The sequence below is a fragment of the Nyctereutes procyonoides genome, unplaced genomic scaffold, assembly GCF_905146905.1.
Source record: "Nyctereutes procyonoides isolate TBG_1078 unplaced genomic scaffold, NYPRO_anot_genome, whole genome shotgun sequence".
NCBI classification, from domain to species: Eukaryota; Metazoa; Chordata; class Mammalia; order Carnivora; family Canidae; genus Nyctereutes; species Nyctereutes procyonoides.
The window spans coordinates 52846672-52918760 of NW_026575125.1; the positions used below are offsets into that span (position 1 = coordinate 52846672).

The 72089-nt window shown below is 38.5% G+C and overlaps 1 protein-coding gene and 1 pseudogene across 1 annotated transcript; both read right to left on the reverse strand.

The window, feature by feature from the left end:
- Positions 1 to 6126: 6126 nt before the first annotated feature.
- LOC129517572 (tRNA-uridine aminocarboxypropyltransferase 1-like) lies at positions 6127 to 7251 on the reverse strand (annotated as a pseudogene).
- A 21318-nt stretch (positions 7252 to 28569) lies between these two features.
- Positions 28570 to 28967, reverse strand: LOC129518443 (MICOS complex subunit MIC10-like). The gene has a single exon (XM_055338578.1). The coding sequence runs from the start codon at positions 28943 to 28945 to the stop codon at positions 28709 to 28711; it is 237 nt and encodes a 78-aa protein (XP_055194553.1). The 5' UTR covers positions 28946 to 28967; the 3' UTR covers positions 28570 to 28708.
- Positions 28968 to 72089: the final 43122 nt, after the last annotated feature.

The following is a 72089-nucleotide window of genomic DNA, read 5'->3' on the forward strand; positions in this document are numbered from 1 at the left end:
TGCCCCCTGCCTGGTGCAGCGCTCAGTGGGGGTTGTGTACCCCGTGAGGCCGCAGGAGGAACAACCACAGTGGCGGCGGCCAGCCCTGGAGCCCTGGATTCAGCTCCTGCAGTAACTCAGGAGCTCTCTGTCTTCAGGGCCTGGAGGCTGCTGGGGCGTGGCCGCTGATCTGCTCAGCTCGGGGCAGGAGCGTCCTTGCTGTCCTGGGCCCTCCTGGCCTCTGCCTGTCCAGGGGGAAGGCCGGAACCTGGGCTGTGTCCCCGGCGCCCAGTGCTCCCGGGCCTGCACTGTTCAATTCGCTCTCCCGGCCTCACAGCCCCCTCCGCGGTGCCGCCATCCAAGCCCCTCTGAACTGCTCCCGGAGCTGCGCAGACCCCTCTGCATGGAGCCTCTTCTTCTACCAGAGCCCCTCCGAGATGCTCCCGGGTCCCACCGTGCGTGCTGCAGCCCTTCAGGGAGCTTGGCGCACTCTCCCCGGGGCGCAGTTCCTCTGTTACTGTCCCAGGGAGCATGAGGGCATCCCCGCCCTCCTGGGGTCCTGCTCCAACTCCCTGCAAGCGCCTTTCCGCCCAGGGAAGATTGGTGAAGCTTCTGCTTCTCCTGGACGGGGCTCTCCTGTCCTGGGGGCACTCGCCACGGCCTTAGCCTGGCTCCTCGCGGGGCCCCTCCCCCTGGATGCCTTTTGTTTCTTTATTTCTTTTTTCCCCGTCTTCCTACCTTGATAGAAGCATGAACTGTTCTCACTGTAGCATTCCAGCTGTTCTCTCTTTAAATCTCCGGCCGAATTCATAGATTTTCAGGATAATTTGAAGGTTTTTTAGGTAATTTGGTGGGGACAGGTGATTTGGAGACCCTACTCTTCTGCCATCTTGCCCCTCCTGGCGATCAGGTTTTTTAATTTGCCTTTCTTGTTCATTTGTTTTGTTTCTTAAATTGAACATGTGAGTGAAATGATATGGTATTTTTCTTTGAATTATTGTACAGACTATTATAACCTCTACGTCTGTCCATCTTGCTGCAGGTGGCAATATTTCATTCTTTTTAATTGTGATGTAATATTCCATTGTATGTGTGTGTGTGTCTGTGTGTATGCACACACACAAACCACAACTTCTTTTATTTAACGTTTTTGTTTAAATTTCAGTTAGTTAATATACAATGTAGTCTTAGTTTCAGATATACAATATAGTGATTCAACATTTGCATACAACACCTGGTGCTCATCACAAGTACATTCCTTAATCCTCCTCCTGTATTTCACCCATACCCCCACCCACCTGACCTCTAGAAACCATTTGTTCTCTATAGTTAAGAGTCTGTTTCTTTGTTTGCCTCTCTTTTTTCCACTTTGCTTTTTGTTTTGTTTCTTAAATTCCATATATGAGTGACTTCATATGGTATTTATCTTTCTCTGAATTATTTCCCTTAGCATAATATTCTCTAGTTCCATTCATTTCCTAGTAAAGGGCAAGATTTCATTTTTAATGGGTAATATTCCATTGTGTATATGTAAATACCATTTCTTCTTTAACAATTCATCAGTTTATGGGCAAATAATTGACTGTTACCATAATTTGGCTATTATAGATAATGTTACTTTAAGCATTGGAGTGCATGTATTCCTTTGGATTAGCAGTTTTGTATTCTTTGGGTATATACCTAGGAGGGCAATTGTTGGATGGTAGGATACTCATATTTTTAACTTTGTGAGAAACCTCCATACTGTTTTCCACAATGGCTGTACCAGTTTACATTCTCACCAATAGTGCAAGAGGATTCCCCTTTCTCCACATCTTTGCCAGTGTCTGTTCCTTGTGTTGTTGAATTTAGCCATTCTGACAGGTGTGAGCCAATATCTTGCTGTCGTTTTGATTTGCATTTTCCTGATGATCAGTGATGTTGAACATCTTTTCATGTGTCTGTTGGCCATCTGTATGTCTCTTTGGAAAAATGTCTACTTATTATTCTGCTAATTTTAATTTGATTATTCTTTTGCAGGGGAGTTGAGTTTTATGAGTTCTTTGTATATTTGTATATTGTATTTTAATCATTTGCATAAAAAAACCCAGTGCTCATTACTTCAAGAGACCTCCTTAATGTCCATCACTCAGTTACCCCATCCCCCCACCCACCTTCCCTCCAACAATCTTCAGTTTGTTTCCCATAGCTAAGAGTCTTTTATGATTTGCCTCCATCTTTTCAACTTATTTTATTTCCCCTCCCTTCCCTTATGTTCATCTGTTTTATTTCTTAAATTCCAAATATGGGTGAAGTTATGTGGTATTGTCTTTCTCTTACTAACTTACTTAATTCGGCATAATACCCTCTAGTTCCATCCATGTCTTTGGAAATGGCAAGATTTCATTCAAAGATGCTTAGAAGTATTTCATTGGTTACAGGACCCACACTTAGGTCTGTAATCCATTTTGAATTCATTTTTGTGTAGAGCATAAGAAAGTGGTCCAGTTTCATTGTTTTGTATGTTTATCTCCATTTTCTCCAATGCCATTTGTTGAAGAGATGGTCTTTTTTCCCATTGGATATTCCTTTGTACTTTGTCAAATATTAATTGACCGTGTAGTTGTGTGTTCATTCCTGGGTTTCTTATTTTGTTTCATTAATCTATGGGTTCCTTTTAGTGCCAGTGCTATATTATTTTGATTACTACAGTTTTGTTAATATAATTTGAAATCCAGAATTGTGATGCCTCCAGCTTTTCTTTTCTTTTTCAGGGTTGCTTTGGCTAGTCAGAGTTTTTTATGATTCCATAACATTTTAGGATTGTTTTTTATAGCTCTGTGAACAATGCTGTTGATATTTTTACAGGGATTACATTAAATGTGTATATTGCTTTGGGTAGTATAGTAGTATATTTTAATAATATTTTTTCTTCTAGTGCATGAGCATGCAATGTTTTTCTATTTGTGTCATCTTCAATTTATTTCATCAGTGTTTTATAGTTTTCAGGGTAAAAGTGTTTGACCTCTTTGATTAGGTTTATTCCTAGGTGTCTTACTGTTTTTGGTGCAGTTGTAAATGGGATTGATTCCTTAATCTTCTGTCACTGCATTTTCAGTGCAATAGATTTCTGTATGCTGATTTTGTATCCTGTGAATTTACTGAATTCGTGTATCAGTTCTAGCACTTTTTTGGTGGTATCTTTCAGTTTTTATATAAAGAGTAACATGTAATATGCAAATAGTGAAATTTTGACTTCTTTCTTATCAATGGAGATGTCTTTTACTTCTTTTCCTTGTCTGAATGTTATGGCTAGTACTTCCAGTACTGTGTTAAATAACAGTAGTGAGAGTGGAAATGTCTGTAGAGTTCCTGACTGTAGAATTAAAGCTCTCATTTTTTTCCATTGAAGATATTAGCTGTGGGGTTTTCTTTTCTTTTTTTTAATTTTTTTATTTATTTATGATAGTCACAGAGAGAGAGAGAGAGAGAGGCAGAGACACAGGCAGAGGGAGAAGCAGGCTCCATGCTCCGGGAGCCCGACGTGGGATTCGATCCCGAGTATCCAGGATTGCGCCCTGGGCTAAAGACAGGCGCCAAACCACTGTGCCACCCAGGGATCCCAGCTGTGGGGTTTTCATAAATGATCTTTGTTATTTTGATGTATGTTCCCTCGGAAATTACTTTATTGAAGGTTTTGATCATGAATGGATGTTGTACATTGTCAAGTGGTTTTTCTGTGCCTATTAAATGATCATCATATGGTTCTTAGCCTTTCTCTTACTCATGTGATGTATCACATTGATTGATTTGTGAATATTGAACTGCCCTTGCAACCCATGAATAAATAAATCCTGCTTATCTTGGTGAATGATTTTTTAAATATATCATTGGATTTTATTTGCTCAAATTCATTGAGAATTTTTGTATTCATGTTCATTAGGGATATTGGCCTGTAGTTCTCTTTTTATTTTTATTTTTTTTAATTTATTTATTTTTTGTAGTTCTCTTTTTAAATGGTGTCTTTAGTTTTGTTGTGAGGATAATGCTGGCCTCATAGAATGTATTTAGAAGTTTAACTTCCTTTTCTGTTTTTTGGAATAGTTTGAGAAGAATATATATTAGGTCTTCCTTAAAAGTTTTGTTGAATTCTCTTGGGAAGCCATTTGGCCCCAGACTTCTTTTTGTTGGAGTTTTTTTGATTATTGGTTAAATTTCTTCACAGGTTATTCATCTGTTCAAATTTTCTATCTTCTCCAGTTTCAGTGTTGATAGTTTATATATTTATAGGAATTCATCCATTTCTTCCACATTGTTTGACTTGTTGGCATATAGTTTTCCATAATATTCTGTTATAATTGTATTTCTTTTGTATTGGTTGATATTTTCCCCCTTATTTGTGATTTTATTTATTTGCGTACTTTTTTCTTTTTGATAAGTCTGGCTATGGGTTTATGAGTTTTATTAATTTTGTCAGTGAACCAGATCCTGGTTTCATTGATCTGTTCTATTATTTTCTTAGGCTCTACATCATTTATTTCTGCTTTGATCTTTTTTATCCCCTTATGCTAGCTTAAGGCTTTGGTTTTCTTTTTCTAGTCTCTTTAGGTGTAAGGTTGGCTTATTTATTTGAGATTTTTCTTGCTTCTAGAGGTAGGCCTGCATTGCTATATACTTCTCTCTTTTTTATTTGTTAAAAGATTTTATTTATTTATTCATGAGAGACAAACAGAGAGGGAGAAGGCAGAAACACAGGCAGAGGGAGAAGCAGGCTCCATGCAGGGAGCCTGACTTGGGACTCGATCCTGGGTCTCCAGGATCATACCTTGGGCTGAAGGTGGCGCTACGCCGCTGAGGCACCGGGGCTGCCCTATACTTCTCTCTTATGACCACTTTTGCTGCAGCCACAAGATTTTGGACTATTGTTTCGTTTTCATTTGTTTCCATGTATTTTTTAATTTGTTCTTTGATTTACTCGTTGACACATTCATCACTTAGTAGCATGTGTTTAGCCTCTGTGTATTTGTGTTCTTTCCAGACTTTTTTCTTGTGGTTGACTTCTAGTTTCAAAGCATTGTGGTCAGAGAAGTTTCCTGGTATGATTTCAGTCTTTTTGTATTTGTTGAGGCATGTTTTGTTCTCCAGAGTAGGGAGAACAAACATGAGAATACCCCATTTGCACATGAAAAGAATTTGTATTCTGATGCTTTATGATGGAATGTTCTGAATATCCCTGTTAAGTCCATCTGATCATTCAAAGCCATTGTTTCCTTGTTTATTTTCTGTTTAGATGAACTGTCCATTGATGTCAGTGGGGTGATATGGTTCCTTACTATTATAGTACTATTACGAATTAGTTCCTTTATCCTTGTTATTGTTTTTATATTTGGGTCCTCCCATGTTGAATGCACAATTATTCACAACTGTTAGGTATTTTTATTGGATTGTCCCCTTTATTATGGTGCAATGCCCTTCTTTGTCTCTGTTACAATCCTGGGTTTAACATCTAGTTTGTCTAATATTAGTGTTGCCACTCTGGCTTTCTTTTGCTATTTGTCTGATAAATGTTTCTCCATCCCTTCTCTCTTAATTTGAGGGGTCTTTAGATCTAAAATGAGTCTCTTATATACAGTATATATGTGGGTCATTTTTTTCATCTTTTTTTACACCCTGTCTTTTGATTAAATCATTTAGTCTATGCACATTCAAAGTTATTATTGATATATATGTATTGAGTACCATCTTGTTACCTGTTTTGCTATTGTTTCTGGAGATTATTCTGATCCTTTCTTGTCCTTGTCACTTTGGTCCTCTCCTTTGCACTCAAAGAGTTCCGCTAATATTTCTTGTAAGGATTGTTTGGTGGTCACAAACTCTTTTAGGTTTTGTTTGTCTAGGAAACTATCTGTCCTTCTATTCTGAATGATAGCCTTACTGGAAAGAGTATTCTTGACTGCAGGTTTGTTCCATTTATCACTTTGAATATATCATGCCACTTGCCTCTGGCTTGCAAAGTTTCTTTTGAGAAATCTCCAGTCAGATCTATGGAATTTTCCTTGTAAGGTAGGAGTTCTTTTGTGTTGCTTCTTTTTTAAAAAAAAAAAAAGCACAATTATAGGTTTATTTATTTTTTAGCAAAATAAAATGACATAAGTAACTAGTTAAAAACTAATGGGTAAGTTTTCTTGTCTCTCCAGAGCATTTGGCATAGCTTATCAACTGGTACACAAAAGAGTAGAAAAATAAGAGATTATCATATTGTCCTTGGTATTTCTTTTTTAATATGTCAGTATGGTAGTCTACTAGAAAAGAGTAAATGGATTCAGTTATGGAAAGGAAGGTAACTGACTTTCTTTTTTGATGATGCCAAAAGCAAGTTTTTCTTGTTTTCAACTCAATTTGTAACAATCCTTGAAAACTCTCATCAGTGAATATTTTGCTTGTTTGGTTCCAGGTACTATCTATAAATATTGTTTTTTTCAATGTTGTGTATTGGCACTTGTTTTCATTCAAATCCTGTTCTTCAGTTTTCTTGCATTTAATGGATGGCTTGTCAGGGTCATCATTTTTGTCTTTAATATTTTGAATCTTTTCTCTTTTTTTGCAGATGAAAATAAATATCTTTTATTGAGACAGACTTAGGTCCAGGAAACACAAGTGCAACTTCATGGGCCTTTTCTTAATATTCTGGAATACAAGGATATATGTAAATATTTAAAAATTCAGGTGCGGGATCCCTGGGTGGCGCAGTGGTTTGGCGCCTGCCTTTGGCCCAGGGCGCGATCCTGGAGACCCGGGATCGAATCCCACATCGGGCTCCCGGTGCATGGAGCCTGCTTCTCCCTCTGCCTATGTCTCTGCCTCACTCTCTCTCTCTCTCTCTCTCTCTCTCTCTCTGGGTGACTATCATAAATAAATTAAAAAAAATTAAAAAAAATAAAAATTCAGGTGCTAATAGTTTTGCATGTATAGCAGTACTTTTGCCATCTGTTTAATTTGAATGTTTAATGATATTAATCTTCAGTGGAAGCTTCACAACTGGCATCTGTTCAATAGGTACATTTTCAACTGGGACATAATATGTATGGCAATAGAACATTCCTGAACCACCACACTTGAGACATTTTGATCTTTCACTTTGCTGAACTTTTTGAAGAACTTCTTGAGATGCTAAGCATAAATTTTGAAGAGGATCTTCTGCAGCTGTGGGGTAGTTAGTGAGTGTTGTGTTTCCACAAATTTTGAATTATTTTCTTCCTTTTCTTTGAGAAATATAGGTGGATTGAGAGACATTTTTAATTGAATCCAAAGTATAACATCTATTTCTAAAACATAAATCACAGGTGCACTGCATTGCCTGTGGGTCCTGGCACAGCTCCATGCATCTTCAGCTCTGTCAGAGCCCGAGGTGCACACGTGTAAGACTTGTGTTTGCTTCTTTTAAGAATTTTTCTTTATCATTGTATAGTTCAAATTTAATTACAATATATCTTGGTGTGGGCCTGCTTTTGTTGATTTTGATGGGAGTTCTCTGTGCCTCTCATATCTGGATGTCTCTTTCCCTCCCCAGATTAGGAAATTTTTCAGCTATTATTTCTTCAAATAAATTTTCTGCCCCCTTTTCTCTCTCCTTCCTTTTCTGGGACTCCTATTATGTGAATGCCATTATTACATTTGATAGAGTCACTGAGTTCCCTATATATATGTTTGTGTTGCATAATTCTTCTTTCTCTCTTTTGTTCAGCTTTTTAATTTTCCATTATTTTGCTTTCTAGGTCACTAATTCATTCCTCTTCTACTTCCAGCCTGCTGTTTCTTTTTTTTTTTTTTTTTTTTTTATAATTTTTTTTAATTTTTTTATTTATTTATGATAGGCACACAGTGAGAGAGAGAGAGAGGCAGAGACACAGGCAGAGGGTGAAGCAGGCTCCATGCACTGGGAGCCCGACGTGGGATTCGATCCCGGGTCTCCAGGATCGCGCCCTGGGCCAAAGGCAGGCGCTAAACCGCTGCGCCACCCAGGGATCCCCCAGCCTGCTGTTTCTAATCTCATTTGTTGTATTCTTCATCTCCGATTCTTTTTTAACTCTTTTATCTCTGTGGTAAATGCCTCACTGATCACTTCCATTCTTTCTCAGCCAAATGATTATCCTTATGATTGTTACTTTGAATTCTCCATCATGCATGTTACATATATCTGTTTTGCTTAGATGTCTGGCCCTGGCTTTATCTTTTTCCTTCATTTATGATAAATTCCTCCATCTTTGCACTTTGTCTAGTTTTTTGCATTCTTCTTTGTGTTTGGAAAGCCAGTTATGTGTCTTGTTCCTGAATGCAATAATGCAATAGCTTTATGAGAAAGAGGTCATGTAGTATCCAGGGCCCAGTGCTCCAGGGATATCTCCAGTGTGTGCTATGTATGTTTTGCTGTTGAGTTTTGGTTGCTCTATTTTTCAAGGCCAGTCCTCTTCAAAGGCTCTCCCTATCTGTTGTGGACAGTGTTTGGTCCTTTTCCTGAATGAGGTGAGTTTTAACAAGATGTGCTCTGGTCTGCTTGTGAAGTGAGACCTGATACCAACTCAACCAGAACTAAGGCCCTGCAGAACTCTCTTGTCAGGAAACATAGTGTGGGCAAGCATTTGTGCTAGTCTTCAGTGGGGAGAGGCCTGCCTTCCTGAGACCTAGGCAAGCTTGACTGAGAAGGGCAGTTGCAACAGAGCACAGGATATTTGAGATTGATATAAGCAAGTTAGGCAACCAGTGTGTACTCTGGACTACTTCCTCATGTGGCTGTGTTTATGCTGAGGGTTAAAGGAAAGAAATGACACTGGCCAGGTCCTCCGTTCCTGGAGAGATGTCTATGCAAACACTGCCTCTCTGAGAAGAGTGAATAATCTCCCTACTGTGTGCCCCAGGTGCTCATCAGATTGCTGTTTACATGCTCTCTGCCTCTGGGGTTTTTACCTGTCTTCTCTTCATGAGCAGTGTAGTTCCCTCTTGGCTCTATCCTACCCAAGCCCACTGACCTTTAAAACTCCAGGCTCTCAGCCCTATTGGTTGCAAAAACTCATACAATTCAGCCCCGCTTATTTTCTATGACAAAGGCTTTGCAGAAATGTTCTCTTTGTGTGTTTCCCTGTGTGATCCTTTCTCTCTTGTCCTTCTTCACAACCATAGCCACTTACCCTCTGCAGCACCCAAGATCCATTTCTCCTCTAAATCATGTCTCCACACTTCCTCTCTTCTTTGATGTGGTCTCTTCTCTCCCTTTATTTGTGGAGTGTGTTCTGTTAGTCTTCAATTCTATTTCTGGGGTATTTAGGATAATTTGATAATTATCCATTTTTGTTTGTGGAAGGAGATGAGTGTAGGGCCCTTCTACTCCACTGCCATTTTCCTCTTTCCTATCCCACATCTTCTTTTTCCATCCATTTATAGATGAATATTGGATTGCTGCCATATTTTGTCTGTTGTAACTACTGCTGCAATAAATGTAGAGGTTCATATATCTTCTTAAATTACTGTTTACATTTCCTTTGAGTAAATTCCCAATAGTGGAATTACTGGATCATATGGTAATTCTATTTTTTAAGGAACTACCATACTGCTTTTCACAATTTTGACACCAATTTGCATTCCCATGAACAGTGCACGAGGGTTTCTTTTTCTCCACATCTTTACCAACATATGTTCCTTTTTTTTTCATTTTAGCCATTTTTACAAGGTGCAAAATCTCCTTGTGGTTTTAATTTGATTTCTCTAATGACTAATGATGTTGAACATCTTTTTATGTGTCTGTTGGCCATGGGCATGTTTTCCTTGGAAGAAATGCTTATTAATGGCATTTACCCATTTTAATCAGATTATTTGTGTTTTGTTGTTCTTGTATTAGTATTGTGTCATATGTTTTTTAAAATATATTTTATATACTAACTCCTTGTTGGATATCTCATTTGCAAATATCTTCTCCCATTCTGTAGGTTGCTTTTTGCTTTCTTGATGGCTTCCTTTACTATGCAAAATATTTTTAATTTTCTCTAGTTTCTTCCACAGCTTGGCTATTGTGGACATCGCTGCTATGAATATTGGGGTGCAGGTGTCCTGGTGTTCCACTACATTTGTATCTTTGGTTACCCCAGTAGTAAAATTGCTGGTTGTAGGGTAGCTCTACTTTTAACTCTTTGAGGAACCTCCACACAGTTTTCTAGAGTGGCTGTACCAGTTCACATTCCCACCAACAGTGCAAGAGGGTTCCCCTTTCTCCACATCCTCTCCAACAGTTGTTGTTTCCTGTCTTGTTAATGTTCACCATTCTCACTGGTGTGAGGTGGTATCTCAATGTGGTTTTGATTTGTATTTCCTTGAGAGCAAGTGATGTGGAGCATTTTCTCATGTGCTTTTTGGCCATGTGTATGTCTTCTTTGGTGAAATTTCTGTTCCTGTCTTTTTAAAAATAGTGAAAGAGATTATAAGAAATAAGAGAAAATGAGTGGGAAGAATTAGAGAGGGTGACAAACATGAGAGACTTCTAACTCCGGGAAACGAACAAGGGGTAGTGGAAGGGGAGGCGGGCAGTGGGATGGGGTGACTGGGGGACGGGCACTGAGGAGGGCATTTGACGGAATGAGCACTGGGTATTATACAACATTGGTTAGGTGTATTCCTAAGTATCTTATGGCTTTTGGTGAAAATATGAAAAAGAAGTTACAAATCTAATTGAAATGTGCTGCAAGTATAAAATACACATCAGATTTTGAAAACATTGTATCAAAAAGATAATAACTTATTAATTTTTGCATTGATTATATGTTGGAATGGTAATTTTTATACATTTGGTTAAATAAATACATTGATTTTTTAAAGAAGATTTTATTTATTTATTCATGAGAGACACAAAGAGAGAGACAGAGGCAGAGGGAGAAGGAGGCTCCATGCAGGGAGCCCGATGTGGGACTAGATCCCGGGACAGTGGGATCACGCCACAGTTGAAGGCAGATGCCCAAGTGCTGAGCCACCCAGGTGTCCCTAAAATACATTGTTACTAAAATATGTTTCTCTTGGTTTTCACTCTTTTGTTTTCTCTAGCATTTTATTATAAAAATTTTCAGACATACAGAAAAACTGAAATAATTTTACAGGAACTAGCCATATACCCACTATCTATATTCTACTATTTAACATTTTAATTTACTTGCTTGGTTATTTTTATTTGTTTATCTTTTTCTTTGTCCATCCATAATTGTATCATACTTTTATAATATTATTTTATTCTTTAAAACATCTAAATAAATGGCAGTATGTACTTAACTAAATTTTTGCAATGTAGTTTTTTTTAGCATGTATTTATCTAAAAAAAATATACCCCTTTCATCTACTTTTTCCACTCTGCACCTCCCCAATACTGGCAACCACCCTAAATGTGACTATGAAAATTTTTGAATTTACATATGCAACTTGCATCATATTTATTTTGGACATTATTGATCTATATAATGAATATGCATATAAGAAAAATTTCTATAATATCATAATTTGATGATTGTTCTGTGCTTATGTCACTCAGGTTTCAAGATGATCCTATGCCCAGACATGATTTTTATATATTTCATTAAAGAGACAAGGTGTTAAAGCTTCTCATTCAGCTCTCTTGCCCAAGCTCTTTTTTTAAAAGATTTTATTTATTTATTTATGAAAGACACACATAGAGAGAGGCAGAGACATAGATAGAGGGAAAAGCAGGCTCCATGCAGGGAGTCCCATGTGGGACTTAATCCTGGGACTCCAGGATTACTCTCTGAGCCAAAGGAAGATGCTCAACCACTGAGCCACCCAGGCATCCTGCTTGCCCAAATTCTACTTTTTTGGTGGCTTTAAAAAATCACTTAGAATCTAACTTGGTACAATCTCAAAGGTTGAAAAGGAAATTAACTAAAGCTACATCTCTGAATGTAGGGGAGAACTTATCATCTCTGGGAACAATTTATTATTTAGATTGACCTTCTCTCCTTCTTGTACCTTGTGATATTAGTTCTATCCTATACACCTACATATAGCATATCCATTTCTCACTTGACTGCCCAAGTGGTTATCAAATATAACTATTATTTTTCCTACCAAGTCCTTTCTTTTCCAGTCTAAATATTTTTAGTTCTTATAGCTTTTCCTCATGATATGATTTCCAACAAATTTATCACTCTATTTTTCCCCTCTGAACATTCCTCAAATTATCACTGAGACTGTTAAGTTATAAGATCTAAGATTGCATAAGTAAAATTATCCCTTTCCATACTTTGGATATTATGCTTCTTTTAATGCAACCCAACATTTACAAATTAGCTTTCTGGACAACCCTATCATTCCTGTTCTGGCATATTGAGGTAAAACCCCTAAATTTTGTTGATATTTATATGTCCCACTGTTGGTTGTCCTTATTCACTTTATAATCTTGTGGTTGTTTTTCTCTGTATCCAAGTGTGGAAAAAGTAACATGCTTCTCTGTTATACTGTATTTTGTGAATTTAGATTTATCATTTCAGTGTGCTAAGATTTTTTTTCTGGATTTTTCCTGCCATATCATGAAATTTTAATCTCTCTTGTCTTAAAACCATTTAAAGATCTGATTAGCCCCTGGTGATATCTGTCTGTCTCTAGGGTCTGCCAGATATCTCTACTCCTAGAAACTCTCCTTTAATCCTTCTTACTTTCCCTTCCTCCTGGGAATCCTGGCTAGTGATGTCCATGCTCTATGTTATTGTGAGGATTGCACACACCATGCTGCAGAATCCTATTTATTTGATGTTGGGCATCATCAAATCCTTAAAATATTTCTCCTACCTGTCTCACCCTCACTCTCATTTTCTATCCATTAGTTCTGTGATAACTGAAACTTTCCTTTCATGTCCAGCTCAGCAGATCTTGGGTCTCCATGAGCTCTGTTTTTACACATCATGGTCAGTTGGCTTTGGAGAACCTGCCTTGTCAGTGGTAGAATCTCTCCATCAGCTTATGATAAGATCAGCTCTCAAAATCATGTACTAAGCCACAGGACTTTTTTTTTTTAAACCCAGCCTTATAAGATGTAATTGACATATAACATTGTGTAAATTTAAAGTGTACAATGTGATAAGCTTATTTATGCATATAGTGCAAAATAATTATCAGAATAAGGTTATTTAACATCCATCAACTGAGATAATAACCACTTTTTTGGTGAGAACATTTAAGATATAATCTCTTAGTAGCTTTCTAGTATAAAACATAAAATTTTCACTTTGTGGTTTGGTACATATCTACCAAGATACTTGCTTACTTTTTAAAAATATGACCAGAAGGATATCCAGAGAGCAAAAAAATATGGTAAGTTTATCCTGCCATTTCCTCAATGGACAGTTCTGATTTTGAGAGAGGTATTCTGGAGCATCTAGATGGGAGGAGGGGCTCTTTAGCCAATTTTAGTCCCCTCCATTGTCCATCTCCTGGTCAATATCCCTTTAGAAAAAGGCTATCGACCTATCATAACTGCTGGCTGACTCCTTCTGGAATTTAGGGAAAAGCTTAGAGTGTTGGTTTCCATGAGATACTTTTCTCAAATTCTTAAAGTAGACCCTGACTCCAGGCTGTTTTAAGAAAAACCAGACTTATTAGGCAATCTAAATTTATACTGACCCAGAATGGCTTAGAGAGAACATAGTTCTCCCTGACTCAGTTGACTATGACAACTGTATATTTAGGATAGCATGGAGTTTCTTCAGAGTGGGCAAGCATGCAACCATCCTAAGACCCAAGTAATGGTAACAAATATATATAGGCACAAAAGTTAAGGGAATTCCCAGGGTGAGTCACGGGGCTGAAGTCTGAAATTTAGGAAGAGTTGGAGGTAATTATATTAACAAAAATAATTAAGTAATGCCTACTTCTCAAGCATTGTGCTAAGTACTTTATATACTTTATCTTATTTAGTCCTTACAGCAATCTTGTCTTATGAATGGTATTATCTCCATTTTACAGACATAACATCAAAAACTCCCAGAAATGATTTCCTCAAAGTTGTGTGGGCAGTGGGAGGCTAAGCTGGAATTTGATTTTCACTGTGATAAGATCCAAAGTCCTTGCTCTTTGCATTGCACAACAATGCCTCCCAGGGGAGGGACAAGGGTTGACATAGGAAAATAAAGCATCCAAAGAAAGGAGAGTAACCTGTTAGAATTGCTTCAAGTGAATGTTGAACATATTTTCCTGAATTTCAATGTTGGAAACTCATTCAAAGTACCTTTGCCCTATCTGGAGTGGAATGTCTAAGCTTAGAGAAGTGAAAAAAGTATCAGTTGATAAAAAGTCATGATGTCCCTACTTTTGAAGAACTGAGAACTGAGCTATGGGCATGGAAGGGAGGTTAAAAAGGTCATAAAGAGTCCAGAGGGAAGATCCTGTGCTATCTCTAATGAGAGCTAGGACACATTTGCTACTAATTCTCAAATCTACTATAACCTCACTGTGAAATTTATTTTTTCTAGTTCTGTAAGCTCTTTAGAGGGCCAGGCTAGTATATAGAGGCTTTAAGATTTTGACTGTTACATGTTCCCTTCCCATTTCCAAGGTTTAAGTAGGGTAGGATCACCTAAGGTTCCTGCCTTGCTTGATTCTCACCTACTATGTTTCATAGAGTCTGCCTCATTATTCCCAAATATACATTCAGGTAATATAAAGAATATCCAGTTCTTTTCCCACACATTAAACCTTCAGTATTTGATGGTGGAAATCACACTGTGTATGGGTCCCATCTTTCCCAGAATAAGACATTTTCATTTCTTCAGCTTTTCTAAACTTTAGCTTAATTTGGGCTTTGACTTTCTCTGGATGAGCTCCAATTTGCCAATGACTTTCCTTAGAGTCAAGAATTAATTATATGGTTCGCAAGGAGTACAATATTGACCTATCCAAAGCTGGAAGGATACCTCATTCTTTAAAATTTCCTGGGAAAAAAATCAACATATTTTCACAGTTACTTGTCCTACTACTTAAGATCCCACATTATTAGAATTTTTGTTTGTTTGTTTGTTTCACCTGGCCTATTATCTGTCATGTCACCTTTTTGACCCTCCTTAGTTCCATAAAAGTACATGTGAAATTGTCATTGCCTTTCTTCAGAGAACTTCTCTTTCTCCATTTATGTCTAGTTTTCTCCAAGACATATATTCTTTATCTTTCAAACTAGGCCTTCTTTTTTCTTCAAAGTGGACATCATCTGCATGGAGATAGCCTGGGATAACAAATAGAAGCAAGTCCTTCAGCTTGAGATTTGATGCCTGTGGGAAAAGGCAGGAGAAACTTCCCTTTTTCTCAGGGCTGGGAAGTGGGCCTATGTGTTTGAATTCAGCAAGGACTTTCCTGTCTTTATTTTCATGTCACCTTATAAATTTCTAAAAAAAATAATAGCAATGAACTAGCTCACTAAGAGAAGGATTCAAAGGCAGCATTAGAGGAACTGGGAGAAGTTCTGCAAGAGTCTGGTAGAGAAAGTTTTGGGCAAGAGAGGAGGCAAGTAAACCATGATCTAAGTGGTAGTAGTGGATTGAGCTGTGGTCATGTGATGATGAAATGATAGTGGACCAAAGAAGGAAAACAGATACAGTGCAGGGGGGCGCGGATCAAAAGGAGAGGGTCATTCCAGAAATCATATCAAATAGGCTGTGCCAAAGCGTCTCAGACTTCTGAGCTCAATTTCCTTGGCCATCAAGAAATATAATTTACAGTTTCCCCCTTTGGCAGCCTTAGTGTGTTATCAATCTTTTCTCAGTGACACTCCCTGTGCAGTGTGGCTCCCCCACTTCCTTTTGCCAGTTCTTGCCTCAGTTTAGCATTCTACCAAGACCTCACCAATAGCCTACACTTATTTCTACTTTAGAGATGAAAATAATACTCTAACCTCTTCCATAACTGTTGCCATGTAAGATCACCAGACCCAGAGATACCTCACTGACCAACAGAAGTTGCTCCAAGTCCTCTTAAGCAGAGGAGTCAATCCTGGGATAAAGAGCATGGGGAAAAGAACATAAAGACCACAAAGAGTGAGAGAAGGAAAAACTTAAGACAGGGAGATATAGAGTATCTGAACCAAAAATTGGGAAAGGGGAAAGAAAATGAAGGAAGAACTAAAATGGGCTTGAATTGAGTGTTTTTGACAATGCTGAGGTATAGTAGAACAGAGTGTCCCTGGCAAAGCTGAAACTTTGGGCTCTAGCCAAATTGTTCCATTCTAGTGACCTTTAGATAGCTCACAGTGCCTGTTCAGCACAAACCAAATAGGTAAATAAATAAATAAATTTTAAAGACAAAAAAAAAGACATGCAGAAAAACAGTCCAGTAACGGGGAACTGATCAAAGGCCCCCCGGCCCTCATTATGGCCTGCGGGTAGCTTGCTGTTCCAATCTGCAGCCTCCCATCCCTGCCCCAACTTCCTAGGAGGAAGGGGGAGCATGAATGATGATGCAGGCTGATAACTCAGAACCTTCCCTCCTCCTTGCCCCCAGCAAACCTCAGTGAAACAAAAGAAGAAGACTGACAGGCCGCATGAGGAGATGGCCTCAGGAAAAGGAGATAGACTACAGCCAAGCACTGCTGAGGTGTCAACACAGAATGGCCTCAGTTGCCAAAATGGTAGGGGATTTTGGAGTGGCAGAAGAAATTCCACGGTTATTCTTCTTCCTACTTCTTTTTAAAACTTTCTGGTGAGTGTTCATATTTGCCAAAAATATTTCCTGGTGTTCTTTTGTCATCTGTAACTTCAGACTTCTCTGCCTTTCTCCTCAAGTTGTCTTTTAACCACCACTTCACCAGATGGCTATTGTTTTCCATGAACCCTTTTTCATCAGAGCACATATAGGCTCCCATTCTCATTCCCCAAGACATAGGCAGAACCAGATTGTGGTGTCTTACAAACTTTCTTAAAATGAATTACAATGTAAGAAAAGAAAATCTTTATATTGGACAATAGAGAGGATTTCTCCCAGAGTGCATTTACTATGTCCCATTTCCTCAGTCCATCTTCATGTTGCCAAATGATGTTTCTTTCTGTCCCTATCAGTCCTCAACAAAAAACAGCAGTCCAAATCCAGCACTTAAATTTAGACAGAGAAAGCGAGCTCTTCAAACCCCACAAATAAACAGAAAAGTTTAGTCCTTTGTTGTTCATTCCAGATTAAAATAATGGTTTTAACTTTTCATATATGCAAGGTATACTTAAACATTTTTCTTTCAAAACAGACCTCACACCCTCAAATATAATTTTAGGCCTCAATTTCCAGAAGTATAAAAAATCAGGAAAGAACTGATGTTACTATCACTTTTTCCATAGTCTTCCATAAGGCCAAATTCATTTCTAGAGCAAGTACTGGAGTATTCCCTCACCCTTGATTGCATTCAAGGCATATTTGAGGAGTGGGCAGCCTGCCACAGATGTCAGTACATTTCTTCAACCCTAACCATTTCAGAGTCAGGAACTTTTCTTATTGCACATTCATCATAAGCCAATCATCCTTCCCATCAGTTATGTCATTCCCCAAACCTTAAAATTATTGAATTAGGACAGACGTAGACATCTTCATGAGATATTTCTATTTAGGGACACCTGGTTGAGCATCTGCCTTTGGCTCAGGGCATGGTCCTGGAATCCCAGGATTGAGTGCCACATCGAGCTCCCTGCTAGTGGCCTGTTTCTCCTTCCGCCTATGTCTCTGCATCTCTCTGTCTCTGTCATGAATAAATAAATAAAATCTCTAAGAGAGAGAGAGAGAGAAAGAGAGAGATAGTTCTATTTAATGGTAATTATTCCCTGAGATCTGGTGTGACAGAAGGAAGTCACAAAGATCTGAGCTCCAATACTAACTTCACCATTTGCTGGCTGTATGAATCTTTGATGAGCATCTATTTCTTCATCTGTAAAAACAGGATAACACAACCTAGTTCACAGGTGTATTGTGAGGATCAAAGGCCTATTATAGACTTTAGTACATATGCAGAACTTCACCAGCTTTAGCCATATTTTCTTTCTGATGAAGTCTTTCCTCTGATCTTGGAAAAGAGCAATGAACTGGGAACTTTAGATACAACCATATAATTAGCATCACACTTAGAGCTCTCATCCCCCTCCATTGTCTTTCTTAAGAGCACAGTTCTTCTAACAAGAGTGACTCCCAAGCCTGCCCAGGATACCTTTAACATTTTGCTGACCTCAAATATTTTTTAACTGTTGTTTTCTATTTCAATCTTGCTGTCTTAGATTTCTCCTTGAACCACTCTGGCTCATCTATAGCCATCTAGGCTTGATATCTTAGCATTGTCATTGACATGATTTGCATTTTAATTATCATGCACAACTATTATACAACTCTGTTAATTATTTCTTCATGACAGCTCTAGACACATACTCAAATCTTCACGCTTCTAGTCTCTTTCCTTGTCTTGCTTCTAATCTCCCTATTTCTCATGGGTCTCTGTTCTCCCTGCTCTTCTTTAATATATTCTGCATAGTGTAGTCAGAATAATCTTTCAAAAACATCCTTTAAAGACACTATACTCCCATGCATGGTTTTTTTCAAAGACTTCATAACTAACAGGATGAGGTCTAAACAGCTGGACTTAGCATTCAATAACTTCTATGATCTGGACCCATTTAACTTTTCCACGGAGAAATAATTTGATTAGTGCTGGCCTAAGAGAAAGCACTCTTTCTTTCTGTGGGAGTGGGGGCAAACCAACATGGTACCCAACCCAGCTGTATTCTGCAAAGAAGTTACAATCTGAAGATTGAATAGACATTAGTCAAGAAAATCATGGAAATATAGTAAAGAAAAATATTTGAAACAAAGGAAAATGTTCATGTATTTATTTAACACATATTCATTGAGCATTTACATTATGACAGGCACTGTGTTAGTCACTAGAAATGTCACAGTGAACAAAACAGATACAGTGAGGTCTCTACTCTCATAGAGCAAATATTCTTGAAGTGGGGGATAGAATTGTGTGTATGTGTGTGTGTATAGATATAGATAAATAGACATAGACATAAATATATAGATAATAAGGAAGTATGAAGAAAATTAAGCAGGGCAAGAAGATAAAGAGTGATGAATGGAGTGCTATTATAGGTAGAATTCTGTTTTTTTTTAAAGATTTTATTTATTTCTTCACGATAATACACAGAGAGGAGAGAGAGAGAGGCAGAGACACAGGCAGAGGGAGAAGCAGGCTCCATGCAGGGAGCCTGACGTGGGACTGGATCCCGGTCTCCAAGATCACACCCTGGGCTGCAGGCGGCGCTAAACCACTGAGCCACCGGGGCTGCCCGGTGGAATTCTATTGATGTTTGGACAGTCATAAAGGAAATGAAGGGAGCCATATGTAAATGTGAGGAAAGAGCAATTCAGGCAGTGGGAACACCAAGTGAAAAGACCCTTGAGTAAAGAGTGTGCTCTGTGTATTCAAGAAACAATAAGGGAGCTAGTGGCTGGAGTAAGAGATATAATGCCTATAAGGACATTGAAACACTGGAACATGTACAAAGGTAGAGAGAGAAACAGACAAGAAGGGGGGGAGCTGGGAAGGAAGGAGAAAGAGAGACAGAGAAACAGGGAGAAAGAGTAAGAGAGAGAGAATGGTAATTTGGTAATTAATAGAATTCCAAGTAGTTCAATTTTACTGGAGTATAGTGTGTGAATTGGAAATAGCCTGAGATGAGACTGCAAAGGAAAGCAGAGTCAGACATAACTGACTGGCAAGCACATTAAGGCGTTTTTGCTTTATCATGTCATTATGAGGAACCACTGAAGGGTTTCAAGCTAAAGAATGACATAATTAGAACTACATTTCAGAAAGATCACTCTGGACAGTGTAGAGAGTAGACAAGTGGAGCAAGACCCTAGGAGATTAATTAGGAGGTGGTTGCAGCCATCTAGGTGAAAGATGTGGGAGTTTACAAATGAGAGGATACATTTTAGATACTTGGGAAATAGAATACTCTAGATTTGGTGCTAGATTGGATGAGATGAGCTAATGAAAGGAAATAGTAATGACTTCCAGATTTAAGGAAAGAAATCATATACCATTCTACTGTTTGACATTCTATCAGTATCAATTTTGTCTTCTCAAAGTCAGTGGCCAGAAGCTATGTATCTCGGTATCTACTATAACTCTTTTCAAATAGTCTCATGCTAGGAATTATAAACTCAAGGAAAGGATGAGATGAGGATGAAAACTAATACATTGGGGGCCTCTCAATATATACTCAATGGCAAATATTGTGCTAGTTTTGTATATATTATGTTACTTAATACTTACAACAGTTTTGTGGAGCACTCATTCCTATAATACATATGGGGAAAACAAAGCTCAGACATTCAACTCATTCAGTGTCAAATAACTAGCAACACATACTATACATGCAGCAGTAAAATTCTTTTTTTTATGAAAGTTTTTTTTAAATTTTTATTTATTTATGATAGTCACACAGAGAGAGAGAGAGGCAGAGACATAGGCAGAGGGAGAAGCAGGCTCCATGCACCGGGAGCCCGACGTGGGATTCGATCCCGGGTCTCCAGGATCACGCCCTGGGCCAAAGGCAGGTGCTTAACCGCTGCGCCACCCAGGGATCCCGCAGCAGTAAAATTCTAATTCAGTGGCTATGTAAATTGTCATGTAATTTTAGAGCTTTTAACTTTTAAGCCTGAAGGAGTGAATAGCCATGCTAGAAGCCATCTGTAATCTTTATGAAACAATAAACAGTGAACTATTTTCACAGCTGATAGGGACTTAGATTATGAGAATTAGAGCACACAGTTTGCTTTCTTCTCTCCAGTTGTCTTTTTGTTTTCGGATTGCTACAGGGTCTGATGTAAAAATACACCATGTACGATCTTTAATGCAGCTTCCCTAAACCTTAACAAATTTATTTTTAAGTGTTTCTTATACTTTTACCATACCAACAAAATAGGGTTTAATTCAACACACATTAACTGAGTAGACCTACTACATGCAAGTTTCTGTAGATGACACAAATGCTCAGGAAGAGATATTCCACCTTCTCCTCCTCCCAGAGAGCAAGGACTATAATGCAAGAACTGTATGAGAGGCAGTAAAATGTAGTGGTTAAGCATCTGGATTCTGGAGCAACTGCCTGCCTCAGATTCAATTCTGGCTCCAACACTAGTTCTTGATACAAAGAGAAAGGACTCTTGCTTGATGTGAATAAGGAACAGTGAAGAGCTCCATTTGGTTAGAGCATGGTGTATGGGAAGGGTACTCACAAAATATGAGGGTCAGAGTACAGCCACTCCTGAAGGCCAGCCAAAAGGCCTTGGACTTTGTTCAGAAGACCAGACCCAGTGTTGCAACCCACTGATGTGTTGAAAGTAATTTGTTACCCATAAGAGTTAAAGTACCAAAGTTTGCAAATGATTTACCTAAAAAGAAAATCAAGTAGACTCAGAGTTATCCTACAATAAGATCATCTTCACTAATTTGCTTTCTGATGTGCTTTATTGAACAGGAAAGAGGATTAAGTAGAGTCATAAGCTAGTTTACTAAGAATTACACATCACCCTCACCTTTATACTTCCACTCAGTCTTATTTCTGATTAATTCTGTAGTTGGTGATCATGATTGCAAATTGCGACTTTGCAGTTATTCATTTTTTTTCTTTTTCACCTTACACTCGGGTACATTCCTTATCAGAAGGAAAGCAAGGATAGATAAAGAAAGGGAACCTAGCACCCCTACATTTATTTTACACATGAATGAGAATGAAACTATGAATGCCTCTATTAATAAGAATATAACAGAAGGCAATGCCTAATACATAGCAAATGCCCAATCAACATATGCTGTGTGATTTTATGTTTCAGATTCAGTTTGGAGTGATGAAAAAAGCAATTGCAAATCACAATGCCTTGATGGTAGTAGTGTCAATCATGATTGGTGTGTGTGTGTACCAGGGTGTGTTTGTGTGTTTAAATATATTTATTTTGACTTCACTTAATTTTCATTCCTCAGTTCCCTAACTTTCAATGAGGATAGCAAAATGAGTTACCTCCTAGTTAGACTGGGTTGAAGTCTAAGAAATACACTTTGAAAAGAACATTAAACCTTTTGGAAATGTTTTAGCAAACAATTGCAAAGGTCACAGATAGTTGACTCTGGGTTAATGACATTCTGTTAGGACAACATTTATATAAAATATTATTATGAATTATATAGAGAAATAGCTTGTAGTAACCAAAAACATCACTTTCTAACATTTTTTTCTGTGTATTCAGACTACATGAACTATTTCCCAGCTATTTCTTTCACTGTGACTGGAGGTATGTACATATCCCACCAGTCAATACATGTACTGTTTCAGGTATCTGATTGAATTATAATCTATATGAATTCTATCAGTCTTGCTATAAAGAAGTCATGTTGACTTGATCAATGGTTTCCAACAAGTTAAAGAGACATTTTAAATCAAATTCTGAGCATGTTGCCCAGAACCTGACAGGTTACTTCCATCAACTTTATTGCTTATGTAAAAAAATCACTGGAAATTATTTTGAAATGTTAAAAGTTAACAGGAAATCTCTTTCTACATAATTTAAATAGCCAAGTGAATTTAAATGGTTAATTTCATTACTTACAGTCTTGTAAGATGCTTCTATCGATAATACACAAAGAATCTGCAGTGAATGTCTTTTACTACCCTGCAAAGTGTGTTTGGGGGGCTTTCCAAAATCTGATAATTTTTATGGGAGATTATTGTACATGTGAGCGTTGTTTCATGTTAGAAAAGGAGATAAGGGGCAGCCCCGGTGGTGCAGCGGTTTAGCGCTGCCTGCAGCCCGGGTGTGATCCTGGAGACCTGGGATCGAGTCCCACGTTGCCTCGCTGCATAGAGCCTGCTTCTCCCTCTGCCTGTGTCTCCGCCTCTCTCTCTCTCTCTCTCTCTCTCTCTCTCTGAATAAATAAGTAAATAAATAAGAAAGGTTAGGCTCTGTCAAACATTCCTTGTAAAAAAAAAAAAGAAAAGGAGATAAGGACTGTTGCTGTGATCAATAGAAAATCATTGGTGGGCTGTGATCAGGGATGGAGCATGATGATCAGTAGGCTTAGGGTTAAGACTCCATCAGAGGTATGTATATATGGCAGATTAGGATAGGAAGAGAACCAGAGTTTAGGTAGAGCAACTAGAAGAATGACTGCTGTAACAGTCCAAACTTAATAGCCTAATATAGGAAAAGAATGAAAAGATTTGTGAAATCTTTGGAATGTATTAGCTATAAAATTACTGATATCCAACTATTTTTTCTACAGAAATGGGAAATGCATATGGCTTGACCTAATATAATTCCAGATTTAGTAAATGACATATTGTGAAGAATGAAGAAAACAAAGAAGTTAGAATATTGGATGTATCATGTCTTCACGACTTGGTGGATAGAGTATAACTGAGTGTAAGACAATGATAATTATAATTATTGCTTATATTTATTAAACTTTTATTACATGTCAATCACCACTTACATGATTCACATGTATTAAATCATTTAATCTTCAGAGCAACTCCATTAAATGAGTATTCTGTTTATCCCCATTTCACAGAGGAGGAAACTGAGGTATAGAGACATAAAGTCCATGGGAAGTCCAAGATAATGTGCTACTAAGTTGAAGAGCTTGTATTCAAACCAAGACAGTTTGACCACAGGGCCCAAAGCCAACTCTATGTTCCAACAGCCTCTGTATATATACCTCTGGGGTGGATGTTGTGAATGATGGAGTAGAGTGGACAGATCAACTTGATTTATTTAGCTTTTTATGGTCTTAAAGTATTTTAATTCACAAAAGTAATTCATGCTCATTGAAACACATATAGAAACTTATGAAGGAAAAATAGTGAAAATATCTCTAAGACCACTTCTCAGAGCTTATAAAATTTCTGTTTACATATAAAGACACCCAAATATAATTTTGCTTTCTTTACAGAAATGAAATCATAAAATGCATATTGATTTTCAGCATCCTTTTTTTTCTTAATATACCTTGGATATCTTTCCATATTATTACATAGGTCTACTTCAATCAATGCTAACATTTATTTTACAGTATGTTTATACCAAATTTCTAGAATAGATAGATAGATCATAGATTTTATATATATATATATATATATATATATATATATATATATATATGTAAATATATATGAGATATAGCTAAACATAGATGTTGCTGTTTCTATAGAATGGCATCTTAGAAGTAAGGTTCCTGGGTCATTGGGTATACATATTTCAAATGTTTATAGATGCTGCCAAATAACTATCCCAAATCTCTGCCAATTAACAGTCTCATCAGCAATATATGAAAGAGCATGCCCTCCCTCTTTAATGCTAAGGAAGAATAGGTCCAGAAGATCACAGTCTGGGAGACGGCTACAGTTCAAGTTTCATGAGGAACAACTGAAGAACATGGGACTTTTGAACCTGGAAAAAAGAAAACTCAAAGTGACATGATTGTGGCCTACAAGTCTCTGAAAGACAGAGGATATAAACCTAATGAGAATATTCTCAAAGGGCAGAAACTTAGAGAAGTAGATGTCCTTCTATTTGGCATAAGAGTACTTTCTAACAGATTTGTATTGAGATGAAACAATCTATATCTGAGGAAAGTGTGCTCCCTGTTGCTGGCAAAGTACAAGCAGGGATTGAAAGGCCATCTGACAAGTGGAATTGGTTTAGAGAAACTTGTCTATCCTGTTGTGTCCTGAAAGTCTATTAGAAACTACAATTTTTGAAGTGGGAGACAGGGAAGGAGATCCAGGAGTTTTAGTTCCCACTGAGACTCACAGTCCTTCTGGGTATTAAGCCTGGGGTCTCTTGTACTGCTGTATCCCTAGGTGGTGGCCGATTTCCTGAATGCCAACAGGCAGTTTTATACACTGCAGAAAACCTTCACTAACTTCTCTTAGATGTTTTCCTAATCCAGCATTACGGAATAATTTATAGGCCAAAGGACTCATCTTAAATGAGGCCAAAAAGTCATTGTCTATACAGAATGGTACAAGGCTGATTGACCCTGATTCACTAGAAGTCCAGCTCTGCCATTGGCTGGTTCAATGATTTTGGACAAATCCCATAAATATTATGGGTCTCACTTTTTTCATCTGTATAAAGAAGGGATTGGACTGCATATTCTCTGTTTCTTCTCAGCTCAGTGTTCTATGAAACTATATGTCTTTCAGTCATGTGCCCTTACTCTATGCTTCTGTAGCATGCTGTCCTGGCCTCCATCACTCCACTTACAGCTTTGTGTTGAAATTCTGTTTACTCTTTCTCCCTTTAGTACATGAACTTCTTGGCTTAACACATGGTCTGACACTGGGTAGACATTTAGTTCAATGTTTATTAAAATGAACTTGAATTCTTTGTGATACCATGTCTATAAGTCTTGGTCTCTGGACAAACTTGAAAATTGATATTACAGAGCCCAAGGGGATTCTCTTCTTGACCCCTATAACTTTCTTCATTAGCTCCTCAGAAATGAGTAAGTGGAGGCAGGGATCAGTAGTAAAAAGAGGCAGTATCCAGATAGAGGAATAACTCATTGCATCCTCTAACATGTTTACTACTTATTTTCCTAGCTTCTTTCAGCAGTTTAAGCTCAAAGTTCCTTTCTCCTTTCTAAAGTTCCTGTGGAATAGGCTGGAATCTAATTTCAGCCTTGAAGGAGGGCTCTCCTTCTTCATCCTTGCAAGCCAAATTCCTTCTCCTTCATCCTTGCAAGCCACATTCCTACCAAGGAATTCATGTCCTCTGTGTAGGTTGATCTTTTTGCACCCTTTTCCTTGCTAAAAGAAAGAGAAGATTCTTTCTCCATTATGCTCTTTGGCTCAGACTCTACTCAGCCCAGCATCAGGATTCCTGGTGGGAAGCATAGGCCAATGCTGCCCTTGCCTCATCCTCTTGAGATACCAGATGTAAAGCAAGTGGTAACAGCAACTTTGGGATCTGGCTAGCGATAAGGACCAGCTAGGGGATATTTCATTTATATTTAGACTTGTTCCAACCACAAAATTAACAGAAGAATAAATAAAGATGGAAGGAGAGATATTTCAGAGTATAATTTGGTGAAAGAAACATTTGAAGTCTGTTTACTTTCTAGTTTTGGAGACTGGCCCATCTTACCTAAATTGTAACCCGAAGAACCACATAGTCCTGAATACTGCACAGTGGGAGTAGGAAAAAAAAAAATATATATATATATAATGATAATCTTTAGGCTCTCCCTTTCTGCCACCACAAAGCTAGAGATCAGGAATTATTGGGAACCCTGGGTGGCGCAGCGGTTTGGCGCCTGCCTTTGGCCCAGGGCGCGATCCTGGAGACCCGGAATCGAATCCCACATCGGGCTCCCGGTGCATGGAGCCTGCTTCTCCCTCTGCCTGTGTCTCTGCCTCTCTCTCTCTCTGTGTGTGTCTCTCATGAGTAAATACATAAAAAAATCTTAAAAAAAAAGAGGAATTATTTTTTTTTTGAGATCAGGAATTAAAACAGACTAAGGCAATGCCAGAACTAGAAGGCTGAGATCAGTCAGCTATGGCCTTCCTTTGCCTGAATAATGACTATACCTGAGAGCAAGAAGAAGGATCTCCCAAAGTAGTCCTCTGCAGGTAGGACACTCCTCTCTATGCCCACATCTGTAGATTTTTAGACCATCAGTATGAGGTATCTCAGGATAATTTAGTCTGTTTGGGATTTTGTTGTTGTTATTTCTGGTGGTAGTAGTCAGTTGGTTTGTTTTGTTTTGTTTTGTTTTTAAGTGAAGTCATTCCTTCAGTAAAATCATACATTTAATTAAATGTCTATAAGAAAAAGCAGAGCTACTTTGGATGAATAGGGATATGGATCCAGAGGCCACTTTATCAGTCTCTTTTTGCTTCCTGAAGCGCCTTCTGAAATAGTTCCCCAGGTCTCCAAGAAAACATAGTGATCTAACCCAGTTTTCTCACGTTATAGATGAAAAAGCTAAGGCCACAAGTCACACTGAGATTTAGTTCATTTCCAGCTCTAGAACCCGAATTTCTTGATTACTAACCTAAGGGTCTTTTATGACTTCATGCTTCATCTTATAAACTTATCCTTAAATTCTTATGGCTTAGAATACTTTTTCCAAAAAGCAATAATGAAAATTGAGGTTACATTAATAATTGGTTGTGTAGAGAGCATTGCAGTGGTACATTTTGTATTCTATGACAATCAATAAGACAATCCCATATTTCAAAAGTTTGTGAATAAAATTAAAACACTATGTCAAGAGAAAACGTATTTGTCTGACTAAAACAGAAAGAATGGCTTAGTTTTAACAGCAACTTTGGGATCAGTTGTGTCAACATGTAAAGGGAGAATTGTTAATTGGGAAGAGAGGGGATCATTATGGACACATTATGCTGGTGTCTATTCCAGGAAGTTTAACCAACCACCAGAATCTGAAGGACCTTGAAAGTCAAGTTACTAGAAACAGGGTTTCTAAAAGGTAGAAATAATCTGAATAAACTATCCCTTAAATTTATCCCTGTCTTTTTTGTCTGGCTCCTTGCTTATTAAACAATCTTCTCATCTGTTTAATAATTTGGCTTTCTAGGAAGTGACAATGCTCCTTCTTTGCAGGCTCTTGTTTGTCTTAAGTCCTCTTTTCACTCTTCACTGTCATTGGGCAATTATCTCTATTGCCACAGTTTCTACTTCCTCCTGTAATCAATGAATCCCAAATCTCTAGCTCTAGTTTGGTCCCCTATCCTGAGCTTCAAATTATTTGTCCTTTCTACTACTATATGGCTGTAAGCCCCATATGACCTTCAAATGAAATCTGTTAGAAACAGTGGATTTGTTAGAGTTCAAACCAAGCACACAGCACAATCAATGCAGAATTATTCAAGCCAAAGGTTTTTTGTTTTGTTTTGCTTTTTCAAAAATATGCTATTTACAAAGGGGTATATGTAGAGGAACAATAAAGGATTAGGGCAGTATGCCAAATTGGTAGCCCTTGAGCTGTTATCACTCCTAGGGGAGGACTAAGGGAGGGAAGAGTTGCTAGAATCTGGAAGAAGATACAGTTCTGTAGACTTGGCCACCTTGAAAGGAGCAGTGTTTTTCAGTTGAGAGACTCATGCAGCCCAAGGCAAGTTCTCAGAGAGAAAATCAAGGGAATAATAATTCTACATCACTGATTTTCATTCAGTTTTCTGATGGTGCCTCCTGTTGGCTGAACCCATGAAGACATGGCAACCCAGAAATGAAACTCATAAAATTCACAAAGGTCAGCTTTCTGGGATTCGATTTTGAGGACCCAATAGAAGATATGTGACTATGTGGCATGTATGTGTTTTTGTGGATTTACATGTGCATTTTGCATGTATGTATGTATATGTATATGCATATATATATATATATAATCTCTGTAAAACTATCCTAGCTACCTATCCTTTTTTTTTTTTTACTATTTTGAATTTATTTCCTTTAATACCGCCTCCTTGCGATTTCCAGAGAGAAAATACAAAACAAGAAACAGATTTCGTTTTAAATACATAAACAGTGTGCTGGAGTTTAAAGCATTACTGATTACATTGTTACAGAAGAATGTCAACTTACTCCAGGGCACTTCAGTATTCCTGAGGAATAAACATGATTTCTCTTTTCTTCCCACTGGGATGTTCTCAGGTGTAAGTCACTGCTCCTGCTCTTTGTCATATTTTCCATGTAGAAGATATGGAGCCTGGAAATCATGCTGACAGTTGGAGTAGGCCATTCCCAAACCCATGCCAGAACCAAAGGCTAATGGCCACATTCTTCTTTTAAAGAAGGTAAGTGAGAAAACAAGTCCTAATCCAAAACCAGTACCTATCTTCACGACCGCATCCGCCATGCACTGGTCCCACTTCCTGCCGAGCTCTGAATCCGACATGTTCCCCACCCGCGGCTCCCGCTTCCCTAGCTACCTATCCTACACCAAAAAAACATCATACTGTGAAATTTGTGCTAAGCCTTGCTTAACCAAAATCAGGGCCCAAAGAGGAAGAATGTAGTTCTCCAAAAGGGGGTCCTATAAAACAGTATTTTTATACGATATTAATATGTATTAAAAGAAAAATGGAAAAAAAAAAACAAACAAAAAAAGAAAAATGGATTCCATGACTAGATAAGTTTGAAAGCTACTGGGTGAAACAAAGTTTAACAGTGTTCTGTACTTTAAGACTTTCAAGATTTTCCATGTAATATTCTAATAAGCTCCATAAATCTTTAAGAGAAGGGTGCATATTTAATATTTAAAATAATTTGGCTTCTTTTGCAGAAGATTTTATGGAACTAATGTTATAAGGAACATATTTTGAGAAATTCTGGCCTAATCTAATACCCCCATTTGACATATAAAAAATGAGGTACAGAGAAGAGAATGAGTTTTTCCAAAGGTCCCAAGATGGCTCAATGAAAGGATTAGTTACAACTCAAACCCAGAACTCAGGAATCTGTGTTTCACTGTTTGCAGCATATGGCATTCCCTAACCAGCTTAACTTAATAACAGTATATTATTAATTTATTTTCTATGATTTTACCTAAACCTTTTTGGATTTTATTTCAACTTCTTTATACTACCACTTTGGGTAACAACTACTTAAAATTACTATTTTCTGTGTAAAATATCACTTTTTTATTTGCCTTAAAATTATTTTTTTTCAATCTTTAGGGAAAAGCTCCAAATTCTCTTATTTATCATTTTGTGAACAAAGCTATTTTTCATCCTCTTCATGCTTTTCATGATAGTGGTCTTTGATTTCTTTATTGTCTCTCAGTCTCTCGTCCTTTAATACTGAAAGTACATGGAACTAAGAGTTAGGAGTAGTATTAAGGCTAAGCTCCACTAATGAGCTGCACAGTAATCTTGAGCAAGTCCTAGTTATGGTCCACAGTTCCTTCATATGTAAAATTAAAGGAACAGGGGCTGGCAAATAGCTTGGTAGATACTTAGATGCTTTGTTAGAATCTGTGATTTAGAATTCTTAGGCTTCACATAGTATTCTCAATGTAGCTGCCTCTTGATTTTACATAAGAGTAAGATGGTGATGAGTAGGGGAGGTCATGTGCTATTTCTTAATTTGTTTCCAATTGTTATTGAGGATGAGTAAATTTTCTTTATTTCAAATCCATCATTGTATAGATGTAATTTCAAAACTTTTAGTGTGTTGCCTTATATTGCCCATGTTAAACTCATCTACCATCTTTCTGCTCTCTCACATAGCCCTCAGAAGAGAACCCTGATGTTTGTCCTTGCAAGGTGGTCATTTACCTACCTGCAAGAGTTGTATTTAAGCTGCAAGCCCTATTCTATACAATTTATAAGGAAATTAGAATGCATCAGAAGAGCTTCAAGTTTTTAGCTTAAGATATTAAATGATTTTTCTCCTGCTATTTTATTCTGAAATTTTTCAAATGCAAAGATAATTGTAAAGGTACTGAATATCTCTATCACTTCATCATCATTCTTAAAGAAATTATCTTATATCAATAGAATTATCTAATATACAGTCCATATTGAAATTTCCTCAATTGTCCCCTAAATATTTTTATTTAAGTTCAATTTGCTAACATATAGTATAACCCCCTAGTGTTCATACCATCAAGTTCCCTCCTTGGTACCCATCACCTAGTTACCCCACCTCCCCTCACCCTGCAGCCCTTTGTTTGTTTCCAGAGTTAGGAGACTCAAAGGGTTTGTCTCCCTCTCTAATTTTTCCCATTCGGTTCCCCTCCTTTCCCTTATAACCCCTTTCACTATTTCTTGTATTCCACACATGAGTGAAACCATATAATAATTGTCCTTTTCTGATTGACTTATTTCACTCAGCATAATATCCTCCAGTTCCAACCACATCAAAGCAAATGGTGAGTATTCATTTTTCTGATGGCTGAGTAATATTCCATTATATATATGCTACATTTTCTATATCCATTTATCTGTCGAAGGACATCATAGCTCCTTCCACAGTTTGGATATTGTGAACATTGCTGCTATGAACGTTGGGGTGCAAGTGTCCCAGCGTTTGACTGCATCTGTGTCTTTGGGGGTAAATACCCAGTAATGCAATTGCTGGGTCATACGGTAGCTCTATTTTTAACTTCTTGAGGAACCTCCACACTATTTTCCAGAGTGGCTGTACCAGTTTGCATTCCCACCAACAGTGCAAGAGAGTTCCTTTTTCTCCACATCCTCTCCAACATTTGTTGTTCCCTGTCTTGTTAATTTTCACCATTCTCACTGCTGTAGGCGGTATCGCATTGTGGTTTTGATTTGTATTTTGCAAGTGATGCGGAGCATTTTTTTCATGTGCTTGTTAACCATGTGTATGCCTTCTTTGGAGAAATATATGCTCATGTCTTCTGCTCATTTAAGATTGGATTGTTTCTTGTTTAATAAGTTCTTTAGAAATCTTAGATACTGTCTTTTATCTGATATTGCATTTGCAGATATCTTCTCCCATTCTGTAGGTTGTCTTTTAGTTTTGTTGACTGTTTCTTTTGCTATGCAGAACCTTGCATATGCAGAATCTTGATGAAGTCCCAATAATTCATTTTTGCTTTTGTTTCCCTTGCCTTCATAGATGTATCTTGCAAGAAGTTGCTGTGGCCAAGTTCAAAAAGGGTGTTGCCTGTGTTCTCATCTAGGATTTTGATGGATTCTTGTCTCACATTTAGATCTCTTATCCATTTTGAGTTTATCTTCGTGTATGGTGTAAGAGAATGGTCTAGTTTCATTCTTCCACATGTGGCTGTCCAATTTTACCAACACCGTTTATTGAAGAGACTGTCCTTTTTCCAGTGGGTATTCTTTCCTTCTTTGCAATTTCATTTTCTAATATATAGTTGAGCATGTTTGCATTTATATTTGTAAAGGAAATTAACTTGTAGTTTTCTTTCCTTTTTATGTGTTTTTTTAAGATTTTGTTTATTTATGGGAGAGAGAGAGACAGAGACAGAGACACAGGCAGAGGGAGAAGCAGGCTCCATGCAGGGAGCCTGACATGAAACTCGAACCTGGGTCTCCAGGATCAGGCCCTGGAGTGAAGGCGGCACTGAACCGCTGAGCCACCCAGGCTGCCCATGTGTTTGGTTTTGTTATCAGAGTAATATTGGCCTTCTGGAATGAGTTGAGAAATAACCTCTCATCTTCTGTATTTTTGAAAGGATTTGGAGATGTTGGTCTTAATTCTATGTAAATGTTTCATAGAATTAATCAGTAAAGCCATTTGGGCTGGGGCTTTTTTTGGTAAGAATTTTAAAAATTTCTAATTCACTATCTTTATTATTTGAACTATTCAGATTTTTGTTCTTCCTTGATTGATTCTGATTATGCCTTCCTAGAAATTATTTATTTCATCTAAGTTATCTGCTATGACTTTTCATCTAAGTTATATTTATTACTATACAGTTTTTCATAGTATTCCTCCATGATCCTTTTTATTTCTGTAAGATTTAGAGTGATACTTCCTCTTATATCTTTTATTCCTTTTTTTAGTTTCAACTTTTTATTTATATTCTAGTTTGTTAACATGAAGTGTAATACTGGTCTCAGGAGTAGAACTTAGTAATTCATCACTTACATATAACACCCAGTGCTCATCATAATTACCCTCCTTAACATACATCACCCATTTTACCCATCACCTGTCCACCTCCCTTCAATCAAACCTCAGTTTGTCCTCTATAGTTAAGGATTACTTATGGTTTGACTCCTTCTATTTCTTTTCCCCTTCCCCTATGTTCATCTGTTTTGTTTCTTAAATTCCTCACAAGAGTGGAATCATATGGTATTTTTCTTTCTCTGATTTGCCTTGTTTAGCATAATACAGTTTAGCTCCATCCCCATTGTCGTGAATGGCAAGAGTTCATTCTTTTGAAGACTGAGTAATATTTATATATGAAGAATGAATATATATATATATATATATATATATGCAACATCTGTTTTATCCTTTTATCAGTTCATGGATATTTGGGCTCTTTCCATAATTTGGGTATTGTTGATAATAAACATTTGGCTGCACATGCATCTTCAAATCACTATGTTTGTATCCTTTGAATAAATACCTAGTAGTGCAACTGCTAGGTCACATGGTAGTTCTATTTTTAACTTTTTGAGGAGCCTCCATACTGTTTTCCACAGTAGCTGCACCAGTTTGCATTCCCACCAACAGTGTTCAAGTTCTCACTGACTTTATGAACTCTTCTCTCAAGGTTGCTGAGCATCCACATGACTATTACTTTGAACTCTTTAGATTTATTATCTCCTTTTTGTTTAGTTATTTTTTGAACAAAATTTTTTTTGTTTGTCTTTCCTTTGGAGCATATATCTTCTGTCTCCTTTTGTTTGACATTCAGCGTTTGTTTCTATGAATTAGACAAAGCCACTATTTCTCTTATAATTGAAAGAATTGCTTTGTGTAGGAACAACTCCTATGTGTACTTTGTGTCTCACAACTTTGGCTGGCTGGTTGGAGTTATGACAGTCATGAGTTGGTTATCTTTGGACAGTCTGTTATGAGGCTGCCCTGGTGGGATCCTAAATCGGAAGACAGCACAGTCCAGGAAAACATGGGGCACTCAGCACAGAGAATACCTTGTCAGGACAGCTGAAAATTCAGGGATGTAGGTCAAGGGGACCCGAGGTGACCTGTGAAAGGAGTACCCTACCAGGGTGGCTAAAAATAAAATGCGTGTGTTGCTGGTATGTTCTGATGACTGTGATACCTTGGTGAAATGGAAAAAGTATAGTGGGCATTGTCCAAGAGTGTCACAGTGAATGCCATGCTGGGCTCACATTGTGCGGCCTCCTTGAGGAAATGGCTATGGCTTATACCAGTTGGGGTCAGAGTTTGTTGAGATGACAGGTCTGGCAGGGTACACATAAACTTCCTGTCTGCATCTCAAGGTGGAAGGGGAATTTGAACAATGGTGGGTACATGCCTATCAAAACCTAGACAGTGTTTTAGAGTTGTCTTGACATTTGGTAAAGTTCTCTCATGACTTATTATATTCCAGTTTCTGTTATTTTATTTTATTTATTTTTAATTTAATTTAATTTAATACTTTATTTTACTTTATTAAGTTCAATTTGGCAACATAGAGCATAAAACCCACAGCTCATCCTGTCAAGTGCCCCCTCAGTGCCCGTCACCCAGTCACTGCAACCCCTGCCCACCTCCCTTTCCACTACCCCTTGTTTCCCAGAGATAGGTGTCCCACATGTTCTGTCACCCTCACTGATATTTTCACTTATTTTCTCTCCTTTTCCCTTTATTCCTATGCACTGATTTTTATATTCCCCAAATGAATGACACAATATAATGTTTGTCTTTCTCCAATTGACTTATTTCACTCAGCATAATACTCTCCAGGTCCATCCATGTCGAAGCAAATGGTGGGTATTTGTCATTTCTAATGGCTGAGTAATATTCCATTGTATACAAAGACCACATCTTCTTTATCCAAACATCTTTCTTTTTTTAATAATAAATTTATTTTTTATTGGTGTTCAATTTGCCAACATACAGAATAACACCCAGTGCTCATCCCCTCAAGTGCCCCCTCAGTGCCCGTCACCCATTCACCCCCACCCCCTCCTCCTCCCGTTCCACCATCCCTACTTCGTTTCTCAGAGTTAGGAGTCTTCATGTTCTGTATCTCTTTCTGGTATTTCCTACCCATTTCTTCTCCCCTCCCTTCTATTCCCTTTCACTATTATTTATATTCCCCAAATGAATGAGAACATATAATGTTTGTCCTTCTCCGATTGATTTATTTCACTCAGCATAATACCCTCCATTTCTATCCATGTTGAAGCAAATGGTGGGTATTTGTCATTTCTAATGGCTGAGTAATATTCCATTGTATACATAAACCACATCTTCTTTATCCAATCATCTTCGATGGACACCGAGGCTCCTTCCACAGTTTGGCTATTGTGGACACTCCGCCATTTCACTGCATCTGTATCTTTGGGGTAAATCCCCAGCAGTGCAATTGCTGGGTTGTAGGGCAGCTCTATTTTTAACTCTTTGAGGAACCTCCACACAATTTTCTAGTGGCTGTACCAATTCACATTCCGACCAACAGTGCAAGAGGGTTCCCCTTTCCCACATCCTCTCCAACATTTGTTGTTTCCTGCCTTGTTAATTTTCACCATTCTCACTGGGGTGAGGTGGTATCCCATTGTGGTATTGATTTGTATTTCCCTGAGGCCACTGATGCAGAGCATTTTTTCATGTGCTCACGGCCATGTCTATGTCTTTCTCTGTGAAATTTCTGTTCAAGTATTTTGCCCATTTCATGATTGGATTGTTTGTTTCTTTGCTGTTGAGTTTAATAAGTTCTTTGTAGATCTTGGATACTAGCCCTTTATCTGATAGGTCATTTGCAAATATCTTCTGCTGTTCCGTAGGTTTTCTTTTAGTTTTGTTGACTGTTTCTTTTGCTGTGCAAAAGCTTCTTATCTTGATTAAGTCCCAATATTTCATTTTTCTTTTGTATCCCTTGCCTTTATGGATGTATCTTGCAAGAAGTTACTATCGCCAAGTTCAAAAAGGGTGTTACCTGTGGTCTCCTCTAGGGTTATGATGGATTCTTGTCTCACATTGAGATCTTTCATCCATTTTGAGTTTATCTTTGTGTATGGTGTTAAGAGAATGGTCTAGTTTCATACTTCTGCATGTGGCTGTCCAATTTTCCCAGCACCATTTTCTGAAGAGACTGTCTTTTTTCCAGTGGATAGTTTTCAGATACAATTTCCTTTTTTAATATTTCCCTGGCTATTCGGGGTCTTTTCTGATTCCACACAAATCATAGGTGATATGTTCCAACTCTCTGAAGCAAGTCCATCATATTTTGATGGGGATTGCATTAAATGTGTAAATTGTCCTGGGTAGCTTCGACATTTTCACAATATTAATTTTTCCAATCCATGAGCATGGATGTTTTTCCATCTCTTTGTATCTTCCTAAATTTCTTTCAGAAGTGTTTGTAGTTTTTAGGGTATAGATCCTTTACCTCATTGGTTAGGTTTATTCCTAGGATACCTGCTTTTGGGTGCATTTGTAAATGGGATTGACTCCTTATTTGCTCTTTCTTCACTCTCATTGTTAGTGTATAGAAATGCTACTGATTTCTGGGCATTGATTTTGTATCCTGCCACACTGCCCAATTCCTGTATGAGTTAGAGCAATCATGGAGTGGAGTCTCTTAGCTTTTCTATATAGAGTATAGAAAGGGGTGTCCTCTGATTCTATATACTGTATGTCCATCGACTTCCCCTGGAGCTTTCCCGTGCTGCTAGGTTAAGAACTTGCTCTTCCCCTGTCCTTCAAGCTGGTCTTCTGGGGGAGGGTCCTGCTGTGCTGATTCTCAGGTGTGTGCACCTGGGCGAGCTGACTGTCAGGTGCACGGTTCAGTGGGAGCTGTTTATCGTGTGAAGCCCCTGCTCCCTGGTGGCCCTGTTCAGTTCCAGGCACAAGGTGACACCAGGAGGGAGGCAGTGGCGGCGGCCAGCTCTCCAGCTGTGGATTCAGCTCCAGCAGTAACTACCGCAGTCTCCCAGCCCACAGGGGCTTGGATGCTGGGGGGGGGGGCACTGATCTGCACAGCCTGGGGCCTCCCGGCGGTGGGAGCTTCCTTGCTGTGTCGTGTCCTCTCGGCCTCGGCCTGTACCAAGGGGAGCACCAGATCCTGGGCTGTGTCCCCAGCACCTTGGACTCTGGGTCCTGCACTGCTGGAATCGTGCTCTTGGGGCCGCACAGCCCCCTCCACATGGAGCCACCCTTAGCAGCTGCCTGGGCTGCTCCTGGCCCCGCCAGGCGCGGGCTTCAGCCCTCTAGAGAGCTCGGCCTACAGCGTGTGGCATGCTCTCCCCCTTCATGCACTTCCTCTTTTAGTGTCCCCGGGAACCTGCGGCTCTTCTGCCCCTCCTGGGATCCTGCCTGAGTCCCCTGGGAGGGCCTATCCATCTGGGAAGATTGGTAAAGTTCCTGCTTCTCTGGGACTGGATTTTCTTGTCACGGAGGCATTCGGCACCAGCCTTAGCCCGGCTCCTGACAGGGGCCCCTCTCCCACTGGATGCTTTTTTATTTAGTTTTTTTTTTTTCTGTCTCCCTACCTTGATAGAAGCCTGAACTCTTCTCACTGTAGCATTCCAGCTGTTCGCTGTTTAAATCTCAGGCTGATTTCATAGGTTTTCAGGATGATTTGAAAGTTATCTACATAAGTTGGTAGGGACAGGTGACTTGGGGATCCTACTCTTCCACCCTCTTGTTTCTGTCCTCCAGTTTCTCTTTTAAATAGTGGCTAACTTGAAGGGTCTATTGAACAAGATCTAACAATTATAAATATTTAAGCTCCTAACTTGGGAACAGCAAATTATATAAACCAAGTTAAAAATTTAAAGAAACACCTTGATAATAATTAAATAATAGTAGAAGTTGTTAATACCCCAGTGAAAGCAATGGACATACCATCTAAGCAGATCAACAAGGAAACAAGGACTTTGGATGCAGGACAAGATGGATGAAGAGTAGGAGTCCTCATCTCACCTGTTCCCACCAATATGCCTAGATAACTTTCAAAAATCTTGAACAGCTACAAATTTGACCAGAGATTTAAACAGAAAACAGCTGGAACACTACAGAGAGAAAAGTTTTCACAACTAACAAGGTAGGAAGGCAAAAAAATAAATACATAAAAATAAATAAAGTGGAGGAAGGGCACTGTGAGTAGCAAGGCTAAAGCAGAGCTCTGAAAGCCTACAGGACAGGAAAGACCAGCCCTGGAGAAGTGGGAAATATAAAAATCTGCACCATTTTTTTCTGGGATGGAGAAGATTTTTGCAGGGAAATTGGGCGGAATTGCAAGAGGGGCAGTGAAACCTCAAGATTCCTTGAGTCCCTTAGAGGAGAGACACATGAGGTAAAACCCCCCTGCAAATAGCAATATGATATCAGTAAAGGGCTGGAGCACTGCAGCCCACAGGGCATTTGGGAGAAGCCAGTTGGTTAGGCGGGCCGGCTCTGAACAGAAGCGGCTGTGTCCCTTTCCCTTTGAGAGAGGTAGCCCCTGGGACCGTCATCCAACAACGCAGGGCCCTGGATCTCAGGCGCCCAGGCAGACAAAGACAGTGATCCTGTGTTCCCCCTGGGACAGGCAGAAGTCAGAGGGCACAAGACAGCTAGAACTCTACAGCCACTGGGCACCCCAAAGCTGTGCAGGTCAGTGCACTTGCACTTGCACTCGCCCGGGAGCATCTAGGCCACTGCAGAATGGGAGACTGCATTAGTTATTCTTATGGAACTGACCCCAGAGCTGGAGATCTGGCTGATGCCATAGTTGTTTTTCCTCCTTGTTTCACCTTGTGCCTGAAGAGACGGGGCCTCCATGGAACAAAAGTCTCACAGGGTAAACAGCTCACACTGAGCCCAGCACCAAGCAAGGTGTGGGTCAACTCCACCCAGGTACAGGCACCTGAGAATCAGAGCAGCAGGCCCTCACCCAGAAGACCAGCTGGAAGAACATGGGAAAAAAACTTCTTGACTAATCAGTGCTGGGAAGTTCCAGGACCAAGGGAAAATCAAGGGAATATAGTACATAGAACTAGAGGGTCCCCCTTTAAATTTTTTTTTCAGTTTTTCATTACAACTCCTTTTTATATCAGAATAAAAATTTCCCATATTTGTTTTCTTTTCCACCTTAACTACAATATTTTACCAGCTCTTAATTTTTAATATTCTTAATTTTTGACTTTCATATTTCTACAATTACATGTGTTAGATATATTTTTCACTTCTGGATTCCCTTCAATATATTAAATTTAATTTTGGGAGATATATGAGATACAGGTTATTGTTTTTTGTTTCTTTGTTTTCTGTTTTCTCTGCCTCATTTTGGAGGGGAGGGGCAAGATGGCAGAGGAGTAGCGTCCCCAAATCACCTGTCCCCACCAAATTACCTAGATAACCTTCAAATCATCCTGAAAATCTAAGAATTCAGCCTGAGATTTAAAGAGAAAACAGCTGGAATGCTACAGTGAGAAGAGTTCAGGCTTCTATCAAGGTAGGAAGACGTGGGGGGGGGGAAGAATTAAAGAAACAAAAGGCATCCAAGGGGGAGGGGCCCTGCGAGCAGCCAGGCTAAGGCCGGGGCAAGTGTGCCCCGGACAGGAAAGCCCTGTCCCAGAGAAGCAGCAGCTTCGCCAATGTTCCTGGGCGGAAAGGCACTGCACGGAGTTAGGGCAGGACCCCCAGGAGGGGCGGGGATGCCCTCAGGCTCCCTGGGACACTAACAGTGCACCTGCGCCCTGGGGAGAGTGCGCCGAGCTCCCTAAAGGGCTGCAGCGCGCACACCACGGCTGGACCTGGGAGCAGCTCAGAGGGGCTCGGGGGGCGGCTCTGCGCAGAGGGGGCGGCACAGCCGGGGAGCGCGAATCCAACAGCACAGGCCTGGGAGCACAGGGCGCCGGGGACACAGCCCAGGATCCGGCCTCCCTCTGGGACAGGCAGAGGCCGGAAGGGCCCAGGACAGCAAGGACGCTCCTGCCCCGAGCTGAGCAGATCAGCGGCCCCGCCCTGGGAGCCTACAGGCCCCTGCAGGCTGAGAGCTCTATAGTTACTGCGGGAGTTGAATCCAGGGCTCCAGAGCTGGCCATAGCCACTGGGGTTGTTCCTCCTGGGGCCTCACAGGGTAAACAACCCCCACTGAGCCCTGCACCAGGCAGGGGGCAGAGCAGCTCCCCCAAGTGCTAACACCTGAAAATCAGCACAACAGGCGCCTCCCCCAGAAGACCAGCTAGACGGACAAGTTCCAGGGGAGGTCAAGGGACTTAAAGTCTACAGAATCAGAAGATACTCCCCCGTGTTTTCTTTTTCTATTTTTTTCTTTTTGATTTCTGATTGCTACCCCCACCCTTTTTTCCCCTTCTTTCTTTTCCTTTCGTGTTTCTTCTTTTTTCTTTTTTCCTCTTTTTTTCTTTTTTCTTTTTCTCTTTTCTTTTCTTCTTTCTCTCCTCTCTTTTTCTCCTTTTACCAATGCAACTTCTATTTGGCTACTCTATACTGAGCAAAATGACTAGAAGGAAAAGCTCACCTCAAAAGAAAGAATCAGAAACAGTCCTCTCTCCCACAGAGTTACAAAATCTGGATTACAATTCAATGTCAGAAAGCCAATTCAGAAGCACTATTATACAGCTACTGGTGGCTCTAGAAAAAAGCATTAAGGACTCACGAGACTTCATGACTGCAGAATTTAGATCCAATCAGGCAGAAATTAAAAATCAATTGAATGAGATGCAATCCAAACTAGAAGTCCTAACGACGAGGGTTAACGAGGTGGAAGACCGAGTGAGTGACATAGAAGACAAGTTGATGGCAAAGAGGGAAACTGAGGGAAAAAGACACAAACAATTAAAAGACCATGAGGATAGATTAAGGGAAATAAGTGACAGACTGAGGAAGAAAAACCTACGTTTAATTGGGGTTCCCGAGGGCACCGAAAGGGCCAGAGGGCCAGAATATGTATTTGAACAAATCATAGCTGAAAACTTTCCTAATCTGAGAAGGGAACAGGCAATCAGATCCAGGAGATAGAGAGATCCCCCCCTAAAATCAATAAAAACCATTCAACACCTCGACGTTTAATAGTTAAGCTTGCAAATTTCAAAGATAAAGAGAAGATCCTTAAAGCAGCAAGAGACAAGAAATCCCTGGCTTTTATGGGGAGGAGTATTAGGGTAACAGCAGACCTCTCCACAGAGACGTGGCAGGCCAGAAAGGACTGGCAGGATATATTCACGGTCTTAAATGAGAAGAATATGCAACCAAGAATACTTTATCCAGCAAGGCTCACATTCTGAATGGAAGGAGAGATAAAGAGCTTCCAAGACAGGCAGGAACTGGAAGAATATGTTACCTCCAAACCAGCTCTGCAAGAAATTTTAAGGGGGACCCTTAAAATTCCCCTTTAAGAAGAAGTCCTTGGAAAATTCCACAAAAACAAGGACTGAATAGATATCATAATGACATTAAAGTCATATTGTTCAATAGTAACTCTGAACATAAACGGGCTTAATGACCCCATCAAAAGGCTCAGGGTTTCAGACTGGATAAAAAAGCAGGACCCATCTATTTGCTGTCTACAAGAGACTCATTTTAGATGTAAGGACACCTACAACCTGAAAATAAAAGGTTGGAGAACCATTTACCATTCAAATGGTCCTCAAAAGAAAGCAGGGGTAGCCATCCTTATATCAGATACACTAAAATTTACCCCGAAGACTGTAGTGAGAGATGAAGAGAGACACTATATCATACTTAAAGGATCTATCCAAGAAGAGGACTTAACAATCCTCAATATATATGCCCCGAATGTGGGAGCTGCCAAATATATCAATCAATTAATAATGAACGTTAAGATATACTTAGATAATAATACACTTATACTTGGTGACTTCAAACTAGCTCTTTCTACCCTCGATAGGTCTTCTAAGCACAACATCTCCAAAGAAATGAGAGCTTTAAATGATACTCTGGACCAGATGGATTTCACAGATATCTACAGAACTTTACATCCAAACTCAACTGAATACACATTCTTCTCAAGGGCACATGGAACTTTCTCCAGAACACACCACATACTGGTTCACAAATCGGGTCTGAACTGATACCAAATGATTGGGATCGTCCCCTGCATATTCTCAGACCATAACGCCTTGAAATTAGAACTAAATCACAACAAGAAGTTTGGAAGGACCTCAAACACGTGGAGGTAAAGGACCATCCTTCTAAAAGATGAAAGGGTCAACCAGGAAATTAAGGAAGAATTAAAAAGATTCATGGAAACTAATGAGAATGAAGATACAACCATTCAAAATCTTTGGGATGCAGCAAAAGCAATCCTGAGGGGGAAATACATCGCAATACAAGCATCCATTCAAAAACTGGAAAGAACTCAAATACAGAAGCTAACCTTACACATAAAGGAGCTAGAGAAAAAAAACAGAAAATAGATCCTACACCCAGCAGAAGAAGAGAGTTAATAAAAATTTGAGCAGAACTCAACGAATTCGAGACCAGAAGAACTGTGGAACAGATCAACACAACCAGGAGTTGGTTCTTTGAAAGAATTAATAAGATAGATAAACCATTAGCTAGCCTATTAAAGAGAAGAGAGAGAAGACTCAAATTAATAAAATCATGAATGAGAAAGGAGAGATCACTACCAACACCAAGGAAATACAAACGATTTTAAAAACATATTATGAACAGCTCTACGCCAATAAATTAGGCAATCTAGAAGAAATGGACGCATTCCTGTGAAGCCACAGAGTACCAAAACTGGAACAGGAAGAAATAGAAACCCTGAACAGGCCAATAACCAGGGAGGAAGTTGAAGAAGTCATCAAAAACCTCCCAAGACACAAGAGTCCAGGGCCAGATGGCTTCCCAGGGGAATTCTATCAAACATTTAAAGAAGAAACCATACCTATTCTACTAAAGCTGTTTGGAAAGATAGAAAGAGATGGAGTACTTCCAAATTCGTTCTCTGAGGCCAGCCTCACCTTAATTCCAAAATCAGACAAAGACCCCACCAAAAAGGAGAATTACAGACCAATATCCCTGATGAACATGGATGCAAAAATTCTCAACAAGATACTAGCCAGTAGGATCCAACAACACATTAAGAAAATTATTCACCATGACCACGTAGGATTTATCCCCGGGACACAAGGCTGATTCAACACTCCTAAAACAATAAATGTGATTCATCATATCAGCAAGAGAAAAACCAAGAACCGTATGATCCTCTCATTAGATGCAGAGAAAGCATTTGACAAATACAGCATCCATTCCTGATCAAAACTCTTCAGAGTGTAGGGATAGAGGGAACTTTCCTCGACATCTTAAAAGCCATCTACGAAAAGCCCACAGCAAATATCATTCTCAATGGGGAAGCACTGGGAGCCTTTCCCCTAAGATCAGGAACAAGACAGGGATGTCCACTCTCACCACTGCTATTCTCTGCCTCATTTTGTTCTACAATTGTGGAAGTTTATACCTTCTGAAACATGGCCAGCATACACCAAGAATCAGGTGGAATACCCTGCTGGTTCGTTCTGTGAAACTATATTCTGCCTTCATTTCCATTCTGCCCCTCTTTTTTTTTAATCTTGTGTATGTTTTGATGGTCAATGTCAAGCGTTCTGTAAGTATTGCTTGTTTATATAAATTTGGGTAGAACATCTTCTAACATAAAGAACGAGACTCAGAACCAAAATGATCACCCCCTAGGATCCCTCAGACAGACTACATTCTCTTTCCATTACCACTTATTCACCACCACCTTTCCCCAACTCCCCCTTTTTCTTTTTTCTCTTTTCCTTTTTTCTGTTTCTATGGGGTTTTTGGCCTTTTATTTTTACTAATTTGTTTTAAAGTTTGTTTTACACTTTAGTGGTCCTTTTATTTTGTTCTGGTCTTTTTCATGTTCTGATCTCTGACCTTTTGAGAATCACCTAGGGTGGATTTTACTTAAGTCATGGTTGATATTTTTGACTCAGGCCACTCATAGGGTCACTCTGCACTGAATAAAAATGAATAGAAGAAAAATTCACTACAAAATATAATAATCAGAAACAGTACTCTGCCACAGAGTTACAGAATATGGATTTGAATTTTATGTCAGAAAGCCAATTCAGAGGCAGAATTATAAAGCTACTAATGACTCTGGAAAAAAATTAAAAAGTACTCTAGAGACTAGATTACTGAAGATGTGAGATCTAATTAGGCCAAAATTAAAAATCAATTAAATCAGATGCAATCCAAACTGGAGGTCCTAACAATGAGGGTTAATGAGGTGGAAGAAAGAGTGAGTGACATAGAGGATAAGTTGATGGTAAGGAAGGAAGCTGAGGAAAAAAGAAGAAAAAAAAAACAAGAGACCATGACAAAAGGTGAAGGGAAATAGATGACAGACTCAGAAGGAAAAAATCTACTTTTACTTGGCGTTCCAGATGGTGCCAAGAGGGACAGAGGACCAGAAAGCATATTTAAACAAATCATAGCTGAGAACTTCCCTAATTTGGGGAGAGGAACAGGCAATCAGACCCAGGAGATAAAGAGATACCCCCCTAAAATTAATAAAAACTGTTTAACACCTTGACATTTAATAGTGAAAAATGCAAATTCCAAAGATAAAGAGAAGATCCTTAAAGCAGCAAGAGAAAAGAGATCCCTAACCATTATTGTGAGAAGTATTAGGTTAACAGCAGACCTCTCCACAGAGACCTAGCAGGCCAGAAAGGGCTGGCAAGATATATTCAGGGTCATAAATGAGAAGACCATGCAGCCAAGAATACTATATCCAGCAAGGCTCTCATTCAGAATAGAAGGAGAGATAAAGAACTTCCAAGATAGGCAGAAGCTGAAAGAACATGTGACCACCAAACCAGCTCCACAAGAAATATTAAGAGGGACGCTGTAAAAGAAAGGGGATGCCCAAATAAAATAAATAATTCACAAAAACAGGGACTGGATAAGTGTGAAAATGACACTAAACTCATGTCTTTCAATACTAACTCTAAAGGTGAATGGGCTTAATGGTCCTATCAAAAGATGCAGGGTTTCAGACTGCATATAAAGCAAGAACCATCTACTTGCTGTCTACAGGAGACTCATTTTAACCCTAAGGATACCTACAGCCTGAAAATGAAAGTTTGGAGAACCATTTACCATTCAACCGGTCCTCAAAAGAAAGCAGGGGTAGCCATTCTGATATCAGATACATTAAAATTTATCCCAAAGACTGTAGTAAGAGACGAAAAGGGACGTTATATCATAATTAAAGGGTCTATCCAACAAGAAGACTTAACAATCATGAATTTTTATGCCCCTAATGTGGGAACTGCCTAGTATATCAATCAGTTAATAACCAAAGTTAAGATATACTTAGATAATAATACATTTATACTGGGAGACTTCAACATGACACTTTCTGCAAATGACAGATCTTCTAAGCACAACATCTCCAAAGAAATAAGAGCTTTCAGTGATACCCTGGACCAGATGGGTTTCACAGATATTTACAGAACTTTGCATCCAAACGCAACTGAAAACACATTCTTCTCAAGGGCACATGGAACTTTCTCCAGAATAGACCACCTACTGTGTCACAAGTCAGGTCTCAACTGATACCAAAAGACTGGGATTGTCCCGGGCATTTTTTCAGACCATAATGATTTGAAACTTGAACTCAATCAAAAGGAGAAACTTGGAAGAAATTTAAGCACGTGGAGGTTAAACAAGATCCTGCTAAAAGATGAAAGGGTCAACCAGGAAATTAGAGAAGAATTAAAAAGATTCATGGAAACTAATGAAAATGAGGATAAAACTGTTCAAAATCTTTGGGATACTGCAAAAGCAGTCCTAAGAGAGAAATACATTGCAATACAAGCAACCCTCAAAAAATGGAAAAAAATCAAATACACAACCAAACCTTGCACCTAAAAGAAATGGAGAAGGAACAGCAAATAAAACCTACACCAAGCAGAAGAAGAGAGTTAATAATGATTTGAGCAGTACTCAAATAAACAGAGACCAGAAGAAGTGTAGAACAGATTACAAATCCACGAGTTGGTTCTTTAAAGAATTATTAAGATAGATAAAACCATTAGCCAGCCTTATTAAAAGAAAAAAGACTCTAATAAAATCATGAATGAAAGAGATCACAAGCAATACAAAGGGAATACAAAGGATTTTAAAAACATATTATGAGCAGCTATAGGCCAATAAATTAGGCAATCTAGAAGAAATGGGTGAATTTCTGGAAAACCACAAACTACCTAATCTGGAAAGGAAGAAATAGAAAACCTTAACAGGCCAATAACGAGGGAGGAAATTCAAGGAGTCATCAAAAACCTGCCAAGACACAAAATTCCAGGGCCAGATGGCTTTCCAGGGGAATTCTATCAAATGTTTAGCGAGGAAACAATACCTATTCTACTAAAGCAGTTCTGAACGATAGAAATTCCAGATTTCAATACCAGATTTCAGGTTGTACTACAAAGCTATGACCATCAAGACAGTGTGGTACTGGCAAAAAAAACACACATAGATCAATGGAACAGAATAGAGAATCCAGAAAAGGGGTCTCAACTCTATGGTCAACTAATATTTGACAAAGAAGGAAAAACTATGCACTGGAAAAAGGACTCTCACTTCAATACATAGTGCAGAGAAAGTTTTACAGCCACGCAAAGAAGGATGAAACTAGATCACTCTCTTTCACCATACACAAAGATAAACTCAAAATGGATGAAAGATCTAAACCTGAGACAAGAATCCATCAAAATACTACAGAAGAACACAGGCTATGCCCTTTTTGAACTTAATCACAGTAACTTCTTGCAAGTTATATCTATGAAGGCAAGGGAAACAAAAGCAAAAATTAATTATTGGGACTTCATCAAGATTAGAAGCTTCTGCACAGCAAAAGAAACAGTCAACAAAACTAAAAGACAACCTACAGAATGGGAGAAGATATTCGTAAATGACATATCACATAAAGGGCAAGTATCCAAATTTATAAAGTATTTATTAAACTCAACAGCAAAGAAACAAAAAATCCAATTGTGAAATGGGCAAAAGACATGAACAGAAATTTTTACAGAAGAAGACATAGACACGGCCAACAAGCACATGAGAAAATGCTCCGCATTCCTTGCCATCAGGGAAATACAAATCAAAACCACATTGAGATACCACCTCACACCAGTGAGAATGGGGAAAATTAACAAGGCAGGAAACCACAAATGTTGGAGAGGATGTGGAGAAAGGGGAACCCTCTTGGACTGTTGGTGGGAATGTGAACTGATGCAGCCACTCTAGAAAACTGTGTGGAGGTTCCTCAAAGAGTTAAAAATAGACCTGCCTTACGAGCCAGCAATCGCACTACTGGGGATTTACCCCAAGATAGAGATGCAGTGAAATGCTGGAACACCTGCACCTCAATGTTTATAGCAGCAATTTCCACAAAAGCCAGACTGTGGAAGGAGCCTCAATGTCCATCGAAAGATAAATGGATAAAGAACCTGTGGTATATGTATACATTGTAATATTACTCAGCCATTAAAAATGACAAATACAAAAAAGCAAAAAAAATTTGCTTCAACATGGGTGGAACTGGATGATATTATGCTGAGTGAAGTAAGTCAATCATAGAAGGATAAACATTATATGGTCTCATTCATTTAGGGAATATGAAAGATAGTGAAAGGGAATAAAGGGGAAAGGAGAGAAAAAGAGTGGGAAATATCTGTGTGGCTGACAGAACATGAGAGATACCTAACTCTGGGAAATGATCAAGGGGTGGTGGAAAGAGAGGTGTGCTGAAGGTTGGGATGACTGGGTGATGGGCAGTGAGTGGCAGCACTTTTCAGGAGCACTGGGATTTATGCTATATGTTGGCATATAACTCCAGTGAAAAATATATGTATACCAAAAAAAGAAGAGGGAGATTATGAGGAAAGGCTAAGGGAAATAAATGATAGCCTGAGAAGGAAGAATCTACATATAATTGGGGTTCCAAGGAAACTGAGAAGGAGAGAGGGCCAGAAAGTATATTTGAACAAATCATAGCTGAGAGTATTGCTAATTTGGGGAAGGAAACAGGCATTCTGATCCAGGAGACAGAGTAGTCCCCCGCAAAACTCAATAAAAACCATTCAACACTTTGACATTTAATAGTGAAACTTGCAAGTTCCAAAGATAAAGAGAAAACCCTCAAAGCTGCAAGAGGCAAGAGATTCTTAACTTATATGGGGAGAAATATCAGATTAACAGCAGACTTCTCTACAGAGACCTGGCAGCCTATAAAGTGCTGGTATGATATTTTCAGGGAACTAAATGAGAAAAGCATGCAGCCAAGAATACTTTATCCATCACGCCTGTCATTCAGAATAGAAGGAGAGATAAAGAACTTCCAAGATAGGCAGAAACTGAATGCGTGACCACCAATCCAGCTCTGCAAGAAAGATTAAGGGAGATCCTGTAGAAGAAAGAATTAAAGACCTAAATGTGAGATGCGAAAACAAAAAAAATCCTAGAGGAGAATATAGGCAGTAACCTCTTTGACGTAGGCTATAGCAGTTTCTTTCTAGATCTATCTCCTGAGGCAAGAGAAATGAAAGCAAAAATAAACTATTTAGATTATATCAAAAGAAAAAAGTTTCTGCATGGTGAAGGAAATAGTCAACAAAACTGAGATGTAACCTACAGAATGGGAGAAGACATTTGCAAATTACATGTCTTATAAGGGTTTAGTATACAAAATATATAAAGAATCTGTAAACTTTAACATTTAATAATGAGCAACCCAATTAAAATTGATCTGAAGACGTGAATCCAAAGTCATTTTTTTCTAAGGAAAACATACGGATAGCTAACATGTATGAAAAGATATTCAACATCACCGATCATCAGGGAAGTACAAATCAAACTGCAATGAGATATCACCTCATACCTGTCAGGGTGGCTAAAATCAACAACACATGAACCATCAGGTGTTGATAAGTATGTGTAGTAAATGAACACTTGGGCAATTTGGTCAGAATGAACCTGGAGCAGTCAATGCATAAAGTAGCGTGGAGATTCCTCAAAAAATTAAAAATAGAACTACCTTATGAATGAGCAGTCACTCTACTATTTACCCAAAGAACACAAGAACACTAATTCAAAGTGATATGTGTTTATAGCAGCACTTTTTACAATAGCCAAGATAACTGAAGCAGCCCAAGTATCCATCAATAGATGAATGTATAAGGAAGATGTGTTATATATATGCAATCAAATATTATCCAGCCTTAAAAATAATGAAACTCTGCCATTTACAACTGCATTTATACTTCTTACTTTCCTTGCTGCCACCTTCAAGTTTCTTATTTTATTTATTTGTGATGTTAACAAGAGTTCACAAACTTAATTATTTGTTTTGTTGTGACTTGTTTTTATTTTATGAATGTCCAAAAAAAATTTTTATTCTGAAATTTTAAAATATTATCAGAATGTGAATTGGTATTTATAAGTCTGTCTCTTTTTCCTCCTGAAATATAGTATGCTTTTTGGTCTAAGAGATTAATTTTTTTCAGTTCAAGAAAATTTACATTATGTTTTCAGTATTGAAGTTCAATTTTGCCAACATATAGTGTAGCACCCAGTGCTCCTCCTATCAAGTGCCAACATATAACACCCACTGCTCATCCCATCAAGTGCCCATCACCCAGTCACCGTATCCCCTCATCTCCTCCCCTTCCACTACTCCTCGTTCCTTTCCCAGAGTTAGGAGTCTCTCATGTTTTCAATTTTTTAATCCCATTTGCTGAGTATTCTACCTGAGGGGCAACAGTTTTCCCCTTTTGTGGCCCATTGTTGAACTTCTTGCACTATTATCTTTTCTCTAATTCTGTTAATGATTGTGTATATTTCTTTGCATTCATTATGATCATTGCAAGCCCCTTCCCTCTATGTGTTCAGCCATATATATTCTCTTTTTGCATTTTTGGTATCACAGTTATTTCTTCTGTAATGTGGCCTTGATCCTTTGTTTGCTTAATTAGCTCCTCAGTCTCCATTTTCCTTCCCAAGCTTTCTTTTTTATGTAGTCTTTGAAGTCTTACCTCATTAAATTAATATTTAATGTAATTACCACTCTAGTTTGAAGCACTGATGAAATTTTTGTTTCAGCTTTGGTACCATGTTTTCTCCAATAATGGGTTATTCATCTTATTGTCACATCTCTTTTCCCCTTTTCTTTCTTTTCTTATATGGTTGTAATATTTTTGCACATCATCTAAAACATTTATTTGAATTGTTCACATTTTCTTTTTAAAAAAGATTTATTTATTTATTTATTATTTAGAGGGTGAGGCAAAGGGAGAGGGAGAGAGAGAATCCCAAGCAGACTCTCTACTGAACACAGAACCCACATGGGGGCTCCATCCCATGACCCTGAAATCATGACCTGAGCTGAAATCAAGAGTTGGATACTTAACTGACTGAGCTACCCAGTTGCCCCAAATTGTTCACATTTTCAAAGTGTTTCAAAGTGGGTAGCCTAATCAAATCTTATTTCTGCTCAGACATAATGTGGGTAAATCCTTGACTTCTGCTCCACTTTATCTGAGTCTTTTTTTCTTCAAAATTTTCCATTTAAGGACTGGTTATTGCTAATTTCATTGTTTTCTGTGGCTAGAGAGCTTAAGTAGACTGGAACAATTTTGCGGGTGTTGTGAACAATTTTGATTCAAGAACCTGGACTTGGGTTTCTTTATTTAATTTTGATATATACCCTGTATACAATTCACTCTCCCTTAGCTAAATTATATCCTGTTCCTATATATGGAGGGTGCCACTTCACTCTAGAACATGTTCTAATTTAAGGTGGAACATTAGTAACTTTGTCTCCAACAGAAGCAGTCAATTGTGTTGTTTCCTTCCTCCATGTCACCATCATCTTTCTAACAACCATGCTAATTACTTATTATCTTCCCAAAAACTGGATGGAGAAGATAGATAAAACTCATGCACTATGACCTAGGCACTATTAAATAAAAATGTTTGAGGAGGCTTTGTCATTCTTCTTTGAATCCCTCTTCTTGGCTTGTTCACTCCCTTTAATAATATTGTTGTATTTATTTTCTTTCTTCTCTTCTGAACTTCTAAATCCTCAAATATTGCTTAGTGTTTATGATCATTCTATTTTATCTCTACCTTTCCTTCCAGTTAGGTGAAATGAAAATGACAGGCCTCTGCTTAGATACTGAAGTAGAGGGAAACAAACAAAAAAAAGAGGTGTTTATTCTCAAGAGATTTGGAGTGTACCTGCACAAACCCTTCTCTTGTTTTTTTTCCCCATATTGAGATTAAGGTTTATTATAGAGCTTTTTCTCTCCCTCCACCAGTAATTGCTTTAAGTAGGCTGTGAGTCTGTCTTTCTCTAGAGCCATTTATCAGGTAATTACATTAGATTATGAGTCTTTCCATATTTGTTCTGCTCCTTTTAAAATGTACCATCATTGTTAACTTCTTTTTCCTTTATTTATTTTGATTTTGGGACATCTTGCAATATCTAAACTAGTTAAGCTATGGAGTAGTTACTATCTTCCAGGCAGTAGTGGCACACAAAGTAGAAGTGCCTAAGTGTCTAGAGATCAGGGAAGAATTAAAATTAATTAAGTTTTACTTAGCTGTTCTTATAGTAAAATGGAGGTATAGAATGGTCTATTTTTTGAAAAAATATACATAAGTTTTGGTTTTATATTATTAAAAGTATATGAAAGGATATAAATCAGTTGATACTTTTATTTCAGTGTGGGGATGTGGCTTACAGAAGACATCCATATTATATTGCATACATGTGTGCATTTTTAGCCTTGTTATGAGAAAATATTATTTTATTATAAGAATAACTGGTATTCTTATAACAATTAAGCTTTAATTGTTAGTACATAAAGGTCAATGAGAAATAGACTAAACTTAGTAAAATGCTCTTGTTTTCTTAGATATTGCTCCAAGTCTATCATTCTTAAAATATAGAATGATTAATTATTGTTTGTGCACAGATGTTTTAGGGAACTTCTCATTTTTTCCAGGAGAAAAACCGTAAGTAAAAGGAAGAAATGTTCTTTTTTTCTGTTAAACACAAATGGGAATGTCACTACTTATAACATGAAATCTACAAAATTTTATCTCAAACTCATTTACATAGCACAAAGGATTATTCATTTCTGATTTTAGCATTTTTAATTTCACCTCCTGATATTTAGTGTCACTGTTTTTAGACTATGAGTTATATGAACCCAAGGATTGACTTTTTTTTTCACTACTTTATTTCTAACAACTAGAATAATGCTTGGCGCATAGTAGTTTCTCAATAAACATTTTTAGTGAACAAATAAAGAAAGGCAATGTACTTGAGCAAGTTATTTAATAAGGATGATAATAATTTATAAAGTTTTTTTGAAATGTAAAAGATGCTCTCTAGTCTTGTCTTGGGTGCCCAGTATTTACTTAATTATGCCAAACTCTTTCTTTTGTTCAGAGCAGTGTATTCTGTGCCCCATAATATTTCTTATTGGGTCATAATTTCATTATGCCTTTAATTATTTTTAAAGCCAAATTTATTTTTAAAATATTTATATATAATTACTGTATTGCTTGTAAAACTGCTGCTCAATGACACCATAATGGTTACTGAAAATGTCACATAAAAAAAAAAGAATCTACACGGAGGTGGGAAATAATTCCTCTCCTCGTGGAATGGTAGTTTTCTTTCATTAGTAACATGCCCTGTATCCTGTCTCATTATTTCTTTCACTTGGCTGTTCGGATTCTCAGAGCTATCCCAAGATTTATGACTATAATTAGTTCCCTCTCTTTTTTTCTTTTCACTAACCCATTTTCTCTTCCCTTTACTCTCATAATAAATATTTATTTCCTCTGTGTATTTCTTTGTTTATTTTTATTTGAGTATAGTTGTCACACATTACGTTAGTTTTAAGTGTACAACATAGTGATTCTACAACTCTCTATGTTATGCTATGCTCACCACAACTGTAACTTACATCTGTCACCATGTAGCACTATTACAATACCATTGACTATATTTGCTATGCTGTACTTTTTATTCCTGTGAATTATTCATCCATAACTGAAAGCCCATATTTTCTATTTCCCTTTACCCATTTTGCCCAATCCATACCATCCCCCCTTCTGGAAACCATCAGTTTGTTCTTTGTATTTATAGGTCAGAATTTGTTTTTTTGTTTGCTTGCTATTCTTTTGTTTTGTTCTGTTTTTAGATTCCACATATAAGTAAAATCATATGGTATTTGTTTTCCTCTGTGTGACTTATTTCACTTAGCATAATACGCTCAACATCTGTCCATGTTGTCACAAATGGTAAGATCTCATCTTTCTTTTATGGCTGAGTAATAGTTCACTGTACATATTTACAACATCTTCTTTATTCATTATTCTATTGATAGGTATTTCAGATGTTTTCAAATCTTGGCTACTGTAAATAATGCTACCTTAAACATAGGACTACATATATTAGCAAACCACAATCAACAATGTATTAAAAAGACCATTCACCAGAATCATGTGGGATTTATTCCAGGGATGCAAGGATTATTCAACATTTGCAAATCAATCAATGTGATACATCACATTAATGAAACAAAGGATAAAATCATAGGATCATCTCAATAGATGCAGAAAAAGCATTTGATAAATTCAGTATCTGCTCCTGATAAAAAATTCTTAATGAAGTGTAGAGGGAACATACTTCAATATAGAAAAGGCCATATTTTATCTGTATACTACTTATAAAGGGACTAAAATCTATTTTAGAAATGAGAAGGTTGTAAATAAGCTGATTAGTAACATAGGTGTAATTTACTATTCAGTTCAATTAGCTCTTTCAATCCTATATTGATCCTATGGATCCAAACAAAGTAATAAGGAAACCTGGCCCCATTCCCCAAACCAAAATATTTCTCAGGCTTTAGTACTACCCCACCAGAAAAGATTAGAACACATAAAGGGTAAAGCTCAACCTAGAAACAATGGCCATATGTTCTATTACTGTTCCCCTGTGCTGATTCTTATGAGATGTAAGATATGGAATAGTGGTATATATGGAGGCAAAGTATATTTCTGAGTATAGGCTTTAAGCTGTGGGCCCCAGGGCTACCTTAATCAGTATAATAAAATGATATTAAGATTACATTCTAAATATTTTAAGTGTATTAAAAATGAATCTATAAGCTACATGCCTTCATTATGTTTATTTTACAGATTGGAAACTCAGGTAGTAGAGGTTAATTGTCCAAGGTCACATAAGTAGTATATACAACAGTCAACATTTCAACCCAGGTAGTCTGGTTTTAGAGTCTGTTCTTAAACACTATTCTATATTGTTTTCATGTAACTACTGATTTTCTGCAAGGAAAATTGGGTTTGGAGAAAGTAGAATTTTTTTTAATAAATTAATTTTTATTGGTGTTCAATTTACCAACATACAGAATAACACCCAGTGCTCATCCCGTCAAGTGTCCCCCTCAGTGCCCGTCACCCATTCACCCCCACCCCCCGCCCTCCTCCCCTTCCACCACCCCTAGTTCGTTTCCCAGAGTTAGGAGTCATTATGTTCTGTCTCCCTTTCTGATATTTCCCACACATTTCTTCTCCCTTCCCTTATATTCCCTTTCACTATTATTCATATTCCCCAAATGAATGAGAACATACACTGTTTGTCCTTCTCTGATTGACTTACTTAACTCACCATAATACCCACCAGTTCCATCCACGTTGAAGCAAATGGTGGGTATTTGTCGTTTCTAATGGCTGAGTAATATTCCATTGTATACATAAACCACATCTTCTTTATCCATCCATCTTTCGATGGACACCGAGGCTCCTTCCACAGTTTGGCTATTGTGGACATTGCTGCTAGAAATATCGGGGTGCAGGTGTCCCGCCGTTTCATTGCATCTGAATCTTTGGGGTAAATCCCTAACAGTGCAATTGCTGGGTCGTAGGGAAGGTCTATTTATAACTTTTTGAGGAACCTCCACACAGTTTTCCAGAGTGGTTGCACCAGTTCACATTCCCACCAACAGTGTAAGAGGGTTCCCTTTTCTCCGCATCCTCTCCAACATTTGTTGTTTCCTGCCTTGTTAATTTTCCCCATTCTCACTGGTGTGAGGTGGTATCTCATTGTGGTTTTGATTTGTATTTCCCTGATGGCAAGTGATACAGAGCATTTTCTCATGTGCATGTTGGCCATGTCTATGTCTTCCTCTGTGAGATTTCTCTTCATGTCTTTTGCCCATTTCAAGATTCGATGGTTTGTTTCTTTGCTGTTGAGTTTAATAAGATCTTTATAGATTTTGGAAACTAGCCCTTTATCTAATATGTTATTTGCAAATATCTTCTCCCATTCTATAGATTGTCTTTGAGTTTTGTTGACTGTATCCTTTGCTGTGCAAAAGCTTCTTATCTTGATGAAGTCCCAATAGTTCATTTGTGCTTTTGTTTCTTTTGCCTTCCTGGATGTATCTTGCAAGAAGTTACTGTGGCCAAGTTCAAAAAGGGTGTTGCCTGTGTTCTCCTCTAGGATTTTGATGGAATCTTGTCTCACATTTAGATCTTTCATCCATTTTGAGTTTATCTTTGTGTATGGTGCAAGAGAGTGGTCTAGTTTCATTCTTCTGCATGTGGATGACCAATTTTCCCTGCACCATTTATTGAAGAGACTGTCTTTCTTCCAGTGGATCGTCTTTCCTCCTTTGTCGAATATTAGTTGACCATAAAGTTCAGGGTCCATTCTGGGTTCTCTATTCTGTTCCATTGATCTATGTGTCTGTTTTTGTGCCAGTACCACACTGTCTTGATGACCACAGCTTTGTAGTACAACCTGAAATCTGGCATTGTGATGCCCCCAGATATGGTTTTCTTTTTAGTATTCCCCTGGCTATTCGGGGTCTTTTCTGATTCCACACAAATCTTAAAATAATTTGTTCTAACTCTCTGAAGAAAGTCCATGGTATTTTGATAGGGATTGCATTAAACGTGTAAATTGCCCGGGGTAACATTGACATTTTCACAATATTAATTCTGCCAATCCATGAGCATGGAATATTTTTCCATCTCTTTGTGTCTTCCTCAATTTCTTTCAGAAGTGTTCTATAGTTTTTAGGGTATAGATCCTTTACCTCTTTGGATAGGTTTATTCCTAGGTATCTTATGCTTTTGGGTGCAATTGTAAATGGGATTGACTCCTTAATTTCTCTTTCTTCAGTCTCATTGTTAGTGTATAGAAATGCCATTGATTTCTGGGCATTGATTTTGTATCCTGCCACACTACCAAATTGCTGTATGAGTTCTAGCAATCTTGGGGTGGAGGCTTTTGGGTTTTCTTTTTTTTTTTTTTTTTAATTTTTATTTATTTATGACAGTCACACAGAGAGAGAGAGAGAGGCAGAGACACAGGCAGAGGGAGAAGCAGGCTCCATGCACCAGGAGCCCGACGTGGGATTCGATCCCGGGTCTCCAGGATCGCGCCCTGGGCCAAAGGCAGGCACTAAACCGCTGCGCCACCCAGGGATCCCGCTTTTGGGTTTTCTATGTAGAGTATCATGTCATCGGCGAAGAGGGAGAGTTTGACTTCTTCTTTGCCAATTTGAATGCCTTTAATGTCTTTTTCTTGTCTGATTGCTGAGGCTAGGACTTCCAATACTATGTTGAATAGCAGTGGTGAGAGTGGACATCCCTATCTTGTTCCTGATCTTAGGGGAAAGGCTCCCAGTGCTTCCCCATTGAGAATGATATTTGCTGTGGGCTTTTCATAGATGGCTTTTAAGATGTCGAGGAAAGTTCCCTCTATCCCTACACTCTGAAGAGTTTTGGTCAGGAATGGATGCTGTCTTTTGTCAAATGCTTTCTCTGCATCTAATGAGAGGATCATACGGTTCTTGTTTTTTCTCTTGCTGATATGATGAATCACATTGATTGTTTTACGAGTGTTGAACCAGCCTTGTGACCCGGGGATAAATCCTACGTGGTCATGGTGAATAATTTTCTTAATGTGTTGTTGGATCCTATTGGCTAGTATCTTGTTGAGAATTTTTGCATCCATGTTCATCAGGGATATTGGTCTGTAATTCTCCTTTTTGGTGGGGTCTTTGTCTGGTTTTGGAATTAAGGTGATGCTGGCCTCAGAGAATGAATTTGGAAGTACTCCATCTCTTTCTATCTTTCCAAACAGCTTTAGTAGAATAGGTATAGTTTCTTCTTTAAACCTTTGATAGAATTCCCCTGGGAAGCCATCTGGCCCTGGACTCTAGTGTCTTGGGAGGTTTTTGATGACTGCTTCAATTTCCTCCCTGGTTATTGGCCTGTTCAGGTTTTCTATTTCTTCCTGTTCCAGTTTTGGTAGTTTGTGGCTTTCCAGGAATGTGTCCATTTTTTCTAGATTGCCTAATTTATTGGCGTAGAACTGTTCATAATATGTTTTTAAAGTCGTTTGTATTTCCTTGGTGTTGGTAGTGATCTCTCCTTTCTCATAAATGATTTTATTAATTTGAGTCTTCTCTCTGTTCTTTTTAATAAGGTTGGCTAATGGTTTATCTATCTTATTAATTCTTTCAAAGAACCAACTCCTGGCTCTATTGATCTGTTCCACAGTTCTTCTGGTCTCAATTTCGTTGAGTTCTGCTCGAATTTTAATTTACTCTCTTCTTCTGCTGGGTGTAGGATCTATTTTCTGTTTTTTTTCTCTAGCTCCTTTATGTGTAAGGTTAGCTTTTGTATTTGAGTTCTTTCCAGTTTTTGAATGGATGCTTGTATTGCGATGTATTTCCCCCTCAGGACTGCTTTTGCTGCATCCCAAAGATTTTGAACGGTTGTATCTTCATTCTCAATAGTTTCCATGAATTTTTAATTCTTCCTTAATTTCCTGGTTGACACTTTCATCTTTTAGCAGGATGGTCCTTAACCTCCATGTGTTTGAGGTCCTTCCAAACTTCTTCTTGTGATTGAGTTCTAATTTCAAGGCGTTATGGTCTGAGAATATGCAGGGGACGATCCCAATCTTTGGTATCGGTTCAGACCCGATTTGTGACCCAGTATGTGGTCTATTCTGGAGAAAGTTCCATGTGCACTTGAGAAGAATGTGTATTCAGTTGAGTTTGGATGTAAAGTTCTGTAGATATCTGTGAAATCCATCTGGTCCAGTGTATCATTTAAAGCTCTTGTTTCTTTGGAGATGTTGTGCTTAGAAGACCTATCAAGGGTAGAAAGAGCTAGATTGAAGTCACCAAGTATAAGTGTATTATTATCTATGGATTTCTTCACTTTGGTTAATAATTCGTTTAAGTATTTGGCAGCTCCCACATTTGGGGCATATATATTGAGGATTGTTAAATCCTCTTTCTGGATAGATCCTTTAAGTATGATATAGTGTCCCCTTTCGTCTCTCACTACAGTCTTCGGGGTAAATTTTAGTTTATCTGATAAACTACCCATGCTTCCTTTTGAGAACCATTTGAATGGGAAATGGTTCTCCAACCTTTTATTTTCAGGTTGTAGGTGTCCTTCTGTCTAAAATGAGTCTCTTGTAGACAGCAAATAGATGGGTCCTGCTTTTTTATCCAGTCTGAAACCCTGCGCCTTTTGATGGGGTCATTAAGCCCGTTCACGTTCAGAGTTACTATTGACAGATATGAGTTTAGTGTCATCATGATATCTATTTAGTCCTTGTTTTTGTGGATTGTTCCACTGAACTTCTTCTTAAAGGGGAATTTTAAGAGTCCCCCTTACAATTTCTTGCAGAGCTGGTTTGGGAGTCACATATTCTTTCAGTTCCTGCCTGTCTTGGAAGCTCTTTATCTCTCCTTCCATTTTGAATGAGAGCCTTGCTGGATAAAGTATTCTTGGTTGCATGTTCTTCTCATTTAGGACCCTGAATATATCCTGCTAGCCCTTAATGGCCTGCCACGTCTCTGTTGAGTGGTCTGCTGTTAACCCTAATACTCCTCCCCATGAATGTCAGGTACTTCTTGTCTCTTGCTGCTTTTAGGATCTTCTCTTTATCTTTGGAATTTGCAAGCTTCACTATTAAATGTCGAGGCGTTGAACGGTTTTTATTGATTTTAGGGGGGGATCTCTCTATTTCCTGGATCTGAATGCCTGTTTCCCTTCCCAGATTGGGAATGTTTACAGCTAGGATTTGTTCAAATACATATTCTGGCCCTCTGTCCCTTTCGGCGCCCTCGGGAACCCCAATTAAATGTAGGTTTTTCTTCCTTTGGCTGTCATTTATTTCCCTTAATCTGTCTTCATGGTCTTTTAATTGTCTGTCTCTTTTTTCCTCAGTTTCCCTCTTTGCCATCAACTTGTCTTCTACTTCACTCACTTGTTCTTCCACCTTGTTAACCCTCGTCGTTAAGACTTCTAGTTTGGATTGCATCTCATTCAATTGATTTTTAATTTTTGCCTGATTGGATCTAAATTCTGCAGTCATGAAGTCTCGTGAGTCCTTTATGCTTTTTTCTAGAGCCACCAGTAGCTGTATAATAGTGCTTCTGTACTGGCTTTCTGACATTGAATTGTAATCCAGATTTTGTAACTCTGTGGGAGAGAGGACTGTTTCTGATTCTTTCTTTTGGGGTGAGCTTTTCCTTCTACTCATTTTGGTCAGTGCAGACTGGCCAAAAACAAGTTGTATTGGGAAAAGGAGAGAAAGAGAGAAAAGGAAGGAAAAGAGAAAAAGAAAAATGAAGAAAGAAAAAAAAGGAAAAAAAGAAGAAAAAGAAAAAAGAAAAAGAAAGGTGAAAAAAAGGGAGGGGTGGGGGAAGCAATCAGAAATCAAAAAGAAAAGAAAAAAAAAACAAAAAAACACAGGGGAGTATCTTCTGATTCTGTAGACTTTAAGTCCCTTGACTTCCCCTGGAACTGGTCCATCTAGCTGGTCCTCTGGGGGAGGGGCCTGCTGTGCTGATTTTCAGGTGTTAGCACTTGGGGGAGCTGCTTTGCCCCTGCCTGCTGCAGGGCTCAGTGGGGGTTGTTTACCCCGTGAGGCCCCAGGAGGAACAGCCCCAGTGGCTATGGCAGCTCTGGAAGCCTGGATTCAGCCTCCTCAGGAACTACGGGGCTCTCCGTCCGCAGGGCCTGGAGGCTCCGGGGCGGGGCCGCTGATTTGCTCAGCTCGGGGCAGGAGTGTCTTTGCTGTCCTGGGCCCTCCCAGCCTCTGCCTGTCCCGGGAGAGGCCGGATCCTGGGCTGTGTCCCGGCGCCCTGTTCTCCGGGGCCTGCGCTGTGGGATTTGCGCTCCGGGTCGCGCACCCGCTGCTCTGCGGAGCCGCTCGAGCCCCTCCGAGCTGCTCCCGGCTGCGCAGCCCCCTGTGCACGGAGCCTCTTCCTCTGGCCGAGCTGCCACCGCCGCCGAGCTGCTCCCGGAGCCGCGCAGCCCCCTCCGTGGAGCCGCGCCCGAGCCCCTCCGAGATGCTCCCGGTCCCACCGTGCGCGCTGCAGCCCTTAGGGAGCTCGGCGCACTCTCCTGCGCGCGCAGGTGTCTGTTAGTGTCCCAGGGAGCCCGAGGGCATCCCCGCCCTCCTGGGGTCTTGCTCTAACTCCCTGCGAGGCCCTTTCTCCCCGGAAGGTTGGTGCAGCTCCTGCTTCTCCGGGACGGGGCTCTCCTGTCCTGGGGACACTCGCCCCGGCCTCAGCCCGGCTCCTCGCGGGGCCCCTCCCCCTCGGAGGCCTTTTGTTTCTTTATTTCTTTTTCCCCGTCTTCCTACCTTGATAGAAGCACGAACTCTTCTCACTGTAGCCTTCCAGCTGGTCTCTCTTTAAATCTCAGGTCAAATTCGTAGATTTTCAGGATGATTTGAAGGTTATCTAGGTAATTTGGTGGGGACAGGTGATTGGGGACCCTACTCTTCCGCCATCTTGCCCCTCCTCCCGAAAGTAGAAATTTTATATCACTTTATCTCTCCCTGGACTCCCAAAGATATTTTTTTTAAATAGAATTACTATGTTGAAATACTAGCAGTGACAAATAGAATGGAGGCTTTTTCATGATCCTGACTTACTTTTTAAAGTTTAGGCTACAGGGAAGAAAGCATTGGTTTAGATTCCGCTTGACACATTCCCAGAAAATACCCCAGACAGAAGGTTTATACATGTACCACCTTGATCTTTGCAGAAGGTTCCCCTTTTGCCATTCCTCCTCACAATTCCCTGGTCTTTGTTAAGAGTTGTCTTTAGGCAGGCAATGTAAGCTTTATCTAATCAAAAAGGACATAAAACACAATGGACCTTCAACTATGGAACCACTGTGTATCATTCTACCTCAGAAAAAAATATGTAAAATTTAAAAATATAGCCATGAATTAATTAAGGTTAGATAGGTAAGTCGCTATTTAAAAAAAAAAGGACTCAGAAATGCAGTGGGATTAATTAGGACAATAGCTTTTATGTCCTGTAACTGTCCAAAGGTGAGTAGTTCAGGCTGGTAAAGACTCTTAGATTCATGTGTTTAGCTAAGGGAAATCTCCAGAAGTCAAGAGGATGAAATGAGCCTGTCCTGTGAGACATTTTCTGGAAATAGAACAACTGGAACTTTGCCTTTAGTTACCCCACCATTTCTTGGATTTTTTTATATGAATGACTTCTATTAATTCACTATCAACTATTCTTTCAAGCCCATGGGTATGGATGAGTAAGAGAAATTGTATGGCAATAGATTCATCTTTCAGAACATAATCAGTAAGTTGCATACATCATGTCCACTTGCAGCCTATTGGATAGAACTCAGTTTTATTGCCATACATATTTGCAAGGGAAGCTAGAAATATCGCCTCTAGCAGGAGGCCCCCGTTTAGCTGAAGTTAGGGACAATTCTATTACTAAAAGAGGAGAAAATGGATATTAAGAGATAATTAGCAGTCTCTTCAACAGTACAGATCTCAGTTTTAATTTAACGGGTTTGTCACTGATATTCAGCCATTATTGGAATGGTTAACCTACCAGGGGTATTTTTACATATAAAGGACAAGTGAGTATTCTAGAAGAAACAACTCACCCTAAAATCAGAGAGGGTCAACAAAACAAGATTAGCTCAATAATGTGCTTCAATTAAAGAGAAAAAAAGATACTAACTACAACATGGAGGAAATTTGTATTTGTCCACTGCTCTAGATCTTCAAGCCCTAATTTTTAAGTCCTTGAGAGAGGAAACAATAAAAAAATTAAATAGATGATTTCATGAAAACTTTTAAAGAAACAAGGATACGAAATGTGACAAAATATAACACTAAAGGGTGAAGGGATATGTTTTTCATGTCTGATAACATATATCTTAGGTTTCTATACACTTAATATATTCTAGAACAGAATATGGAAACCACATTAACTAGTAGAGGCTCAAAGATCTTGCTCCTTAACTATTCTTTAAAATCTACCAAGCACTTCCCATATGCCAGGTACCATATTGAAAGTTTTTATGTGCATTCTCTCATTAAATCTTCAGAACAGCTGTAAGTTCTTCTGTTAGTTATTAGGAAACTAAGGCCTATAAAAATTAAAATTAACTTTTCCAAGGTCAAAAGCCAGTAGGTGGTGAAGTCTGGATTTAACCTAAGTCCCTCCCAACTACACAGTCCTTATGTATAACCACTATGTGGCACAAAATCATTAAAGAAATAAGTAAATAAATCATAAAGGGTGCTTTGAAGTCCTTAAATAGTAGGCAAGAAGGAGGACTAGAAAAATGCAGCTTATTAATTAAAATTCCAGAGCTGTGTGATCTAAGAAAACACAAATTAACCTGAAAATTATCTATTTAATGGGAACTACATTGAACTATGATAGTGTCATCACTGTGTTTTGCACAAGATACTATCAAAACACGTGGAAAATCATTAACTGCTTACCTAAAATGAGAAATAGCAAAAATTAAAGAATTTTCTGGAATAAACCCACTTCAAAGGGAGCAAACAAATGCTTGAAATTTTAATTTAAGAAACTATATTTACCTAGGGATTGAGAGGAAGTCACTGATAAACTTTAAATCGCCAGTGAACACACGTAGTATTTATTTCCAATGCATGGCTCTCTTTCTGAGGGAATTCATTTTCCAGTATAATATTTTAAGTTTCATTTTGATATTTGCTCTTTGTGACATTTTGGGTACTAACACTTAAGTGGAGATTTTACATTTTCCTTTATATGATTTGGGAAAGCTTTCTGTTTGGGAAATATAAGTTTAACTGTTTTAAACATTATGTTTATTATAGCGTATGCCTTTCATTAATAAATTCTATAGTTTACGGTATTGTTATGCTTATCATTGAGTCTTTGAAAATTATATTTTGTATATCTCTCATTATATGCTCACTTATTACTATTATTTACAAGATTAACATCTAAAAACTAATTACTAAGAAAAATATTTAAAGTTTTGGTGGAATTCAGTACTAGAGTGCAACTTGATTTATGGATTTTTTTCCTTCAGGATAAAATCCACTCCATGAGGTGAAACATACATTAATATATGTTTTTGCCTCTTAGTATTTTGGTATATTATTTGTAGGGATAGCAGCTGTTGAAAAATACATCAATCATTAAAGTGAGTCCAAAGAATTGAAATGGGATCTATATAAAATTAGATGAAAGAATTCTCTGAATCTGCCACACGTTTATGTGTAATATTGAGAAGACCATTTTCCCTCTTTGGGCCTTACTTTCTCCATAGATAAAACTGTAAGGCAAAGGACTCCTATAACTCTGATATTGTTGGAATTGACCTAGGGTAGGCTAGATATCTTATATTTGTCCTTTCAGATCCTTGTTCCTTCTTTATCTGTTCATTAGTAGGCTGAACCAAGTAGTTTTTGGTTGGATTTGATCAAAGGGGTGCCTGGAAGGAGATTGGAGAGAGAGGGGATAGTGAATTTAGAGTATTTATCTCCTCCATTTTCTCCCTTGAGGGAGGGGGCTTTTCTATGGCTGCATCTTCTGGTGTTCTTCCTTTTTCAGGGTGGTGGTGGTGGCAGTTCAGCATTCTACTGTTACTGCCTCAAGGTATCTCTACCTTGTCTGAATCTTCAGAAAACAGGCTATTTTTCGTATTTAACTCACTTTAAATTTCCAATTGTATGTGCCATCCGTTACTTGTCAGGACCCTAACTGATAGAGGGGGTGACCTGATGCTCTTACAGAATCTGAAGATTTACCCCGAGAAAGGTGCTGGCCAAGTATTTTGTTTCTGTTGAAGGTAAAGGAAGGGATAAAGTTCAGGTGCTGGAATAGAAGAGCATTGTATTTGACATAAAACTGATCTGTTTGACTAAATGATTTTAGTGTTGATTAGTAAGATTATTAAGAACATAATTTAGGTTGATATATCTAAACAGTGGGGGCCAAGGGCTATTTGGCTATATTTGCACCAGCTCATAGTAAATGATAAAAATAAGAGCTATGTTGTAGGATAGCATAAAGCTAAATTTTTCCAGTTAAAAAAGTGGCTTTTATGAGATTAAACATTCTTACTTTTTTGGTGCTGAAATATCCTTCCTTTTAAGAAATTGTGGAATCAGTAAAAATAGTTTTATTGTCTTAAAGTCCTTATGTGATGAAACAAGAGCAGACAACCTTATGAAGATCCCCCTAAAAGAAAATGGTTAGTCTGTGAAATCCACAAGTCTAGGAAGCACCAGGCAAAAGTCTGCCCACCTGTCCAGGGATTTCAGAATTAAGTTTTTCTGAGGCTGACAGTTGGACCTGATACACATTACTATCCAAACTCTTTTTTTCTTTTACTTCCTGCTCTGAGCTATTTGTGGCTAAAAACACTAGAAGAATGAATCACAGATTCTTTTGCCTTGTTAACAAGTGTCTATGACTTCTAAGCATATTTTGGTTTCCAGGCTATAGGAGAAGTGGGAGACTTTTATGTTTGTTTTATTTTTTCATTTGAAAATTTGAAATAAAAAATACATAATTTCACGACCTTATATTAAGTGTTCTCTTTAAGCCTCAACAGGAACTGCAAAGTTCTAAAAACTTAAATATCTTCTCCTCATAACTAAATTCCTCGTCATTTCCCTGATAATAGGCTTGCTTTGATGGGTCCTGGTGGACTGTAAAGTAGCTGCTTTTCTTTCCTCCCTCTCTTCATTTCTCCTTTTTCTCCCTTGGAACTGTGTGGCTCGTGCAGAGGGCTTATTCCTAAACAACAGGGCAATTTTACCTGGCATTCAAGGTCAGCTAAGGGGGTTTATTAGCAAAAGAGAAACCACCAGGACCTTCCAGGATCGATCATCCTGCATAAAGCCATAGGCTGTCAGATCCTAAGACTCCTTTGATAGTATCACAGCCTTCTATCCTGTGGGCCATTGATCCCTGTGGCATCATAGTTATAGTAAGAATTCTTTTAATCCATAGGAACATCTATAGGCTAAATAATTTGTTTTTGGCACAAAGGGGCTACATTTTTCAAAGATTTGTACATATAGCTCTGATAGTGTGGCTTTCAGTTTATGTATATTTTTTTCCAATCATCTTATACTAAAACACTGATCTTATAGGAAACCTCAGAATTTTTGGAAGATGTTCATTATTTATTTAACTCATGCACTATTCTTTCCAATTTTTCTAATGACTGTATATTATTTGAACTGGTTGAGTTCCTGGTCAAGTATGGGGAAGTGTGTCATAAGCTAGTAACAGATGAGGCCAATGCATTGTGAGTAACACTGGGATGATGGAAATAAAAGTAAACGCTTCTGTAGCATTTATAATGTTGTTTGGCATTTTTCTAAGTGTTTTAAATACATTTACCTCATTATTATCCCAATTTTAGACACTGAAGCCTGAAAACTAAGTCATTTTCATAAGGTCACACAGTTAATAAATGATAGGACAGGATTTCAATGCAGTCAGTCTGACTCTGAAATCCATGCTCTTAACTATTAGATTCAGCCAAGGGATTCACAGTGATCAAGTGGGTTTCCTTTTTTTTTTCTAATTTTATTTATTTATGATAGGCACACAGTGAGAGAGAGAGAGGCTGAGACACAGGCAGAGGGAGAAGCAGGCTCCATGCACCGGGAGCCCGACGTGGGACTCGATCCCGGGTCTCCAGGATCGCGCCCTGGGCCAAAGGCAGGCGCCAAACCACTGCGCAACCAGGGATCCCTCAAGTGGGTTTCCTAAGTAATGTACCTCATGTGATCCTGGGGGATTAGACCAAAGGGCAGATTATCACACCAAGCTCAAAAATTCCACGGGCAGTCCCGGTGGCGAAGCGGTTTAGCGCCGCCTGCAGCCTGGGGTTTGATCCTGGGGACCCCGGATTGAGTCCCACCCACATCAGGCTCCCTGCATGGAGCCTGCTTCTCCCTCTGCCTGTGCCTCTGCCTCTGTGTGTGTGTGTGTGTGTGTGTGTGTGTGTGTGTCTATGAATAAATAAATAAAATCGTTAAAAAAATTCCACCTGTTGCTCTGCTAATCTTCAGCCTCTGGAGACATTGCTAATTGGGGGATTCCCTGTCCAATCCCCAACAGATCCTGTAGATGGACTAACAAGTCAAATGCTTCCTTACATACCATTTCATTCAAAACTCACTATAACCTTATGGGACAGGTAATGTTACATATTTATAGAGGGAGAATCTGAGATTCAGAGAAGTGAAGTGTCTTGCTTAAGTTTACACAACTAAGAAGGGAATTTGAAACCCAAGTATTCTGAGGCTAGAGTTATTTTTCCTGACTATATTATGATATTTTGGAGAAATCTATTGACTGTGGCAGTGGAATGGGCTCTCAGACCCCTCCCATGGATTCCAGTGGTGGTCTCGGAGCCTCCTGGTGTGACTCAGATCTATTTGTCTTCCCAACCCTACCTCTCTCACATCTGTCCTTTTTTTGAGCAATATAGCTTAGATGTTTTTATTTTATGAAGAGATTTAGATACAGAAAATATAATTTAAAAATCCCTATTATAATTGACATCTAGAATTTTAAAATATTAACATTTTGTTATATTTGCATCAAAAATCACTTTTTATTTTTACCTTTTTAATTAAAAATGTTTAATAAGTAGAGGTCAGTGATTCATCAGTCTTATATAATACCCAGTGCTCATTACATCACATGCCCTCCTTAATGTCCATGACCCAATTACCCAACCCCAACTCTCGTCCCCTCCAGGAACTCTGTTTGTTTCCTACGATTAAGAATCTTTTATGTTTTATCTCCCTCTATGATTTAATCTTGTTTTATTTTTCCCTCTTTTCCTCTATGATCCTCTGTGTTGTTTCTTAAATTTCACATGAGTGAGATCATATGAAAACTGTCTTTCTCTGATTGACTTATTTTGCTTAGCATAATACCCTCTAGTTCCATCCATGTTATTGCAAATGGCAAGATTTCATTTTTCTGGTGGCTGAGTAGTATTCCAGTGTGTGTGTGTGACAACTTCTTTATCTATTCATCTGCTGATGGACATCTGGGCTCTTTCCATAGTTTGGCTATTGTGAACATAGCTGCTATAAACATTGGGGTGCAGGTGTCCCTTAGGATCACTACATTTGTCTCTTTGGGGTAAATAATCAATAGTGCAAATGCTCCAAAGAAGACATAAATGGCCAACAGACACATGAAAAAATGCTCAACATCATTTGGCATCAGGGAAATACAAACCAAAACTACAATGAGTTACTACCTCACACCAGTCAGAATGGCTAAAATTAACAAGTTTTTAAAGAGAATTTTAAAGACTTTGAAAAGAGATGCTGACAAGGATGCAGAAAAAGGGGAACTCTATGACCCAGCAATCCCATATCCATCGTTATCTGATTATGACCAATATTTTAGTTCTAAAGGTGGAACTAAGAGTAGTTTTGCCTCTTCTAAATAAGTGGGCCTTTATAGAGGAAGTACAGATTAACAAAAGTGAGTAAAAAAGGGCAGGGATTAGAGTCACCTCTTGTCTAGTACCGGGGGAATAAAATATTTTTTTTATTCTTTTATTTATTTTGTCTTCTTGGGCAGACTATAGAAAAGAAAGGCAGGTTTGTCCTCTTTGATTGTAGAAAATAATTCCAACAAAAGGTTCAAGCAGGAATGATAACAACGTGTCCTGCTATTTCAGGCTGCCCTGAAGTTCTTGGGTATAGTCACAGCTTTTATCAAGAGCAGCCAACTATTCAGGACCTAGGTTTACCAGGCACTAGTAATTCACCAGTCCTTTTTCAATTACACTAATAAAAGTAACTGTTACATTTTAAATGTAGTATATGGGTCCCAATCATACTGATGGATTATATTCAATTTGTTTTTGTCTGCTTTTAATTTAAGGCTTATAGGCTTAAATCATTAAAAAACACTATTTTTTTAAAAATGTATTTATTCATGAGAGACACAGAGAGAAGCAGAGACACGGGCAGAGGGTGAAGCAGGCTTGATACAGAGAGCCCGAAATGGGACTCGATCCCGGGACTCTGGAATCATGACCTGAGCCAAAGGCAGACACCCACTGAGCCACCCAGGTGCCCTAAAAGAACACTATTGACCAAAAAGACAGTCTCACTTAAAAATATCATATGCTTAGAGTCCCAATGCCTCCAAAGCAGATTCTCCCACAACCCTTATAATTGCACACTCCACTCACTACACACAATAACCTAGCAAGACTACTATTACACTCACATACTCTATCCCTAGTGCTGATACTGGGGTTCTAGTTAACCTAATTATTGGTTAATTTTAAGATAACAACCCTATAGAAAGCAATGGGTTGACAGGGCATGATCTTGGTGGTTTGACCTACATGTACTTTCCCAGGCTGATAAAGAAAACCATTGGTAATATGAACTCCTGCTAAACTATAAGGTGAAAACAGAAAATGGAAAGGACTAAGGATCTGGATCCTTTCTTTTGGAGACACCATAAACAAGATTGTATGATAACAGGGAACTGCTTAGATAGGCAGAATGCATAAGGGTTGTCTGGGAGTAAACTGAAGGGAAGACTGGAAGGATGTGAGGTAGTAATCATCTATTTCAATTTAATATTTTAAGAGTGGAGCAGTTTTGGGTGCTGACAATAGCCAGGGTAGCTGAGGAAAGATGGAGTACAAAAAGAGTACAGATGAGTATGTCAAAGGACTGCAGAGCCCAGATGTAATCTGGGACTTCTTTCAGAATTCTGAAGTCATCCAAGGTGGTGGCAGGGAAGAAGACAGTAAGGTGCCAATGCATACAACAAATGATGAGGACTGACTAGGAAATTAGGAGGTAATAGCAAAGGAAAGGTGTGAAGGTCAATATACTCACGAATCTAAAGCTCAAAGGCTTTTTCTACCCCATAGAGATAGAGGAACAAATGGATGTATTGGTTCAAGAAATAATAGCTTTCCTGTTGAGCTCACCCCCAATATTTTTTGGGTAAATGACTACAAATTCTTTTGTTAGTCCAAATTACATTTCTTTATTTTTTAAAAAAATTGTTTATTTATTCATGATAGACACACACACACAGAAAGAGAGAGAGAGAGAGAGAGAGAGAGAGGCAGAGGCAGAGGGAGGAGGCTTCCTGCGGGGAACCCAATAAGGGACTCGATCCCAGGACCCCGGGATCACGCCCTAAGACAAAGGAAGATGCTCAACTGCTGAACCACCCAGGCATCCCAGTCCAAATTACTTTTCATTCTTAGTTCTGTCTATCCATACTCCCCACCAATTCTCCCAATGCACTCCAAAACAGATACCAGAGGCTAGATCATTCTGGGAGACTTCTGTCTGCATCCTCACAAGAGGCAGAAAGCTGGGCATTACTTGTACTTAAGTTTTGGAGTATATTGTTTGGACCTGGATGAAACCAAATAGGGCCAACTTGGAAGCTACTCCAAATTCTAAAACTCTGGAGAGCTCCAGCTCTGTGCAATTGGTTGTGGTACCTGGTGTCTTCAGCATCAGTGTCAAGAAATTAGATGTGCTCCTCTAATTTCACTCTCACTCTCATCTCCCCCTAGAAAAGTAGAACCCAAATCGAACAAAAACTGCTAATTGTAAGATGGTTTTCCTGGGGCAGGTCTATTCTTGCCAACTCTACCTGCAGGGCTTTGTTTAAAAGATGCCCACATGACTTGATGGGATGAGCACTGGGTGTTATGCTATATGTTGGCAAATTGAACTCCAATAAAAAGAAATTAAAAATAAAATAAAATAAAAAAGATGCCCACGTGGAAAATATTAATACAAAAAGAAAGTAGCTGCAAAGAGGATATGAAAGCCATGACTAGATTAACTTCAGAGTGAAGCTTCCATCAGCTTTTTCCAAGCTGCAGTTGGCACTACTAAAAGTAACAAGAAAAAGATGAATACATTTCAACAGCAATTACTTCACTTAAAGAACTCGCATCATGTATTGTGCTACACACTGTGAATGATAATTAAAATAATAATTTGCTGTCCTTGAAAATAAGGAGGAATGGAAGAGACACACACATGTTAATCAAAGGCAAAAATTGATAAACAGTATAATGAGATAGGTACAAATAAGTTACTCTGAGAGTCCTGAGTGGGGTGGTTAGTGTTCTAACTACAAGAATCCAAGAAGGATACACAGAGGAGGTAACATTTGGACTGAGCCAGGGAAAATGAATTGGATCTCTTTATATACAGATGAAGTGCAGGGAACAGCATTGATAAGTTCACAGCCAGGACAATGCAGAATACTGTGTGTAGTGATGCTAGCGAGAGAAGATGAAGACAGAAAGTAATATTGATAGTATTTGTGGATCACTTACTATAGGCTATGCACAGTACTGAGAATTTAATATGAATTAATTTATTTAATCCTCACAAAAAAATCTATGAGGTTAAGGTTAGTATTATCTTCATCTGCATTTGACAGATCAAAAACTGAAGCCTAGGGAAATTAAGTAACTTGCTCAAAAGCCCACAGCCAGTAAGCAACAGAGCCAAGGTTTAAACATGGAAGTTCGTAACTAGACAAAACCTATGCTCACAACCTCCACTTTACCTTTCTACGTTGGCTGGAAGAAGATTATGAATATCCTGGAATGCCAGTATAAGGATTTGGGGATCTATCTTACTTTTTTTTGCTTGATTTCCAGCTCTAGAAATTACTTACAAGTTGACTGACCTTGGGCAAATTACTTTGTTTATCTGAACTCCCATTTCTAAATTTGTAAACTTAAGGTGATATAAAATATCATGAGGATTAACTATGATATAAAATACCACAGATTGGCCTATAATAGATAATTAGTAAGTGTAATTGTCATTATTTATAGTAGGGTTAGTATAAAATAAGGGTACATTACAGGTAAAGGGAATAGACTAACGTTTTCTGGTGTTGCTGCACGATGGACTATGATATGTGGTGACGAGGCTGTGAAAGAAATGCAAGGACCAGCTTATGGAATACTTTAAATATGACCCTAAAGCATTTGCCTTTTATTCTACAAGTGACAAGGTATCTATTATGCAGAATGGATTTTAAAACAGCATGTGTGTAAAGTGGAAAAAACCCACATAGCTAAAAATGATACCAAACAACCACTTGCTTTATATATGGTCTTAACCTGAATGCTGTGAAACATATAAAGATGAAGCTCCTGAATTCTAACCAGTAAAGGAGATAAAATAGAAGCAAAACTGATTTATCAAACCCAAATGATGTAGTATGAATTTAAAATAATACAACCACCTTGGAAGACAGTTTGGCAGTTTCTTAAAAAGTTAAAAATACACTTACCATGTGACCCACTTCTAGCTATTTAATCTAGAGAATTAAAAAGCTATATTAACCTGAAAATCTGTATATGGATATTTATAATAGCTCTGTTCAAAATCACCAAAACCCTGAAGTGACCCAAATGTCCATCAAAAGTTGAAGGAACAAACTGTGATACATCCTTGCCATGGAATGCTACCCAAGAATGTAAAAGAACCAACTACTGATACATGTGGCAAAATGGATGGATTTGCAAATACATTATGCTAAGTAAAAGGAGACAGAGACAAAAGGCTTGGAGGTAGGTTGGCAGACAGATGAAATAGGGGAAGGGGATTAAGAGTACACTTACCATGATGAGCACTGAGTAATGTATTTGTTGAATCATTATATCATACACCTGAAAATAATATCATTCTGTATGTTATTTACACTTGAATAAGAAAAGTCTACTTACTTTATTACTCCATATACATGTCATTTTAGTAAAAGTAAAACCATAGGAACAGAGAACAGATAAGTGCTTGCCAGAGGTTAGGAATGGGGGGAGTGAAACTGTGATGGACAGTGTAAGGGCATAATTTGGGGTCATTAAAACTGTGCTTTATTCTGATTGTGGTGATGGGTACATTAATTGATGCAAGTATGGGAGCTTGCAGAACTACATACCTCCCAAAATAAATATTTAGGAAGGATAAA

Coding starts and splice junctions, on each gene's coding strand:
- LOC129518443 (XM_055338578.1), bottom strand. CDS start 28,945: ATGTCGGATTCAGAGCTCGGCAGGAAGTGGGACCAGTGCATGGCGGAT.